At 36.3% G+C, this 64,581-nt stretch overlaps 1 protein-coding gene across 1 annotated transcript; it reads right to left on the bottom strand.

Annotated features, from left to right (window-relative positions):
• Positions 1-36,077: 36,077 nt before the first annotated feature.
• On the bottom strand, positions 36,078-55,734 carry LOC104546762 (cadherin-12; the record flags this gene model as incomplete). Its single annotated transcript, XM_010192240.1, has 5 exons — positions 36,078-37,229; positions 42,039-42,290; positions 47,689-47,806; positions 49,338-49,459; positions 55,598-55,734. Coding segments are annotated over 5 exons (1,129 nt in total), but the record flags the coding sequence as incomplete, so codon positions are not given.
• Positions 55,735-64,581: the final 8,847 nt, after the last annotated feature.

The following is a 64,581-nucleotide window of genomic DNA, read 5'->3' as shown; positions in this document are numbered from 1 at the left end:
ATGGAGATCCCGGCTCTCTCTCTCTCATTTTGTTTTTTTTGGGATGAAGTTGCAGTGGAGCTTAAGCTTAAGTTGTGGTCAGGGCCTGGCAAGGCTGGGGCCATGCCACCTGCACCTGAGGCAGCGCTGGTCAGGGCCAGTGCCAGAGAGAGAGTGAGGCATGCCCTGCACCCCCGTTAAATACATGAATTCGCAGGGGCACTGATTGGCTTGGCCTTGGTCAGATATGGGTCTCTCTAAGAGAGACCTCAAAGGGGGAGCTTTTCAGGTAGCTTCTTAAAGGGCCATGTCCATAGCCCTTCCCCCGTTACCAAAGACACAACCAAAAACCCCTCACAGAAAATTCAATACAATGTTTGAGGAACCTATAATTACATTTCTAAAAATTGAGTCTCTACAATTCAGTTTCATGATGTTTGTTTATTTGGTGAATTTCACCTGGGAGCTTTCTGGCAAAAATGAAAAATAAGAAATCAGACTTGAGGTACAGCATAAAAGAATTGGATTCTGTAGTGGGTTAAAGTTTGTAGTATATATAAATGTAAATTATTTTTAAAAGGATTAAAATTTTAATAGTTCTCATGCTTAAATGGTAGAATGAGCATTAACTAGTTCAAATCCTTTCCACTCTTGGTTTATGAACATTTCCAAATGGAATCCAGCAGAAATGTCTCCTGGCACATCCTAGAATCCCAGTAGAGACTCGCATCTCTTGGTTGTGATTCACAACTCACAAGTTTTGCTCTTTTTAAAAAAATTATATATATATTAGCAATGCTAACAACCTGCATGGCAACTAAAAACTACCTAATAAAATCTGTAAAAGCTGTCTTCCTTTCACACCTCAACCCACAAGACTGTGTTCATACAGAAGTCCCTGCTAGAGTCATAGGCCTCAGAAAAAAAACAAAAAAACACCAAAAAAACAAAGAAACAAAAAAAAATCAAAACAAAGCAGAAAGCAACCAGAGACACAGCATCCTTCTTACCAATCATATTTGTAGACCAAGAGAAGGGTGAAAGAAATCATAATCCCAGAAACAAATAGAGGCATATGGATGAGAGCACAAGTATGAGTTTAGTACTGTAGTTAAAAGAATTCAAGGATTCTTCCTGTATTATGTATGAGAAAATAGTGTGAAAAATGGCTGGAAGGAACATGTGGAGAAATCAGTTGTTCATGTAAAGCCCTGCAGCATCAGGACTTTCTTTCAAAGTAGCTCATCAAAGGTTTACTGGCCTTTACACCAGCTTAAGCATTTGATACCCCTGCACTGCAAAAGATATACACATTCTCTTGCCTTGAAAAGTTAGGTAGTTAAAAAGAATGTCATTGGCCATTATTGCACAAGAAGACATCCCTTTAATAGTAAATTAGTGTAAAAGTTGCTTACATCACTTCCTGTTTCTGTGCCTTACTTACTGTGTAAGTTTTTAATGGCTTTTCTTAATACTGGAAGCATTGTTGCTTGATCTTGTTTTTGTGTTCTTTAGAAGGCAAAAGAGAATTGTGAGACAGGTTGCATGTCAGCATATTATACTCTTCCTACCTTTTTTCCTTTTTTGTTTTTTTATTTATGGAAGGTTGGCAGGTCTGTGCAGTATTGTTTCCATTTACTCTTTTGTTTTCAGTAGTCAAGAATTCAAATTTAAACAAAAGAAAGCACAAAGTAAATGGAAAATCACATGTAATACCTTGATAAGAAAGCACTGAGTGCCTTTATACCATGCCATAACAATTACTTGACAGAGCATCAGCCTTAGCATTAGAAACAAGTAGCTTAAACATTTGAAATTGTTATGCTTATTTAAAGATAACAGTTATACAGCTGCCTGCACTACAGAATATAGCTTGTGCGTCAGCCTTTTTTAATCTCATTGTTCTATTCTTTCACAGAATCTCTAGCAATAATAAAAATGAACAATAATAAATTATAGTAAGTAAAAAATGTTCTGTTTAATGGAAGAAACAAAGGGTTGGAAGATAAAAAATACATTTTAATAGAGAATTAGATAAAGAAAACATTGGCAGCTCAAGGATATTCTTCACAAGTTGCATGCCCACAGGAGCACTTCTTTTCAGGAAGCTTGTATGTTCAGTCACAATTTGCTCATGGTGTGGCTAGACCAAACTGTGTGGGAATTTTTTACAAAATGTAGACTACAATCCTGTTTGTGTTATTCATTGATGGAACAAGCATTATGTTTTTCTGGATATTGATAGTGGAATTAAATAAAGATTGTTAGGTATGTTCAATTTGGATAGGTAGCAAAAAAAATGAGATACATAGCTGGGTATCAGAAATAGGTCAAAGTGGCAGAGTAACATGCTATAATATGAGATTACATGGCCTCAAGTTGCACCAGGGGAGATTTAGATTATATATTAGGAAAAACATCTTCACTGAAATGGTTATTGGGTATTGGAACAGGCTGCCCAGGGAAGTGGTTGAGTAACCATCCCTGGAGGTATTTAAAAGACAGATAGTTGAAGTGCCTACAGACATGGTTTAGTAATGGACTAGTTATGGTTGGATTCAACGATCTTAAAGGTCTTTTCCAACCAAATTATTCTACAATTCTATGATATCACTGGATCTTGTTATCCAGAGTGGTTGAGAAGTCTACATCTGTGGAGATATTCAATACCTGACTGGACACGCACCCGGATGTGATGTAGCTGACCCTGCTTGAGCAGCAAGGTTAGACTAGGTTACCTCAAGAAGTCCCTTTCACTCTAATAGTTCTGTGATTTTGTGTAGATCAAGACAGAATGCAAATATGTATTTATTAATTTTATGATTTTGTTATATAATTTACAGCATGGATTTGTACTGTAAGAACTGTAAGCACTCATTTAAAAAAAAAATAGTTGAGATAACATTGATCTTTTTTTCTCCTGATAGTTGCATACTTGGATGCTCATTGTATAGTTGGGCATTTGCTACTGTCTAAAAAAATAAAGTCCTTTCACTGCAAAAAAAATATCTGTAGTTTTCCTCCAGGATTCTTGGTTGTATGGCATGCTTGAACACACTATTCATTTTATTTAGTAAGAAACTATGTTGATAGCTCTACCTTTGGAACAGCACACACCTATTTTTTAATTTTTCTTTTACAGTACTGCTTTTCTTGTTAGGGCAAATAAAGGGAAATGAAAAAAGGTTTTTCGTATTATAAATATGTTTTTACTGGAATAAATCTTAAAATACAGTCTCTAGTTGCATAAGCAGAACACTGTAAAGAGAAACTTCATTTATATAGTCTGTATTTACTTCTGAGCAAATACAGACAATGCATTTCTGGCAAAGAGTAAATTCCAGGTGCAGTTCTGTAAAGTTAATTTAAGGAAACTTCATTTTAGATCAACAAATTTTGGATGCCTGGTTGCTGGCAGGATTATGTTTATGTGATGACTGACAAAAGAAAGATGGGAAATTAATTCCTGGCAAAGAACAAATGCAGGCTGCAAACAACTAGTAGGACTTTTTTAATGATCAGAGTAAGGAGGATGTGTAGAAGTGAATTTATGCCTACACAAATCCTGTATGGTGCCAGGCAAAACAATTGTCTTCTTGGCAGGACTAAACAAAAATATATATTATGTGGGATGGTATAAACAAAAATTGCAATTTGTATGAGAAAACAGAGGACATAAAGATTGATAGCTGTCATTTTTAAATACAAGAGGTTTTTTTTTTACTATAAACTAACATTACATGACTAAGAAGGGAGATATTGTAGTCTTAATTGTGATACTAAATTAATCTACAGGTGTAATGTAATTTCAAAGTTGCATACTTACTGTAAATAGCATCATATTTTTATTGTGATAGGGTAATTTGGCTTTACATAGCTAAGAGGAAAAGGATTTGAGAATTTTTCACCCCATTAGTAGTCCCCATTCCTTTTATTTTTATTTCTGTTGTTGAGAGCTGTTTTCATGTGGAGTGAAACTACTGTTGTCATGAAACAACATTGTACTTTTAATAACAGTCATTTAGACAGATTCATACTTCTTGCTGTGCACAAATGACTTAGCAGAGTCAGTTCAGGACAGTGTATACTAAAGGCTGTGTGGAATCACATCATCTCTTATGGAGCAGAAAAGATTTTATTGCTGCAAACATCTACTACACTGTAGGGATTAGTTTAGTGTCTCACCAGTGTCATTAGTCAATTCACAGAGAGGAGGTACAGCCTGGGTCCAGTATCCTGCTGGTATATAATTTTGGAATTACTGGGCAAACTGAGAAAGGATTATTTGTGCAATGGTGTCATTTATTGAAAATAAAGCTACAAGAGATACTCTTCAGGTCAGTTTGAGGGATAAGCACAATTTAGTCTAAAGAAAGGATTTTTGAAGACCTAAAGAAAGAAACAAAGATTATGAGCATAGAATTTGGCTAGGTGATCAGGTCAGTATTAAAATGTGTTCTAAGATCCTAACTAGCCATGCATTTCACCCACAACATGTTTGGAAGGACTAAGCTGAGATTGATGCCTACCCATTTAAATCAGAGGTTCATATCATGACAGAAGAGGGGAGGGCAAAACTAGATTTCTCAACAGTCAGTGAAAGCTGAAGTAAAAAGAAAAAGTCAAATGTCTCTAAAACATTTGCATGGAGAATAAGTACATACTTAGGATGAAGGGAGAGCTGTGTTTTTCTGATGTCCCTTTGTGGCTTGATTGCTTTTTAAGAATGCATTGAATTAATAACAAAAACATTTACTTAAGATTCCTTATGAAACTCATAACATCCATTCTCAAGATCAGAGTGTGTATCATTGTTTTCAAAATAGTAGAACTACAAATGAATGGAATTTTTTAATGTCTTGGATCTGGAGGCCTGTTTGGACAGCTTTCATACTGTGATATGGAGAAAAATGTAAATGTGAAAATCCTCTAGGTCTTCTGAAAAAACACTGCCTGGAATTTTTGCCAGATGTATCAAACCGAGCACTGTGCTTTAGGAAAATGGTAAAAAAACTTTGCTCAGAGATACAGGGTGGCAAACATAAGTAACATTAGAAGATATTCTGCAGTATTGAATAACTCAGTGACAATTTTAACACAGAGGAAAGGTTAAAGTATATTAGACGAAGTTCACCTAGAGGGACTTTCCACTTTTGCCACTCACAGTGTTACTGCACTTCTTTCTGGGTGAGTTTCTAATGATTTAATAAGTAAATTTATTTTGGTTGGTATCCTCTTGGAGTAGTTTTATCCTTATCAAATACACTTTGTGAAAATCGGATGCAATTGGAAAAGCTAATAGCAAAGCAGAACAAGTTACTTTGTTTCTGCTCAAAATTTAGAAATTAAATTTGCAAGGAACAATAAGTGTCCTGACAGGAAATTATCTCCTCAGTGATTTATGGAAGAGATGCACAAGGCAATAAACTCTCACTGCAGTGTGCAGTAACAAGGATGAGGAAAGATGACTGAAGACATACTTGGTTAACCTAAATAGAGAAAACAAATATGCCATGTGCCCTGAAGGCTTGAGACAGAAAACACTTAGAGAAAAAAAAAAATAACCTCACAACCTTTAATGATTCAAAGCAGCAGTGGCTTTAATGTCACAGCTGTAAAACAGTAGGATAAAAACAAATGGGCATGTTAGGGAAGAAAAATCCTCTTTTGCTTTGTTTTCTTGTATTGTTCGATGTGACTTAGAGCTGTGGGTTAATTCCTGCATTACTTCTTGTGCAGACAGAGGTATGCAATTTTCCTCACACGTCTGTGCTACAGAAGGACAAGAAGCGGAGGGAACAAGTGCTACTTTTTGTTCCTTCCTGGAAGGACCAAGTAGATAAGATACGCAAAACACAAGAGCCTGAGCTGTCTCACTTACTCAGTAGCAAGTCTTAGATTACATTTTAGAAGTCAGCACTGCAAATGAAACCCCTGCAAATATTGGTGTATGTTTTAGAAGACAAAGTGCTAAGACCTCCAGAACATTTCCTGCTCGAATGTGATTTCTACACTGCCCTATATCTTATGCTTTAAATATATACACAGCAGAATAAGTGTTTCATTGCAGCACAGGCAAAAGTAGCCATCTACGTTTGACCTTGTTGTCATAGACAATTCCATGAAAATTTGTTCAGCATTCAGCAAAGACTGGTGACTTTTTAAAGTACAATATTTGTTAACTTAGTAGCAAAGATTCAGTTCTCAGTATTCAGTTTAGTCCAATGATAAGAATACCTTTAAGTATTTCCAAGCCTTGTTTTTATTTTGCTCTGTATACTTTATATAAAATCTTTCATAATGCAATAGTTGCTAATGTTACATTCCTAGTGTGCAACACTAATGGCTATATTAAACTCTTGTACTCAGAGCACTTAAAGTGTTACACGCTCAAATGTATCTTGGGAAAAGAGAAGAAGGGTTCAGAGCTTATAGAAAAACATAGAGGAAGTCATAAACTGGTTGAATTTGACACAAAATACACATGGCATAATTTCACAAAGAAATGCTCATCTAGAATTTGCTTCTCTGCTCTTATTTTATCAGAAAAGTATCCTCTTTTTTCCCCTCCTCTTTTTCCTCCAGAATCCTTTGTCCTTTGGACTTTGCACTGCCATATACATATTGTATACAGACCACCTTCTTCATTCTCTTTCTGACTGTGGCTTTTGTGCACTCATATAACAGCAACTTTTCAGAAAACTTTCTCTAATACCATGGCTGAGGAAGAATGAGCTGCTCTGACTGCATATCTGTGGTACAAGTTTATGTGGCAGTTTTGATGGAAATTATTAACACACTGTAAACAGTCTAAAACAGGATAAAGAGAGTGGACTTGATTTGTTTTACTTATTTCTCAGGATGTAAAGACAGCCTGAGAATTTGGTCTGGGACAAAGCTCGTTCTTTGAGTTTTGACCAGGTTCATTGAATAGCCTGTGGTGAGGAGTGGGAAAGAGGCAGAGAACAGAGTGTATGGAGGAAAGAAAACCCAAATTACTTCATTTTGACATTTAAACTTGCTGTTTCAATATAGCCTCAACCCAAAATTTGGTTAAATTGAAACAAACAGGCAAACAAACATAACCAGCCAAAAACAAGAAGAAAAAAAAACAACCCCAAAATTTAATTTATTAGCTCCAGTAAAGAATGTTTATTTTGACTGAGGATTATGTTTTGGGGGAATAAGGAGAATGCCATTTTTGTAAATAAACAGAAAATCTCTACTTTTGTATCTGCCCTAAATGCTAATATTTTTTCATTTTTTTTGACGGCAGGAGACAGCTCAACACAATCATTTATTTGAACAGCTCTACCTACAACATTAATTTTGTAATCCTAATGCTAAAAGTCTGTCTTACCTAAATAACACCATTTAGTTATTCTTAATAAATTGTGTTATTTACTGTAGAAGCAAATTAATGTAACTACATTGCTTAGTCTTAAAGAAATTTATTGCAGTTAAAAGTATCTTCTGGTGAAACTGTCTTGAGTACTGTGGTCTTTGGATGAGATGCAGAGAGAGTGAAGTGCAAAGGTCCTGGGTTTTGGTTAGAAGAGATACTTTATTACATTATTTTTAATAAGACCGTAGAACATAAAACTGGTCTGGGTAGCAACGGTAAAAATAAAAGGTGGTGTCTGGAATTTAGTTTGATGAAGTCCATTCCAAAATTAAGGATACAGATTATCCTTTAGCTTGTTTATGAAGTACAGTACAAAGCTAGCCATCTAGCTGTATTTATCATTGTTCTGGCAAGAAAATTAATTCAGAATGAGGATGTGTCATAAACTCTTTACTGCTAAATTATCTATTAAACAACATCAAGGATGATTTTGTTTGTAGTGCCAGAACAGTAGTTTTCATAGCAAGTTATGTCTACATAGATGAAATATTCGACTTGAAGTCTGAGGCACAAGGGAAAGCCTTGCTTGACTTCAGGCTCTCACCGTTGTAATTGCTGAAACTATAAATTTCTATGAAACTACATAAATTTATATGGACACAAACCCTAGGAAATTCAAGCTGGAAGTTTTACCCGTCTGAGAAATGCTATTGAAGATTGTTGCCTTAAGACAAATTCTGCATAGAGTCATCTCATCATGCTAACTCCTACTGCTTTAGTGGCTTTGGATGTGGATAAAAAAAAAAAGAATCATATTCACAGAGAGTCTAGAAGGCAGCTTGTATTGTTGATAGTTGATGTGACTGTGTAGTTCATTGTTTGTATCATTGCTAGGACTCCAGCCTAGTTATGAATTAGCAGTAGTGAGGAATAACTGGCTCTGGTTTTCCCAGCCAGCTGACTCTGGACCTGTCCAGGCATCCAGAGGCAGCCTGTCTACTGCTGTCTTCCCATACATGTTCTCTTAATAAATTAGAATAATGCCCTAAAAGGACATGTGAGGCAGTGAGGCAGTAATCCAGCCCTTCCCTTTCTCCTGTACTTGCTGTTGTGTCCTGGGAGAATAGGAAAGAATCAAGTTTATTTCTTGCATTTTATTTTTAAATTCTAAATACCCCTTTCCAAACAACATCTGCCCTCAAAACAAAATGATGACAGAAGCCCTAAGTTAACACATGCTGCTCTGAAGTATCGTCAAAACTAAGGTTTTGTTTGGTGGTTTTCAATGGTGGTATAACAGGTACCGTGATTAGTTGTCACAAGTTGTCTCATTAATATTGTGGTTAAGAAGATTTCCTGCAAAGGAGATTAGAAAACAGAATGTCCTGTTCCATCCAGTGGTTGTACAGTCTTTTTAATTTTACTGTTTTACAAAAGGAAATGCGCATATGGTGTTATTTCCCACAGTAGCTGGACCAAGCCCCACTGCTCACTGTGGAACTTCTGTCAGGATTCTTGTTCACAATTCCCACACTGTCTTGAAGAAGCTGTTTGCTATGCAGATAAGTTCCTATTACAACATGGTTTGATAACTTTGGCACATTCATCTGCTTAATAACTTCTAGTTGGGTCTATTTGAGATACTGTGAGAGAAGGTCCCTCTGCCTTCCACCACCAACATGCCTGTATTTATTTTGGTTTTCTTGGAAATATATTTTCTGAAACCAAATTGTTAAGCAAAATTGCTAATTCAGTTTTTTATGGGAAACTAGTGTTTTCATTGGCTACATTACTGCCTTTTAACATTAAAAAATACTTTTAGTTAAAAATGAAGGCTTTTTAAAAAAATGTAATTTATCTTTAATATCTTGTTGAAACTGATTTCAGTAATCCAAAAAAGCATAGTAAATGTTTCAGGTTTCTTTCATGAATTAGTTAATGTTGATGTCAAGGAGCATTTGGAAATTTTTTAAATTTCTCCCGCCATTTTAAAGTGAGAATAATTTTCAGAATTGTTACAGAATGTGGAATTTTTTTTTACACCCCATTAAAAATCAGTGTCAAGTTCTATAATTGTAATACATTATCTGAAATTATGAAAACTAAAATAAATAGTAAATGTTAAGATTTGTAACAAAGTTCTTCCCTTTTAAAATTCATTATAGGGTAAAATTTACACTCTGTAATGTGCAAGTCATGTTGAGTTTACATTTTTCTCACTCCAGACTTGCTCAATGTCTTGCTGTGATCTTCTTCACTATTCAGCACCTTTTCAAGTGAAGCTGACGAGGTTATTGCTAGACAAGGCTGAATAATCCCTGAAGAAACAACACACTGCATCCCAGCAGTCAAATCAATAACCACATATTGAAGATTAGCTGGTAAATGGGATTAGGTCTTCTGTTATGGGGCTGTAGATCTACGCACCCCTAAGATGTTAGATTTCTCAGCATCTTTCCCTTAGAAAGCCTATTAATTCTAGCAGAGATGAATGAGTCCTGCTTCTTCTATCAAGACTTCTTGAGTGCTACATTATTCAGCTTAAGTATGCAGCCTTGGGAAATTAATTAAGCAAACATCCAATTATGTTAATCTAAAGTGTTAATAGTAAAATGAATAATTAGTGGTTTAAATGTTGACTAGAACTAAACAGAAACTTTCTTTTTGGATACAAGCTTCTGTCTACACAAGGCAAATGTCAATATTTTTATGTTCTGCTTTGTCAAATAACTACAGTTCTTGCCTAAAGGTCAATCTGTTGAAACAATGAGATAGTTCACATGGAACTATAACCTCTCATAGTGCTTTATTATAAACAGTATACTATTTTCACTTAGGACCTTATACACTTGTATGATATGCTGCCCTCAATTACATGTTTGAAAAACACTAACAGGAATATGGGTGGAAAAAATGCCAACCATTCTTCAGGTTTACCTTCAAGTGGCACAGTCCCTATGATAAATCAAAACATCCTCAAAGGCCAGCTTTATCAAATCTATCAACTCTCAGATATCTCCACAGGCTCTTCAAACAGATTGGTGAAATGTGGGAGAGACCTACCTACACATTCTTTACTTTAATTACAGACTCCAAACACTTACACAAGAATAATCAGAGCATTGCTTTTTAAAACTCATTAAGAATATTATTAGGAATAGGAAATCTTCAAAAGATTTTCCTGGTTCTAGACTGGCAGCTAGCTCAAAAGAGAAGTTGGCATGAAGAATGATGCAAGAAAGTAACACAGCTTAAAAAGTGTTTGCCTTCATTTGTTTGTCTGTAATTGTCAAATAAACAAATGATAAAGCATGTTAATCATGGTAGGAACTTTGAAAGATTTTTCCAAGCAGCTGAGGGACAGAGTAAGGAAAACAGTTGGATGCCTTTTCCAAACCCTAAGATCCCAGGCTTGCTGTTGTTTGCTATTATTTTTATTATGATGGTTATTTCATGACATCAGCAAACAGTTAATATTGCTAGTGCTGTCTACATGCCATGCAATGTTATGTGGTAGAGAAATTAATTTAACCACTTCTGACATTTCATAGATGTGCATTAGCTAAGGATGTGATCATGTTTCCACCAAACACCTTGTTGAACCATAACTATCAGCCCACTATTATCTAGAAACATAAGTTAATTCTCAGCACAAGTGTTAAGTATTGTGATTTCCAAACAAGTAGTCCATAGTGACTAGTGACTGCAATTACAGAGATGTGTTTCTCTCTCTTGTTTTTTGGATTTAACATGCCAGGAGGAAGAGGAACTATTTAAGACAGAACAAAACCATCCAGAAAATTACTTCACATATGCATTTGCATGTAGGCAATTATTTGTGTACAGCTCATAAACCACATCAGTCTTCTCATACAGACCTAATATTGGCAAACATTTTAATACAAGGATGTATACAGAATCTCCTCCTGGGCACAACGTCTAGCCAAAACCTTCAGTTTGCCTTTTAGGAAAGCATTACATAATATGAAAATAAACACACATATAACTTAAAAAAAACCAAATCAACCCAAAACAAATCCAAACTGAGTGAAATATAATTATACTGTGAGTTGAGAGATTTTAGACTGTTAAGACTATGTTATTGCATCTATAGCATCTGTTTACCAGTAATTCTAACTTGGAAAGAAAAGGACTAATGAATATATACCTGTTTAATAGCTGATAGGTACATTGATGGAATTTCTTTAATTAAATAAACATTTACAATTTTGCCCTATAAAAATGCAGTGATAAAAAAATTATAACACATGTTGCTTTATTTAAGACTAGCTATCACCAAGATCAGAAAATAAAAAACAGGATGCCATTTAGAATCACTATATGAGGGTTTAGAGACCTAAAGCAGCAATATTAACATTTGCTGAAAAGTTGGTTCTTAATGCCTACCTAACTGAGGCCTGCATAATTAATGAGGTTTGGAAGCAGTGTTATATCTTTGACATTATTACTCCAGTTTGTAAGAACTAATTGCCCTTGTTTAGGTAGTTGTCCTATCATCCAATGTCTCCTCCCCACCCAAATAGGGAAATCAGGAAATGGAAAGGAGACACATGGGTTTACGATCTTAAAATTTAATAAAATAATAATAAGAAACTAATATTAATGCTAATATTAATAAAAATATTAATTAAAAGTGCACAAAGTTATAGTCTGATTATACTCTGGTAGTGAGCTCTGCACTCCCAGCAGTGAATGCCAGATGTCAAACTCTGCAAGCACAGTATATCTGTAGCAAAGGTACAACAGTCACACTGAACAGAAGAGCAGGCCTTAGGAGAAGAATGACAGGTGAGATCCTCCAGGGATGATGACCATCACAGAAAGAGTGAAAAAGAACGGCCATCCTCAGCAAACTTTCCAATTTATAGTGAGCATTATGTTTTTGGTACAAAATACTTCTGTTGGCCAGCTTGCATTAGCTGCTCTGGCTTTTGCTCCTCCTAGCTCCTTAACCTGGCTAAATCAAAACTGCTGGCAACCAGGGCTGGCCATGAACTGAAACAAAGTGTCTTATCAACTCTGTTTCCACCAAATCAAATGCTGCAGTCTTCTCAGAAATGCAGCTTTCCTGAATAAAAAATTGTTTCTATAATTCTATTGCAGCATAACCAGGACACTAATACAATTGACAGCATCCAAAATAGATCATTATTTTTCAGTTAGCAAAATAGAGAAGGAAATTATCCTCTTCAACTATTGAAAAAAAAATAACTCTTCAAAATTTAATGCAATTCTAATGTTCTGAATGTTAATGCAGGCATGGATTTAAAATTAAATCATGTCAAACCATTCTTTAAATGAAGACACTTCATATTCATGTATCTTATTAACAAAGAAAATTTACTGGAAAGGGAAAATTTTAAGTAAATATCCATTCACTTTGTTTCCTAATTCACAAGCAGACAGTGTTGTTGTAGTTTATTTTGTATATTCTCTCAACACCCCACCCCACCCTAACCCTGCTGCTGGCTACATACTTTTTTTTAAAGCTAGTGAGATTTTTCTGTCAAAATAAAATGAATTTTTACTGATGCTAAAAAAATAATTTGACACAGGGACAAAACCAGGACATTTTTCCACTGGAGCTATTTTTCACATAACTAGAGGGAACCAAAACTAAAGCAAAAAAGACGATGAATGTATTGCCTTTAACTAGGTTGGTGTACAAATTGGTGTTGAGTAAGTGAGATATACTATAGCAGTTTGAGAAAAAAAAATGGATAAAATGTCACGGCATCGAAGACTGAGAAGTAGAATATGCTAGACTAAAATAGAGAGCAAACAATTAAAGGCAAAGGGATTAATAAAAAGGAGAGGCATGGGACTTAAGTAGTCTGATAGATATGAAGATAAAGTGACAGACATAGTAGAATACAAGGAAAATGTCAGGCTAAATTTGTTGAGTGTAATTCTGTCAATGCATAAACTCTGCGCTGTTATGTTTGGTGCACAGAATTTAATGTAAAGGTATCCATCACTTTGTTATGCTTTAAAAACTTGGAAAAGTATGTTCCCTAAGTAGTCGATATGTGTTCAGGTCATTAAAGATAACTGTGTGTGAATCCCTGGGTTAGATAGTTCAATTATCCGTATGAATATCACATAAAGATAATTTCATTTATTCTGAGTGTTACTGATTTATTTGATTAAGACCATGGTCGTATATTATTAAAATTGCATGGACAGTTGCCACTGATGTGAATATGTGTGGTTTCAAGTCCTCCAAGGTAGACTCATCAGTATTTGCGGTGCAGAAATAGAAGTACCTAAATGAAACTGTATTATAGAATGTACATAGTTCAGTCTTCACCACTGCTTGGAATAAATGGTTTTATATCTAAAATATTCAAAGAATTTCCATGCACAGCTTAACCTAAAAAATAATCCTCAAACTTAGTTAAATAATCTAATTATTTTCCACATACGCCTTTAGACATTTCTCCTTAAAGACATTGTGACTGTGAGGACCTGCTGAGGAATAGCTTCTGAAATTTGAAATATTTTCACCTTGTACTCTATTGGCCTTCACACTTTAAATTCGTAAACCTTATTAAAAGCATGTTAAAGGAGTTGACAATAATGCAGATGCAAGATTTTGCTATCTATTTCTCACTGTTAACATTTTCCTGTTAAAGAGGCATACATTTAAATGACTCACAGTATAGACTAACAACTGAATTAGTACTTACTGAAGGGAGAATAAGTTTATCTAATTAAAAAGCTTGGAGAAATGAAATACAAACTGCAAGAAGAGCCATACTCTTTCACATTCTTGTAGAAATAATAGAAGGTGAAGTTCTCTTTCTTAGAGAAACTGCAACATAAGAATGTTTTGTAATCGAGGCCTAATGTCTTTCTTCAGGAGAACATTTGAAATCACTTTGTAAAGTACTTTCAAAAATATTTTTTTGTTAGTAGGCTGAAATGTTAGATTGTGGAAGTTGTTCTAGAACGATGTATTTTGGTATAGCCATGCACTAACTTTTTTCAGCCTAGATTAAACTCATAAGACTTGTACAATATTCTTTCCTGGACTCATCAAAGCAAGTATTGTATGGTTTTTGCACATGTGTATACACATTTACATTTTGTTTTCATACACAGAGACAAATAGACAAATAGAAATATATCTGAAAAGTCTTCCACTGATGAATAGCAGTTTCACTTCGTTTATGTTATTTTATATTCTCACTTACATCAGAAATGAAGTGCTTCCTAAAAATCAATACATTTTTTACTCCTTCCTCTGAGGTAAGAAGGTATTATTTTTCTCAGCTTGAATTAGGAAGCAGTCTCAAATAGATTTGTGTTATTGAACAACTAACAAAGGAACAGATTGTTTGGATTTCGTGGTTACTTCTGTAGAAGGTTGGCAGATTGATAGATATTGTGGGGGGCACTATGGGTACTAATAATAGAAAATAAAAAAAAAAACCAAGCATAAACCCCCACCAAAAACCACAAAAAAAAAAGAGAGAAATGGAAGGCATAATAGTGGGATTATTTCTGTTACACTGAAGGGCGAATTTTAGAGAGAATTTTAAGAGGGATTAAGGCACCTGGGTATTTCTTTTGGGTGGTGCTAAGTAGCTGCTAATGAACCTTTGAAAATATCCTTAGAAATCCAGAAGTATTCTGCTTATCTTTAAACACTGAACTGGGACACCTAAACTAGCTGCCTACTCACTCCAGATTCCCTCTATAATCAATGAAGACAGCTGGCCTAAGATGAGGCTGCATTATTCACTGGAGGATCCTCTCTCATTCCAAAGTAGAGAAGAACACTAAATCTTCCTGAGAAACTAGAACCAAAGAGGAAAGCAGTACGTGTAATTAAGCACCCTCCCTTTTTACTTTTTTGTTTTGTTTTGGGTTTTTATTTTTTAAACTCAGCAGCTTCTCTTGTATGCTTTTAAAGTCTGCAAGCCATTGTTCTTTTAGACACTTGTTCTGGCATATTGATGAGCGTATTTTCCACTGAGAAACAGCTTTCTCAGGGATTCATTAATTTCTGAGGTGCAGAATGAAACTGTTGCTGTTAAAGAAGAAGAAAAAGATAAAAATACTTATATGGATATAGTATTATAAAGTATGCATTACAGTTCTGTTGTAATTTTTAGGTACCTACGGTGGTGAAACAAATAAAATATTCTTATTTCTTCACACACAGACATTTCTGATGCAAAAGATATAGGATTATTTATAATTGCATGTACAATGGTAATAACTCCAGCTGGTTTATATAACTGGATTCTTTCTGCCTAGAGCGCTCAAGAAATTCTCTGCATTTCAGTTCAGGCTGTTAATCCTTATAGTTCCATGTTCTTCATGTTAAAACAAGCAGCAGGAGAGATTTTCTAACATATAAAAATGAGTCAAAACTTGTCTTCTCCATTTGAAAGTGACTGTCAGTCCATTGTGCATAATTTGACAGTAGCCAGTGAGACTTCTAAAATGGAGCGGTTTCATGGCCGAACTTATCAGTAGGGTAAAGAGGAAACAGTTCTAAGTTTTGTGAAAGTGTGAGAAAGCTCATTTTCATACGTTTTTTGCCATCCAATCATGGCCTCAGTTCTTTATGGACAAATTCCTACCTTTAACAATATGATTTTGGCCTGGAGAACTGAATAGATTATTGATGTGCCAAAAATGATCATATGAAAGCATTTTACAAAATCAACCCAAAACAAGAGTTTTACAAAAGCATTTCTTTTTCTTTGCTCTAACAAATCATTATTTACAGATACTTTCACAGCAGTGAGCAACAGCCATTTCTGCCTTTGTCACTGCAGGCTATTCAGCTACATAAAACAACCCCTTTGGAAAATCAGAGCTGGAGAAGGATATACCTACTTATTGAGTCCTTTTAAGAAAGTACATAAAAACTGTGCACTCATACCTGCACTGACTTTTCATTCATTTTAGATAAATTCTTTGACAAGATTTTTAAGCTCAGATCCATAACAAGCAAAACAAATTACGTTCTCAGGCTTTTGGCCAGTGCAGAGAACATTTAAACAAACCTCATGCGCTTTGACAAAATCCCATATGGACAGCTGGACCATGATGATGTGATTTGTAACATTTACAAAAATTGTTGGTTAATAATTCTGGAGTTTTATTTTAGAAGATTTAAAATGCATCAAAACTGCTTAGTCTAAATTCTTCTTTTGATCATAAAAGGAAAAAAATCCAGGGCAAGTTACAGGAGTTATCATACTGACTTTTAAAATCTGACTACCCTGCTGTTATCTTTGCCTTTACTTAGATGTTTTTCCTTATTTTCCTCTATTCCTAATGGAGAACAGAACTAAAAAATGCCAAACAAAAGCAACATTTTAAAAAGACAGGAATGGGATTACTTAATCCTTTTGCTACTTGACAGTTATGTAGTATGAATAAAAATGAAGTTGGTTAAGAAAACCGCATGAAAATGCTAATTATGATTAAGGAAATTTTGGAGATAAATGTATCTTGAATTATTCAAACAAAAGAATCCATTTATCTCTGAGTATCAATAATAATGAAGACAAAGTGCAATACTGAGGATCTTTGAAAGGTCACAGGTAAAATTTAAACTGCATCCATAGTGTAAAATTTTACATACTGTTTGCTGAAGTTGTGGCATAAATGTCTTCAGAACTGATGGGTCTACAAAATCAGCTTTAAATTAGAAGGAAAAAGTACATTTGCACTGCTTCAGTAGTACTTGTGTATTGGGTTTTTCTGTGAGGGGTTTTTGGTTGTGTCTTTGGTAACGGGGGAAGGGCTATGGACATGGCCCTTTAAGAAGCTACCTGAAAAGCTTCCCCTTTGCCTTTGTCAGACCCACCTCTGACCACAGCCAAGCTAATCAGTGCCCTTGCGAATTCATGTATTTAAGGGGGGTGCAGGGCATGCCTCGCTCTTTCTGTCTTTGGCACCGGCCCTGACCAGCGCGTTCCCAGGTGCAGGTGACACGGCCCCGGCCTTGTCCGGCTGGGCTTGGCCAGCCCCGACCACAACTTAAGCTTAAGCTCCGCTGCAAATTCATCCCGAAAAAAGAAAGAGAGAGCTGGGATCTCCATGAACATCGGAGGAGACCTGCAGCAGAGAAAGGAGTGGGGCCCAAGGAGAACAACTTTGAAGAACACCAAGGTCGGTCTGAAGGAAAGAAAAGACAGGGAGGAGAAGGACGCAGAACCCAGGTTTCCCCTTTGCAACCCGTGGCGAGAGCCACATTGACTGGTCGTGTGTGAGGGAACTGTGACCATGGGCAGACCCAGATTGGAGTTTTGTGGACTTGGGCTGAAGCAGTTTTGTGTGTGAAGGAAACTGCAGCTGTGGGCAGACCCATGTTGGACTTTTGAGGACCCTTTTTTTCCCTATGGAAAGGGGGCCATGTGGAAGCAGAGAGAGAGACACTGGACTGAGGTTTTGGTTTGTTTTTTTTTCCCCTTCTCCTAAGAAGCACGTGGTATGGCGGAAGACCGACTGCAAACCTCCACTCCCATCCTCCTGCGCCTCAAGGCAGAGGGGGAAGGGAAAGGTGAAGGAACCGGGAACAAAAGCTGAGCCCGGGAAGAAGGGAGGGGTGGGGGGAATGTGTTTTGATTTTGAGATGTTTGTATCTCCCATTGTTCTACTCTGATGTTGGTAACAAATTAAAATTGTTTTGTTTTTTATTCCTTATGTTGAGTCTGTCTTTCGCCTGTGACCTGTTTCAGTGTTGAGAAGCCCTCCAGTCCTTATTTTGACTAGCCCTTTTTTTGAGCATCATGATGCTCAGTTATGTGCTGGGCTTAAACCACGACAACTTGTCATGTAATTGTGCACCAGTATGACAAAGGGCTTTCAGTTTTTGCCGTAATTCGTTGAATATTCACCTGTGAGCTGTAATAAATCACTTAGAAGTCCAGATTTGTGTAACTCCTGAAGCCTGGATAGGAACAAAAGTCATATATCTAAACAACCCTCCGATAATGGCATTCAAACCCTATTGTAGTTTTTCAGTTCTCCGGGTTCCTAGCAAAACCTCTATTTCCACTGAAACTAGTGAAAACCTCAGCCTGTCTCACTTCTCTCGTGCTTATGAAAATGATTGAAATAATTTCAGTGACTTTGCAATGAATTTTGAAACCAGTTGTGAGCATTCTATGAATTAAAATTTCTGTTTATATTCAAAATCAGTGGACAGCTTTTCCTGGTTTCTTTTCAAGCAACAGAGATAAAATATTCTGCAGTGACACACTGTTAATGAAGAATCTTTTATAAAATACAAAGCTTTAAGATGCAAGCTAAATGATATTAGGTTGCTCGTTAAAAAGTTATTGCCATATACTGGCAATATTACTAAAGTAAATATTTTAATTATTTCTCTTGGAACTTCTTCATATTTTTATTTCTTTAGTAGGACTTGTGATACAATTCAATTTTCTTGTGTTAACATACTAAAGAACACACACAATTGTAACAGTATCTACATCCATTCCACAGAACTCAACAAACACCATTATATCAGCATAACAAAATAATAATTTAAGGACATTTTAAATGTCTTCATATATTGATTCTTTAATCTGATTAAATAGTCTAATGAAACTGCCACAAAAAAAAGGCCAAATGAAACCAAACAAACAAACAAACACAAAAAAATAAACAACACAAAAGTGAGAAGGGAGAGAGAGGGGTTGTGTTTGGATTTGCTATAGAGAGGATATTTCTGTAAAATATACTTTGATTCTTTTTTCCCCAATTTCCTATAACATCAAATGTTTTGCCCTTTTCCAAATTAATAAAAGTTTCCTTTGGTACTCCTAACATAACCCCGGAAAGCTCCTTCCACTAAGAATAAAGTATTAGGAGGGCTCCCCGTCAATTTCATTATAGTTTAGAACTGAAGGTCTGTGTTCTTTATCTGAATAGAAAATCTATTCTAATTCAAAGTGCTCTTGTCATTGTAACTCTAAATTGGGCCATGTGTAATGAGTAGTAAAAGCTAAAAAATTCAGACACAAACAATTGTATTTTCTATCATTGTTAAATAATAATGAATCATATTTAATTAAAAATTCATAAACCTAAAAATATTTCTGTGCATTAGCACTGAAATAAAGTGATGTCAGATAAGGTTGTCTCAACATTTTGACAAGCACCTTTAGCATAAAGAAGTGCTAGTCAAAGCTTACATTTTTTGTTCTGACAGAAATGTTTTTATGTGAATGTCTGATATCATTTAATGAAAAAAAATTATACAACTATTCTGAAAATATCATGGTGTGCTCTGTTTCCAAAAATGAATATGTACCCAAGGATACTGTAAGCTTTTAAATTCCTGGATCCTTTGGGCTTCCTAATTTCAAGCATATTGGAATCCAGGTACAGTGAGTTCTGGTCCAGAGGCTATCAAGAGGAAAGTAAGAAGAACTGCTGTTAGAAATTGATGCACTTTTTGCTTGCTTTATTTATGTGCATAATTGCATAAAAGTCTTCTAAGAGACTGGTCCCTCTGTGGACATTAAGTTTTACCCCAAGAAGAAATTAGTACTAGAGGAAAGTTTTGAAATTTGAAACTTTTGTAAGATAGTGTGCAACTGTTGCCTGCTATGCAACAGACTTCCAGGATTTATCTCTTGCCTCCTTCAGTGAGTATTCTACTTTTATCATGATTAAGAAATTTGCCTACAAGAAAGACGGGGAGGGACTTTAGTGATAGGACAAGTGGTAAGGGTTTTAAACTGAAAAAGAGTAGATGAAGGACAAGTCCTGCCTGACCAACCTAGTGGCTTTTTATGATGGAGTGGCTACATCAGTGGACAAGACAAGAGCAATGGATGTCATCTATCTGAACTTCTGCAAGTCCTTTGACACAGTCACCCACAACATCCTTCTCTCGAAGTTGAAGAGGTATGGATTTCATGGGTGGATTGTGCAGTGGATAAGGAATTGGTTGGATGGTTGCATTCAGAGGGTAGTGGTCAATGTCCAAATGGGAATGGGTGAAAAGTGATGTCCCTCAAGGGTCCATGTTGAGACCAGTGCTGTTTAATATCTTCATCAATGACACAGACAGTGGGATTGAGGGCATCCTGAGCAACTTTGCAGATGACACCAAGCTGACTGGTGCAGTCAACATGCCAGAGGCACTGGATGTCAACCAGAGGGATCTGGACAAGCTGGAGAGGTGGGCTCATGTGAACCTCAAAAGGTTCAACAAGGCCAAGTGCAAGGTCCTGCACTTGGGTAGAGGAAAGCCTCATTATCGATTCAGGCTGGGGAATGATGTACTGGAAAACAGCCCTGAGGAAAAGAACTTGGAGGGACTAGTAGATGAGAAGCGGGACAATTTCATTGTTATCTCTCTCATACACACAAGCATGTATATCTATCAATTTTAAGAGCTTCATTTACTCTTAAACTAGCATAACAGTATAAGATTTCAAATATTTTCAAACAACAAGCTGTTCTTGGACAAGCTGGAGAAGTGGGCCCAGGTGAACATCATGAGGTTCAACAAGGTCAAGTGCAGGGTCCTGCACCTGGGTCGGGACAATCCTCATTACCAATACAAGATAGGAGATGATGTGCTGGAAAGCAGCCCTGAGGAGAGGGACTTGGGGGTACTAATAGACGAAAAGCTGGACATGAGCCACCCATGTGCATCTGCAACTCAGAAGGCCAACCACATCCTGGGCTGCATCAAAAGAAATGTGGCCAGAAGATCAAGGGAGGTGATTCTGTCACTCTACTCTGCTCTGGTGAGACCTCACCTGTAATACTGTGTCCAGCTTTGGGGCCCCCAACAAAAAAAAGGACATCAAACTGTTGGAGCAGGTCCAGAGGAGGGGCACAAAGATGATCAAAGGGCTGAATTACCTCTCCTATGAAGACAGGCTGAAAGAGTTGGGGTTGTTCAGCCTGGAAAAGAGAAGGCTCTGGGGAGACCTGATAGCAGCCTTCCAATACCTGAAAGGTGCCTATAAGAAAGATGGAGAGGGACTGTTTACAAGGGCAGGTACCAATAGGACAAGGGGTAATGGTTTTGAACTAGAGCAGGGTAGATTTGGATTAGACATTAGGAAGAAATTCTTTACTATGAAGGTGGCGAAACACTGGGACAGTTTGCTCAGTGAGGTAGTGGAGGCCACATCCCTGAAGACATTCAAGGTCAGGCTTGATGGGGGTCTGAGCAACCTGTACTAGTTAAAGATGTTCCTGCTCACTGCAGAGGGGTTGGACTAGGTGACCTTTAAATGTCCTTTCCAATTCAAAGTATTCTATGATACTATTCTATAATTTGGATTATATATTAGGAAGAAATTCTTTACTGTGAGAGTGGTGAGACATTGGAACTGGTACCCAGAGAAGTTCTAGATGCCTTTTCACCATAAGTGTTCAAGGGCAGGTTAGATGGGGCTCTGAGAAACCTGATACAGTAGAAGGTGTCCCTGGCCACAGCAGGATCTTGGAACTAGGTGATCCTTAAGGTTCTTTCCATCCAAAACCATTGCATAATTTTATGAAATTTCTCCCTTGTTGAAACCTCTCTGATAATATGGAGTTAAATTCAGCTTTTAAGTAAACTGTCACAACTTTTTTTGGCTTGGAATGATCAGCACTTTTATAATAGATGAATTCAGTCCACTGCTCTTAATAAAGTTGTGAGCACTTAGCAGGAGAAACATTACACTAAATACAGGAACTGCGGAGAGCCTTTGTCTGTTAGGTACTATTAATTTATGTTTATGAAGTGTACACAGCCCTCCACAGTATTAATATGCATCACACTCGTGTTGGAAGGATTCAAGCCTCTCTTTGCAATCAGTGATACTGCTGAAAATAGTTCAGAGTCTGTTGACCTCTCATTAGCTAGTATTTGATTGCCAAACCATTTTATTCTTGTTTCTGTCAAGTTTTGGGAAGGCTGAAGTGACTTTACTGTAGAAAGAACCATTATCTTTGATGCTAGTCTATCACTATAGATTATACAACTAGGCTAAACCTCATACACCCTGATACGCTTTTTTAAATATTCACAGATTTTCTGAATAAATGTCCCTTTCCCCAAGAGTACTTGAAAAGTACAAGGCAAGTAAGTAAATGAATGCCTACCTCAAGAACTAATGCTAACAAAACTTTGCTTTGTTGAGAAGAATAGAGGGAGCAACTGGTGTGAGTCAGTGGATTGTTGTTGCAAACTGCATAGCAAATAATGAAATATGAATGGGTTGAAGAATGAACAGGTTAAGAAATAGTACTTATATGGATTTTAGCATTGGTTATATTAATTCTTTTTAAATTTCAGTCTTACTTAAAATGACAACTTGGTTCTTCTTGAGTTCACGGTAATTTCTCTGCTGACAATAAGGTAATTGGGATTGCAGCCTTTGTTTCTATGATCTATTACAGTAGAATGAAAGGAAAAAAAATGAAGAAAGAAAGGAAAGAAGAAGAAAAGAAAGGAAGGAGAAAAGAAGGAAAGAAAGGAAGACAGGAAGGAAGGAAGGAAGGAAGGAAGGAAGGAAGGAGAAAGGAAGGAAGGAAAGGAAGACAGAAAGGAAGAGGAAGGAAGGATGGAAGGACGGAAAGATGGAAGGAAGGAAAGGAAGACAGAAAGGAAGATGAAGGAAGGGAGGAAGGAAGAGAAGGAAGGAAGGAAGGGAGGAAGGAAGGAAGAGAAGGAAGGAAGGAAGGAAGGAAGGAAGGATATGGTTGTGGTTACACTGCCATTTATGGATCTCATTTCTTAATTACATAAGGCATTTTTGTTACTGGTAGCAGCAGTTAGCCTTACTACTTCAGGTTTAATTGACATCATCCAAGATTATTTTTATGATGAAAACACATGAAAAAATATGTAGGCATGCAGATACACATGTATCTTAAAAATAGAAGTAAGTCAAATAGAAAACCATAATACTACCTGCTATGATTTGTTTCCTAAAGAGAACTTACTGTTTCTAAGTGTAATTAAAACTTAAATCCCATCGGATACTGGGAAGTTTGAATACGCTGTAACAGAAGTATACCTTCCCAGTGTTTGAGCACATCAAGGCCCTTTTCTACCTTGAGAGGACTCTTAAACCTACCAGCCACATGAGGGCAGCAAAGACTCAAACTCTAATGATTGCGTGAGTCATTGACAAAATTACGCATGCCAGAGTGGCTTTTTGATTTTTTTCCACTTCCCTTTTTCTTTTCCCAGCTAAATTTTAGGAAGGTCATGTCAGCGATGGTGAAAATTCTGTCACTGCAGTCTTTTAGAAATAACTAGAGAAGCCTCTGATGGTACATACTTGATGGCACTCTCTTGCCGTGAGGAAGGTTAAATGGCTTTAAATGGGCATTTCCAATATTAACTTGTAATCCCAAAACACATTGGTGAAGCCTGGTTTTGCCACACTATGGATGAGAGAAACTAAATCATGACATAAAAAAACCCTCTTCTACTTTGTTCCTAAGATGCAGAATACAGAAACTTTTCCTGTGATGCAGTGCTTTAGTAGTTTTTCTTCTTTTGAGTAGTACACATTCTATGTGCATATGAATGCTCTTCACATTCATGCCTGCTTTTTCTGTCACATTGATTGCAAAGCATCTGAATACCATGATCTTTATTATTAAGTTTCAATTCTCTATAAGTTCCACAAATGAAACTTTACATAATCTGAGCCAAGAGAGGCCCAACTATCTAGTGTCTTTTCAGTACAAACTTAAATCAAATGGTAAGAGTTTACATTTCAAGTTACTATATATATATATATTTTCTAGTTCATGCTTGTCAGAGAATAAACTTTAAAAAACCCAGAAATGCATAAAATCTAGATTAATAAGCATGAGTGACCTGCAGCTCTTTTGGCTTTTACTAAACAGATAATTTCCCAGCTAAACAAAGTTAAATTAGTCAAAATTTACTCAAAATTTAGCCAAGTTCTTCTGAAATGTAAGGTATTTGTTGTAAATTAAAATCCTAAAACCTTCAATCTCTGCGGTTTGATACAGCGCTGGTGCTATACAGGTGTTTTTAGAAAGCTGATGAAATTTTTGTGCTTCAAACCTCTTCACTCAGTAGATGCCAACCATTATAGTGCCATTTTCTGAAACTTTATTGCTGACAAATATTAACATTACCTGAGCCATTAAATATTTGTGGTAGTAAAATCTGAGCTTTTCCAGGAATTAGACTTGATCATATGTCACACAGAGCAAGAACCAACCATGGCTGTCACCTTCTTCATATACCATTGTTGTCCTGGTAGAGATGAGAAGTTGGGCATCATTACTTTTATTATTTGTATTAATGCTAATAGAAACTTTTTACCAAGGAATGGTAATGTTGATGTTCAAATAGAGCATGTAGAGATGAATGGTAGACATCTCTCTCCCATAGTACCCTTGCCCTATCCATTAACTTCCAGACACCATAATGAGAACTCAATTTCTCAAGCAGATAGCAATGTGAGGTTTTGCTTGCATTAGTGTTGCCTTGCACATGCTGGGAGGCTATGAGTTCTCCTTAGCTTCTCTGTTGAGTAAGGAGATCAAGACCTTGCAACAAAGAACTCTTTTTGTGTTTACTATATGTAAAAGCCATATGCCTTCTCTCAAACTGCATTCCACACTTTTCTTGTGTGGAAAGGGACTGTCTGCCTGTCGTAACTTATTTGAGGGATAAGCATATATGTGACCTGTCTCAAACACAAAAGATAGATTGCTTATCACCATCTGGTGTTTTTGAGATGTGTAGTCGATACATGTATTTGCGTTCTGCTCACCTTTCTTCCCTCTAACAGTCGTCTTCTTGTTTCTTAGAACAAATTAAATAATTGCAAACATTTTCTTTAATACAAAGCACATCAAAAAAGAGGAGTGAGGCAAGGGCTAGAGCATACTTGACACAGTTAGAGCAACAGAGGATCTCAATGCCCGTGAGTGTACTATGCCACAAAACAGATATAAGAAACATATGATTGTGCATCAATATTTGAAACAATTTCAGGTCTATTGTGAGTGCTTCACCAGACTGTTGAAAAATTGTGAGTTAGGGGACAGACAAGAAATTAACTGCATGTTTTGGACTCTAGAGGCTATATCTGAAACAGAATGATTTCATGATCCCCTTTAAGTGATCAAGAGTACCAGCACATGAGTAATCCTACTTGCGCTTCAAATAAGACCAACATAATAGTAATTCAGAATATTTGTGGGCATCTCCTACATATCACTGCCTATTGGTCAAAAGAAGCTTTGATACCTAAATTATCCATTGACCAATTTCCTGTACATATGGAAATTATTCTGGAAAGAGTTTCATCCTAATAAAATTGTCACATTGATGATGAAATAATTTCCTTAAGTTCCTTCAGATGCTTAGAAACAATTTTATTGAAGAGTATTGGTCATTTAAATAATCACTTCAGCCAATTTTGAATATTTATTAAAAATGCTTAGCTTTTCGTTTTAAAACTTAGTAAGTTAGAATTTAAAGTTTAGCAAATTTGATTAAATAATTTTTAAAAAATAACTTCTGGGGGAAAATGACTGGGGAGAAGAAAACCAACAAACTTTTAAAATACAACATAAAGGAAATTAGACATCACCACATCCAGATGAGTAAAGATTTTTTCCTGTGTATTCTTAAATGTACAAGCCTGACTGCAAAGTGAAAAAAACCAAATAATTTTAATGTAAGAAATCTGGGGTTAGAAAAATAGATTTTATTGTCTAGATAGGCAATATTCTTTAAAAATTTCATTGGCTTTTTCTGGCTTTAATGGGATTTAATTTGAAAGATGTTGACTGGTACCAGAAAAAAATAATTACTGTCAATTTTTCCTAGCATGCTGTACCTCATTTATTTCAGTGGCTTCTGTTTACTTCTCTTTGTCCTGTGAATCATGCTAAAACTTTCTGAAATGCTTTAAAGCCATGCTGTATTTGTTTTAAACACATTTCCTACTGAAAGTACATTTTCTGTTCCAGTGTCTAGAGATGCCAAAGTAGACTGCTGTATTTTGTATCATTTTTAAATGAAATCTCATAAATAATAGTTAAGATAATAAAATATAGATGTTTTCAGTTAAAACTTGTTCTATACTGCAGAACACACTTTGCAACTCAAAATAACTACTATTTGCATATGCAAGACTTGTGTCAGTGTAAATCAGGAGTGTTTCTACTCAAGTTCCTATTGTTGCATTACTGTAAAACATGTATGACATCCAAAGTCAAGCATTCAAAAAACATAATATGAAAAAAATACGTAAGTAAAAAAAAAAAAGATTGTTAAGTTTTATTGTGCAAAAATATTTGTATCCATTAGGGAATTAACTAGTATATCCAAATGCCCTGTCACATACTAGGAAAAGAGTGCTCTGCTGTCTCATTAAAAATTGCTCACTGTTTTCCCATGGATTTTTCATAGACAGATTTTTTTTCTCCTAAGTTTTACTTCTCAAGCTCTTCGTGTTTGGCCACTGCAGAAGGAAAGCAGGAAACAGTTTACTCTGCATGTTTTTAAAAATGAGTACCTGCAGTAGGTTCTTTTACAAGTGCTTCTGATGCTATAAATAGAAAATAGAACAGACTTCTTCAGTTATGTTAAATATTGCTGATTCAGCATGTGCAAGCACAGACAAAATGAACAGCTTTTGAGCACTTAGAAAACAGCTTTTTGACTTTCTTCTGCTGGATGGTTACAGAAAGCAACTTTAGGCCAGAAAAAAAGTCAAAACAGTACTTCAAGGTTAGCTGTTGGACTTGATATATAGGTTTTCTGTATGTTTCAGAAAGGTAAGCCAGAACAGTCAATTTACAAGCCAAATTTGCAACGAGAGGGAATCAGCATGTACCTGACTAGAACTAGTTGGAGCATCTTCAGTCCCAGTCCTAAGAAGCATTTAAAGACGAATCTGCATTTATTTTTGACTGATCAAACCAAATCTTCTTGTAAAATAGGTATGTCAGTCTTCTTGACAAAGGAAGAGAAATTCCTGGAAGGAATACATGAGCAAAGATTCATTCTTTCTTGAGGCAGTAAATAGAAGTATACCAAGGACGTTTCTGAGCCTGTCAAAGGCTTAGGATTATTAACAGGAGAAGAACCCGAACAGCAGAGTGCCTTGCTGGCAAGCCTAACCTTTCCTTAGGAGCATACTGATTCTTTTTTCTGTGTTTGGCTTAATAAATCATGCACTCTTTTGCACACAATTTTTACATAACTTCAGCAGGTGATATGAGGAACACAATAGTGGCCTCAGTACACTCTTGAGAGAAGGAAGATGCTCACTGTAATCTTTGCAGGGCACTAAAACTGGGGCTCTTAAATTTTGTGTACATGCTTTAACTGCTGAGTTGTTGCATAGAAGGGAGTGAGTTTCTTGTCATTTGTCAAGGTTAGTTTTTTATTTTGTTTTCAAAAGTGACTTTGCAGCCTATGTCTGCATTAGGCTTGTTATACATGGAATTTCCATTGATGTTTTAGAAGAGGGAGGATTTCCTCAGGATGTATATCTATTACTGAGCACTGTCGAGGCTGAGGCAGTTCAGCAAATGTAAACAGGAAGAGGCATGAAGTGAGAGGATTTTCAGGATTACACTAAATTCTGATTTTTTCTGCTACTGGGTTTCTACCTTAACCAAAAATTCTCCATAGAAAAGTTATCTTGATTAGTAAAGAAAACCTATGGACAGCTTCTTGAAGAACCTGGCACATTGTCTTGGGAGCAAAAGCACTCTTCAGAGCACATTTTCAACTGTGTGTAAGTGAGGTTATGAATGGTGTATCTGTGTGTCTGTGAGAAGGTTTCAGATTACTTGTTCGTCATACCTTTGGAGGTTGTACTGTGTTTGTCTGGGATGGAATTAGCTTTCTTCATTGTAACCCTTTGTGTTTATGACTAAAACAGCACTGATAACACACCAACAGTTTGGCTACTGCTGAGCAGACAAGGCTTTATTTTTCACACTCTGCCACTTCAGTGAGTAGGCTGGGCATACGCGAGACACTGGGAGGGGACACAGTCAGGACAGAGGACTCCAGCTGGCCAACTCCCACACCATAGGATGTCACACTCAGCAATAAAAGTGGGGAGAGGGTTTTTCTTGGGAGGTAGTCATGCTTGGAGACTGTCTGATCATTGGTCTACTTGTAGGAGGTGGTGACAATCACTTGGTTTTGGTTTTGGGTTTGGTTTTTTTTTCTCCTCTTTCCTTCATTTATTAAAATGACTTTATCTTGACCCATGAGTTTTCTGACTTTCACTCTTCCTTTCTGTCCCTCATCACCCTGGGACTGAGGGGTGAGTGATTTGCTGTGTGGTGTTTAGCTGCAGACCGGAGCCAACCCACCACAGAGGCTCTGTCTCATGCAGAAAAGAAGGCAGATTCTGAATTCCTGAATACAGAGGAAGTAATAATGATGGAGCCTTGTTCAGCTCAAATCGGTTATGGCTTACAACACTTTGTCTGTTTCATGTTATGCTGTTTCATGTAATCCTGCAGTGCTTTAGTGTCAATGCATGAATGGTCTCTCAATTACAGATCAAAAGTAGTGTGCTATTTCTAGGAAGGCCATTCTGTCCTACAGTCCTTTATAGACCATTTTAATTGGAAGACTGGTCCCATTTAGCTTTTCCCATGTACTTAAGTTACCTCTGCTGCTTAGTGTTTGAAATGGGGGTTTCACTCTGCTCATGACAACTGTTTTCTAGAGCTATTACCTAGATGAGCTGTCAAATCAATATGCTCTTTCATAAAATCTGAGCCCTGACAGGGCTTTCTCCTCTCCATAACCATCAAGAGACAACACAAACACCTCTGTCATCTTGGGCTGCAGATCACTATCTCGCAGGTCACTATCTCCCAGATCAGATAAATAGCAGAAGAAAGAGGACACAACTCCAGAGTCCGTCACCTCCTTCTCTTTATATTCCTTCCCTTAAAAGGTGAGTTACATAGTGTAGATAAAAAATGGGAGAAGATACACTAAAAGTTTTGATGCTGTGATTTGTTTTTTCCTTATTAATTCATAGTCTGATTTCTGCTGATGTCAGTTTGCAGTATATTAAGTTGATATTTGTTCATTCTGAAACATCTTATGTAAACCAGAACTACAGTTCTCTGCCTGTACTGCTGTGTCATTTATTTTTTTGTCAGATGTTCCTACCATGAAAGTTCAGCTGTAATCAGATATGCAGCAAGACCCATAACTGGAAGAGTAATGAATGCACAGTGATATAAAGATCAAAGCAACCCGAAGAGGTTACAGCAGCAGGGGTTGAGGCAACGGAAGCATTCTGAATAATATTAAATGTATTCCCCTGATATCACTGACTACAGAGGGTCATTTAACTCCAAGGACAAAATTAAAAATGTAACTATTTACTGCAAGCATGTGACCAAATAATATAAGACATTCTGTATAGTCATTTATTTTTGTTCTCTCCTAATATAATTCCATTTCCTTCTCATACACCTTGACAGCTTCAGAGAAAGGAAGGAATTAGTTATGCTTCTTGAGTTACCCTTTCTGACAGAGGCATGTAGTAGAGAAGCATGCATTTGACTAGTAAATGCACAATATTCAACATGTGAGAACAATAAATCATCTCCAAGACTACAACACATAGCAAGAGAGTAGTAGGCTGCACTTCTGAATACTGGACTAACACTGGCCACTCATCTAGCCAGAGAGTCACTATGTTCCCCTTTCTCTCTCCTCATGGGTTCTCAGGACACAAGGAAGTAACCAGGACAGCTGAAATGTATGCAAAAGTGAAATACACGCAAAAGCTGACTTGTGTTGTAGAGGTTATCATCTTTATGCAGTAATGAAATTAGACTAGACTAGACTAGACTAGACTAGAATAGAATAGAATAGAATATAGAAGAATAGGTTGGAAAAGACCTTTAAAATGATCAAGTCCAACTGTTAACCTAGCACTGTCAAGTCCACCACTAAACCATGTCCCTACGCATCACATCTACACATCTTTTAAATACCTCCAGGGATGGTGGCTCCCCTTCATTCCTGGGCAGCCTGTCCCAGAGCTTGACAACCTTTTCAGTGAACAAATATTTCCTAATATCCAATCTAAACCTCCCTTGGTGCAATTTTTGGCCATTTCTTCTTGTTCTATCGCTTGCTACTTGGGAGAAGAGACTGATACCCACACTGCATATTAGTGTCCCCATTAAAGACAAAAGTGTTTAAGTACTATACAAAGGTATGCAGAATTGAAGGAAATATGGCAAGTACAATAGTTAAAATCTGAGTAAAATCATAAAATATGCATGCGTATATGGATGTCGTATGTAATAAAAAAGAACTGGCTTTGTGTAATTCGGAAAATCAGTGGTGAGTCGATGATCAATTAAATTTAAAATAAAATCATAATAAGAAAATAAGACTGATCAAACTGGGGTAGTAACCTTTGCCAGCACTAGCATAAGCTGATATTCCAGCAAAACATGTAGGAACAAAGCAAGTTATGTGACTCCCTCAGGTGCTAATCAACCACTATTCAGAGACTCCCTAAACCACATGTGATTCCTCTGTATTACGCAGACCACAAATTATTAGTTTTTAATGAATTTGTCCAGCCTCTTTTTCAACCTATGTAAACTCTAAGCCTCCATGTTTATTTCAGCCATTCACCATCTGAAGAACTACCTTCATTTTTTTTTTTGTTATCTTGACTCCTGCTAGTTTCATGTGATGCCCCCTACTTCCTGTAGTGGAAGTCACAGTAAATTTATGTCTCTCCAGTCTATTCACATTGGCAATAATTTTATAGATTGCTATTCTGTTCCTCCACTCCTAACTGAACTGTCTTTCTAAAAGAAGTCATAGTTTTCATGCATATGTAGTTAGGTCCATAATACCATTAAGTTTAGTAGAGGTTAGGAGACTAAGTACATAGGATGGACTTAGCATAAGTCACAGAATAGCAAGAATAATTGAAGTTGGAAGACACCTTTGGAGATCATCTAGTCCAACCTCCTGGCATAGAGTAGGGTCAGTCAGAGCAGGTAGCTCACTATTCAGCTGAATTTTAAATATCTCCAAAGATGGATACAGCTCAATGTCTTTGGGCAACATGATCCAATGCTTGACCATTCTGACAGTAAAGAAGCTTTTTTCTTACATTTTAGTTCAGTTTCAATTTGTGTCCATTGCCTCTTGTCCTGTCACTGGACTAAGAAATGCCTGGCTTCATCTTTACTTCCATCTGCCAAGTACTTATACATATTGCTAAGATCCCCCTGAGCCATGAGAAGTATTTTGACTGGGACTACAGCTGTGAAAGTAAGATAGAAAAAAAAATCTGGGGATTTTATTTGTAAACTAAATATGAATAAGGGAAGTTTATCAATAAAATAAATAGAGCATTTTTTAAAAAAGAGAAACTTAGCTTTGCTCAAAAAAACTAATGTTGTTTATGTGCTGACAACATATCTGAATTTTGATTTAAATATGAAGAGAAAAGGAATGAGGTTGTTATAGATTTGTCATTAACAGAAGGTTGTGAAGGGGTGTAATATAAACTTTGTAATTAATTCACACTCTAAATGTCACCTCAGAGGGTTATTATTAGGAGTCATTTGATTATTTGTTTTCATAAAAGTTTGTAAAGCTCAAAAATATTTCTATGCACACAGGATTTGAATGTCTATGTTAATAATAATACTAAAACTAATAAAATAACTGCAAAGAATTTACAACCCCAAACCTAAGCAAGTAAAATACACTCACTAATGCCATATGAAATACCTGTAACCTAGTGGTTTATTGTATTTTCTTTCTGTATTCATTTAATAGAGATTCATTATTTCATAGCAACACAGTCTATAATAAGTCTTTTGTAACAGTAATGGAGGTAAATCTATAAAGAACATAGTATGTGCAGAACCATATTTTTTTACTAGTGTGAAGCATATGGTGTGTTTGTGTGGATATAGACATCTTATTTTTAAAGAAAGAATATTTTCAAGGTATTTTCAATAATAATATCGTCAGTAATCTGTTGAGTCATATATTACTCTTTGCTCCATAATGAACTCTTCTTCCATAACCTAGAGCAAATCCTTAGTAACTGTGATTTTGAACAGTGAAATCTAGAGCAAATTTATAAGTAAAAATTATGAAAGTATAAAACATTCAAACACATCTTTGTGCAAGAGATATCTACTGTTATTGCTTTCCAAATTCTTGCTACTTGACTCACTGACAATATTGCCAATCTGTGTTTAAAGAATAATTTTCAGACTTGTGTAATAGCATTCTTAAATCCAAATACTAGCAATTTTTAATATTCTGATCCCACAGAGAAATTGTCTGAACTTTCCTAAGTAGTGGCATTTTCAGCTTTCTTGGGAAGGCAAGGAAGACTTTTTCCTTCTTACCTGAAATTCCTGAAATGTTCTCTTGTGGCCAAGAAGGCCAATGGCATCCTGGGTTGTATTAGAAGGGGTGTGGTTAGTAGGTCGAGAGAGGTTCTCCTTACCCTCTACTCTGCCCTGGTGAGACCACATCTGGAATATTGTGTCCAGTTCTGGGTCCCTCAGTTCAAGGACAGGGAATTGCTTGAAAGAGTCCAGCGCAGAGCCACAAAGATGTTTGAGGGAGTGGAGCATCTCCCTTATGAGGAGCGGCTGAGGGAGCTGGGTCTCTTTAGCTTGGAGAAGACTGAGAGGTGATCTCATTAATGTTTATAAATATCTAAAGGGCAAGTGTCAGGAGGAAAGAGCCAGGCTCTTCTCAGTGATAGCCAATGATAGGACAAGGGGCAATGGGAGCAAGCTGGAGCATAGGAGGTTCCATGTGAACAAGAGGAAAAACTTCTTTACTGTGAGGCTGACAGAGCACTGGAACAGGCTGCCCAGAGAGGTGGTGGAGTCTCCTTCTCTGGATACATTCAAAACCCGTCTGGACGCATTCCTGTGTGACCTAGTTTAGGTGATCCTGCTCTGGCAGGGGGGTGGGACTAGATGATCTTTTGAAGTCTCTTCTAACTCCTAACATTCTGTGATTCCTTTCAAATATTCTGTTATAAATTTGTCACCCACAATGTAAGCTTATCAGCTAGATTTCCTTAGATACTTCTTAGCTGAATGCTTTACATTCAGAATTTTATTTCAGCACCATGTCATAACTATTTAACTTAAAAAACGGGTTTGTTTATGCCTGTGGAGTGTTTTAGTGCCATCATGTGCAGGTGTTTTGCAGAACGTCTTGTGATTGCAGGGAGGGCACTGTTGAGAAATTTAAGATGGTGCTAGGTGTTTGTGCACCAGTATCTTACATTTGGAAACTGAAACAAAAGTATTCTCTCAATTCTATTCCTTCTGTGCCATTATCTTAGCTTCCCATAACTCTGAAAGAATGTGAGGTTTATGTGACATTCCATAAATGAGAGAAAGACAGTCACCCACTTTAACATCTTGATTGCGCAAGAATTTGTAGAGACTTTTTTAAGATGTGGTGCTGATAAACTGAAGTAGTTATCTGATACAATGTACAAATGCACTGAGGTTCCTTAATCCCATTGACTTCATGTCATCGGGGTTGCCTTGACATATTTTAAATCTTGTAAATTTCATATTTGTCTAATTACCTTTTAAAAATAAGGTATTAAAAAACTGACAAGCATCTTTTAGAAACAGAGTGAGATAACAGGGAATTAAACACAAGTTTCCTGGATCCCAAGTTATGCATAAATGAAAAGCAAATATTTTCCTTAGTTCTATAGAGCTGTTTACAAAAATTACTCATTAAAACTGTTTGATCATTCTTTTAAAAAAGATCTTAAATGCATTAGTAATTACATACCATTTTTTTTAATCTTCCTGGAGGTTTATTATTTATGTGATAGAAACAACTCAGTTACAAACCTCTTCAATGTCAAAAATATGCATTCAATATTCATTTTGGTATTAATTTAACATACAACAACTCACTCTCAAATATGGATTGTGTGTAGCAGCATGTTTAAGACCAAATTTTCTGTCTACCTGTTTTGTAGGTTAGGCTCCTGTACAGACTCTCCTGCTTAGAGCAAATGCTACCTATTCAAGAGATCTAATGTTCACTCAGTATCCACTAGAAATACAACTCACAGGAGAGCCATGCTACATGATGTCAACAAGTTAAACGTTGCTCTCACTTATGTTGACTTTAGTAGTGATATACATGCAAATTACTAATACAGTTACAAAGAGCAGAGTTTGGCTACAGGATTGCACACCTGTAAATGAGCCATGACAGATGTTTATTTTAGCTGTGGTAGCAGGGCAATGCAGCACTATGTAATGTAGCATTGCTGTGCATAACTACATGAGAAGGATTGCTAAGTACCTCCACATGTGTGAATTTTGTATGAATGAAACCTGCGTTGTAACTAGTAGCAAATATATTTTTTGAGAGCTATTTTAGGCCCACTCTGCAGTATCATTGTCTTTGCTATGCTGTCAAGATGTGTGAAAATTAATAATGCCACCTTCCAAATGAAAATTTCTATGCTGGCAACGCCACTCCATGTCATTCCAACTGCTTACCTGTCCTATGAGAAGAGAGCTTTGGTTGGCTTAATTTGTCTTTCAGGGAACATAGGATACCTTTACTGATAATGAAAAAAAGATTTCTTGTTGCCATATGCTGTGTGTCTTCCTCAGAACTCTGCTGGTAGAAGCTATGTAAAACATGCTTTTAATGCAGCCCTATCCGATTGTACTGAATGATCCCAAACTTCTTTAAACTATATGCCTTTTAAAGTCTTATTGGGAGATTAATTTATACAACTTTGAAATACCTTTACATTTCCCAAAGAGACTAAAGGGAACTTTTTGTATGTTAATATCAGACTTGTGAGCTAACTATATCTGATAGTTAATTCTTCAGTGGTACAAAAAGCTGTAGACCTGAGGTGAATAAAAGACTTCTGATTCTTTAAAAACTTGTGTTGGCCTTGAAAGTATCATTAACCATGAGTAAGGCTCAGGCAGACTGCATAGCACTGAAGAGATTTTAGAAGGAGAATATAAGGATATACGCACTTTGGGAGCCATAAACTATTGTCTTATAAAATGTCTATGCATTAGATCATCAGAAAAAGTCACATAAAAGAGTTTTACAAGAGATCTTCCATGATATAATGCCTTGCACAAATCTGTGCTTCTGTTACCTGCACAGTTACATTTATGTATGGGTATATATATAAAGTGTGGACGAACATACTGTTTTAGAATTTTATTCTGCCTCTGTCAACATTTTGGCAAGAACAAAATTAATAAGGTTTCCATCCTCAAAAGGAGGCTGATGAAGGCTTTCTGATATATTTGATGTGGGTCTGACAGTGAAATACAATGATAAGCTGAACTGTAGCTGATGGTCACTTGAAAAATAACTGCCTACATCTCTAACATGTATGCCTATAGTATCTACAGAGTTACAATCTAATTGCAAAGAAAAGTGATGTAGAATTCTTTATGTATACTTCTTCAGTGATACCTACAAGGGAAAAAATGTCTTGGTACTAAAAATATAATAATACTCCTAAAAAAATTCTTCTCCTTTATACGTTCTAATAGTAGTTTCACGTTAATAGAATAGGGGGAGCCAAGAGAAATTTCCTTCACATAAAGGAGTAGCTGCTTTCATCTTTTATTTTGGAAAAATGTGATATTTGTATGAACATTTTAATATTCATTGATGTATGCTAAGAACTTTTCCTTTTTAATTTGGGCTTTACATCTTCAGAGTGAGCAACAGCAGTTTAAATTTAAATTGTCAGAGAAATTTTGGAAGAGGAAATATGATGTCTCAACATACTGTTTTCTTCTTTAAAAAAAAAACATACATAATCCCCAAACACAATGTACACCCCTCTCCCCTTAGTTTTAGTCATTAGACATACTCCAGGAAGTGATCTCCATTTTCGTTCTAAAAGAAGTCAGCATGTTGCTATTGCTTCTTGTCTTAAAGTTCTTGTCCAGTTTATCAATCAGTTTTGTAACACCATCACAGTAGACTCTTTACCACTGAAATGATAAAAGTTTATAGGCACTTTAGTGGAATTACGAAAAAGCTACCACTCTTCCACTGTGATGCCAGAAAACTATCTTCTTTCTAAGTCAGGTCAGTAAACTGTACCTTGTAGACCTGAGCTTGTCTCAGTGTAATTCCAGAGTAACAAAATAACAACAACAAAAAAGCTGTGTATATTACAGGATTTATCTTTCCTTTGCAGATCAAACCAAAACTGACAGTATGATAAATGTCATAACTTGCTGGAAACAGTTGCTGTCTTTTATAATCAAAGAAATCCTGTCATATTATAAAGCTTAGGTTTATCTTTTAAAATTGTTGTTGGTTTACTTTTATTTTTATTTCACTGTTGGAGTTGTATTTAAGTGACTTTGTCAGGGTTATAACTTTCTTCTTCTCCAAACATGTCTGCCAAGATCTTAAAGCGAGGTCCCCAGTCACTCAGATAGTCATAATCCTGGTCTGCCTCTGTAGTACGGGAGTCTATAGAGCTGAGAGACTCTGCAACAGATCCATTTCCTTCATAAGCATAGGTTGCCAAGGAGTCATAAGGGGGTGCAGTTGGATCTACATCATTTTCCTGCAGCCTTTGATTAATGAAATCTCTTATGTCTGTGTTATCTTCCACTGGTGGTCTCTGACGTTGAAAACGCAAGGTGTCTGGTTTTATGTCCCTGCGTATTTTGTTATCTTCAATCACTTTGGGATTCCTCAGGGCACCTATGTCGAAAGCCTGGGTGTCCTCTTCTCCACCTCCTTCATCATCATAATGGATAACATTGTCTCTGATGTCTTCTTTAGAGGTCATCAGGGTATCTTTTTTCTTCTGCCTCCGTAGTGCTACATACAGTACCACAATGACTGTAAAGAAAGAAAATTGAAGTTAAGACATGCACAGAAATAATTTAGTACTGTGATAATACATCATTATATCTACCTTTGAAAGTTGCAAGCAATCAAAGAGACTTCTTCCTTTAGAAGATATGCTTCTACTATTCTTTTAAAAATAGCAGTGCTCTAGTCAATGAAAAGTCATTTGCTGTTTGATGTGTGAGTCTAACTCCTTAGTGCTTGCTGTACTGCTAGAGGAAGTAACAAATTTTCCTACTGGCCTGCTTTGCAAACAAATAGAACTGGACAAAAGTTCACCTTTATAGTTCAGAGAGACAGAGAGATGGATTTTTTTTAATTAATTCCTAGCAAAATAGATAAAAATCCCCAAATTTCCACATTGCAGAGAAGAAACAAAAAACCACAGAGTAAAAGGAGTAAAAAGTTATTTGGAATCTTTGAAATGGAGACAAAATAATCCTCCTTCATCTTTTTATACGGCACAGTTTGACATTTTCAGGTATCTGCTTTGAAAAATCCCATGTGATATGGGTCTGAAGAGAAAAGGTGTCCAGGAGAGCTGGTCGATTTTCAAGTATCACCTCCTCCAAGCTCAACAGTGGTCCATCCCAATCAGCAGAAAATCAAGCAAATGCAGCAGGAGGCCTGCATGGATGAATAAGGAGCTCCTGACTAAACTCAGAGACAAAAAAGAAGCATGTCATAAGTGCAAACACATACAGATAGGCCAGGAGGAATATACAGCAACTGTCTGAACATGCAGAGGTGCAGTAGAGGTGCAGTTAGGAAAGTCAAAGTCCATCTGGCATTGTGTGTCACAAGAGACATGAATGGCAACTTGAAAGGCTTTTAAAAGTATGACAGCAGCAAAACAGGAAGTAGGGAAAATGTGGGCCTGCTGCTGAATGGAGCAGGGGACCTGTTGACAAAGGACACAGAAAAGTCCAGCCTACTCAATGGCTTCTTTGCCTCTGTCTTTATTGGTAAGTTTGTCCTTCAGGAATCCCAGGTTTGTGAGACCAGAGGGAAAGTCTGAAAAAAGAAAGACTTATCCTCTTATCCTGGAAGAGGATCAGGTTAGGGAACACTTAAACAAACTGGACACACACAAGGATATGAGATCTGATGGAATATATACATGAATGGTGAAGGAGATTGACTCATGTCATTGTGAGGTCATTTGTGATAATTTTTGAAAAGTTATGGGAACTGGAAGAAGTTTCCAGGAACTGGAGCAAGTGTCACTCGTATCTTTAAAAAAGGCAAGAAGAATGAGCTAGGGAACTACAAGCCAGTCAGCTTCACCTTGATCCTGAGGAAAGTGGTGGAACAAATAATTCTAGAAACCATTTTCAAATCTATCAAGAACAGGAATGGATCGGGAGTAATCAGCATGGATTTATGAAGGTGTAATTGTGCTTAACTCACCGGATAGCCTTCTACAGTGAGGTGATTGGTTGATGAAGGGAGAAAAGTACACTGTTTTTATCCTAACATTAGAAAAGCTTTTGATGCTGCCTCCCATAACAACCTTCTCAGAAAAACTGAGAAAATGTGGACTAGACAAGTAGATGGTGAGGTGGACTGCAAAGCTGGCCAAACTGCCAGGCTGTAAGGGCTGTGATCAACACCCCAAAGACCACATGGAGGCCAGTCCTTAATGATGTACCTCAGGTGTCCATACTGGGACCACTTCTGTTTAACAACTTCATAAACGATCTGGATCATTGGATTGAGTGCACTCACAGCAGGTTTGCAGACAACACAAAACAGAGGTCATGCCACCATTCAAAGGTACCTCACCAGGCTGGGGGAATGGACCAAAAGAACTCCTTAAAGTTCAACAAAGGGAAATGCCATTCTGGATATGGAGAGGAATAACTGCATACTGCAGATGCTGTTGGCTGACTGGCTGGAAAGCAGCTTGATAGAGAAGGACCTAGGGTCCTGGAGGACAGAAAATTCACCATGAACCAGCAATGTGCCCTTGTGGCAAAGAAGGATAACAGCACTTGGGGCAGTATTAGGAAGAGTGTTGTCAGGACGTCTAAGGAGGTGAAGGTTGCCCTCTATTCAGCCCTGGTCAGATACACCTGTAGTTCTGGGTACAGCTCTGGTCTCCTCAGTACAAGATAGACATGGACTTCCTGAAGTGAGTCCGGTGTCAAGACACAAAGATGATTAAAGGATTGAAATATCTTCCATATGAGGAAAGGATGAGAAAGCTGGGACTGCTGAGCCCAGATAAAACATCTCAGGGAGATCTTAACAACGTGTGTAAGTACCTGATGGATGGAACTAAAGAAGATAGAGCCAGACTTTACTCAGTGATGCCCAGTGACAGGACAAGAGACAATGGGCACAAATTGAAATGCAGGAAATTCCACTAAAATGTAAGAAAAAAGCTTCTTTACTGTCAGAATGTTCAAGCATTGGATCATGTTGCCCAGAGATGTGGATTATCCAACCTTGGAGATATTCGAAACTCAACTGAATTGTAAGCAACCTGCTCTAACTGACCCTGCTGTATTAAGGGAGGTTGGAGTAGATGATCTTCAAAGGTGTCTTCCAACTGTGATTTGATGATTCTGTATAATATAAAATGTTACAAACTAGTTCTATTCCAAGTAGCAACTCAATGGCATTCGGTTTGTAGGTTTCTTTTTTTTCAGTAGTTTGTGTTTGGAAATACATTTCATTGAATGCAGTATCTGTTTGTAGTAAATAGGCTTTTTGGTTACTTTTAATTCCCTAAGAGCCTTGGTAGAAATAAGAGTGCTCTAAGTTCTCTTGTTGAAGTAACACAATAATGAATACAGAAGTTGGAATTATTATAAATTCATGGTCAGTTGTGTGGGCTAAAAGAACTCCTGATTCTGGTAATAATTTTACTGTCTTTTGTGTAGAAATGAGTTTGACAAGAATGACTTCAACCACAATTTTAATGACTCTGTGTCAGGCCAGGTTCATAGCAAGAAATGAAAATCCAAAAGCAGTTTTTAAATTGATCAGTGGAATAGTAAGAAGGAAGTCTGCATATAAGATAAATGTCATTGTCTTAGGTTACAAATCAGCACTGGAGATCTCATTATTTATACATTAGTTTTGCTGGGTAGTATTACCAGGATGATTGGAAAGGAGTTATTAAAGGACCGCAACCTTTTTTTCAAACATAATCTTAGCAATTCAGTGTGGTGTTCTGTGCAAAAGAGGAATTAAAATTCCTTTATTAGATTTGTATATGCAAAGAGCATCAATCGGCAGCAGAGCTGGTAAAGAGTTCTCTGACATAATTATTTTCAATAGAATATGCTTGGTTTTTTTTAAATAAAAATTGTATTTATTTCAACAAACCATTAGGGAAACCTAAACACAGTTCTGTTGAAGGCCTTCATGATCACCTAGCAAATGTGGGGGAAATTCAGGTTTCAGGTATTCCTGCTTTCTCAGACACTCTGCCATTGTAAGTGATTTCGGTATGAAAAGCATCAATCTCTCTTCTCCACAATTCATGCTGCCCAGATTAGTGGACACAAAGGTGGCATCTTGAAAAGCTTTGCTACAGCTGTGTGTTTAGAGCTTCTAGGCACTTAGCTCTGTAACAGAGAGGTTAGATATCCTGGGAGTCCTGCCTTAAGACAGAGTTCTAATTGACTTATCTCTTCACATGAAAACAAGTTAAAGCTTTTTTCATAATGTAATATTTTTTATGCTGAGGCTCACCTTCCCTCCCCCTCCCAGATGCTTTTATGGAGGAAACCCCTAAAAATAAAAAAGTAATCCCAAGGAATTGTGGTAAAGGAGATAGCATTCTTCTTGCTTCCGAAAAATTGACCCAATACTGTTTTGTTTTGCTTTAAACTCTTCAAAATGGGTGTATTTGTTACTAGTTTCTACTCCATGGAAGTATGACCATTTGCCATTCTCATTCTGATTTGAAACATTTTTATCACAATATCAAATTTTGACACAGAACAGAAATTCTGACTTTTACCTACTGCTACTCAGAAGCTTTTATGTAACCTTGAGCCTGCAGTAATCTACTTAAGTGGTAAATTACTATATTTTCCAAATGTAAAGAGGTATCCATATGTTATATTCTCTGTCTGCAGCTATTTTTGCCTATGCAAAGACATAAGGAGAAGCATGAGATACAGGAAGCCCACTGGTATCAAGAAAAGGCATAGGCTAACATCTGTTAAAATCTTTCTGCAGTCCATGTTGTGCCTGTGTAAGCTACAAAGTTGGTTTTATTTCATTATGGGTTCATTAAGGCTATATTTTAAGTAGGAGGTACATGAGTATTGACTGCTTTGGGCATGCTGTAAATAAGGCAATATTTAAATATAATGTATATCAAAAGATAATTCCACCTCATGGAATCCATACTTGCCTAAAATTAAAATGTTCCTGTAACATTTTACATGGATCTAGCCAGTCAAAATCCACATTACAATTATTTTCTTCATTCTCATTTCTTCATTCTCCTCTTTCTCAAGTTGGCATGAAATATTGGTATTTATAATATTGGTTAGTATTAAATAAAGACCCTTACTAAGTCCCTACTGATGTTACAGTCAGTAGGACTTGTCTACCTTGATAATAATATAAAAATATTAATTCTTCAAGAAAAGTATTTTTAAAAAACTGTATCAGAGAAAAAATATGGTTTGGATTCCACTGAAAGCTGATTCTCATAAACTGCCACACATTTTCAGTGGCTTTTGTTAAACACTAGATAAAGATAATAACAACACAAATAAATTCGCACATGAATAATCAGAGTAATGGACTTTACACGATTTCATGAGGACTAACCTAGAAGTATAACAATACACAACAAGATTGCAATCAGCGCTCCTGTGCTGAGGCCTACTGGTAAGAAGATTGCTTCCACGTTGCAGGACAGGATGGTACCATCAGAATCACATCTGCAAACACGGATAGTCATTGTGTTTGTGCTGCTCTGGACAGGATAACTGCTATCTTCTATCACTACTGGAAGAAAGTACAGCTCTTGCTGCCTTCTGCTGTAACCATTTCTCCTGGTTTCAATCCCAGCTGTGTTGTCTGTAAAACATGACACAGTCATTACAGGATTTTGATTGTGTACTTCACTGCTGTAGTTTGTATCACATTTAGTAATAGACAGCTATTTCATTTCTGAAACTCAGTGAATTATGTGCTTTATGTAATCGCTGTGTTTTATCATTACAGGAGGTATTTTATTCTGATTGGTACAGCTATTTTTTGCAGAGAATTAAACAGTATTCCATTTCTTGGTTAGCTTGACAGCTAAAATTTCAAAGAAGACATAAATAACAATTAGAAAAACCATTACAGGTATTAGGTTACAAAGTATTTTCAAATTTTCTTTCCTCTTTATCTCCTTATATTCCAAGCCTGTGGTCAAAAGGACCTTGATTGAACATGGATTTAGAATCAAATCTCCATCAATTAATTAATTTCCTTTAAAAACTGGAAGTAATATACCTAGACAAAATGCAAAACCCCTTCAGCTTTCCTACCACATTAAAAATAAGCACAGAAACTAACAGGGTACTTTATAATCAGTACATTTTCCATCAGTTAGTCATGAATGTGTTCATAAGTCCTAGAAGTTATGTTTTGTCATTTCTTCCCAGTAGATATTCAGTTATCACTGCTTTTCTTGAATCAAACAGAGTAGCAAGGAAATTATATGCAGATTAAAAGAATTACATTGAAAGCAAAACCAAAATGAAATTAGCAGGGAATTAATTAGCTGACAGATCTAAATGAAGGCAGCCTGCAGCGGTCACCATTTTGCCATCTCACCCATATGCTTTATTGTATCTTTAGAAGAGGTCATTTGCTGTCCATGTTATGACTTCCGTCCTTTCTTGGCCTTTTGTCAGTAGGTAGAAGGATTAAGGGCTCTGAATTCAACACTCAGATAATTGTGTGCAGTTCTGAGTAAGGACAATAAGAAGGAACCCTAAATATCCAAAATCAGATATGTTATGATAAGACACCATTGAGAAAGCACTTGACTGACAAAAAGCTTATTTCAGAAGCCCTTCTTTTATCAAAATCAAACATGACACATGGATGCAGCAAGTTCAGTAACATTTAGTTTTGAAAAGGAAAAATGTTTCAAAATTGTTTGATTCAAACCAGCTTGTTCTTTTTATGATTAATCATCTGCACTGTATAAAGAGTTTTAGATCTATTTTGACGTCATCCAGCTTAATCTTATTTCTATTCTTATTTCTATTTCTATTAATAGAATTATTTCTACATTTTTTTTCTTCTAATTAAAGCATTGTCGATCACTTTAATACATGTTACAATGCAACTAACTGGCTTTCTATTCTTTGAGAAGAATCAAACAGATTGAGCTCTTAAGTCTTTGACTTAACAATTTTTGTTGCTCTTCTATGACCCCTTTCAGTTATTCAAGTTTCTTTTGAAAATATGGACACAAGAATATGTTTGAACTCTACACAGAGCAGCCTGGAGCTGCAGTCTGAAAATTAATTTTCATGATGTGTGTGACAGTCTGGAGGGAAGGAAAAGTCCCTTTCTTACATGAGCAACTGAGTGTGCTCAGCAGGGAAGCAACCCTCTAGGGAGCAGAGAGAGGTCAGCAAAGTGGAAAGAAGAAGTTGGGTGGCTCAGTTGAAAGCACTCCAGGTCTGCCAGGGTCTCTCACTTCTATTCACAGCTGGAAGATTGGTCTCAGCCCTGCTGAAAGCGCAGTGTAGAAACATAACATTTCCCTGTGTTTATATTTATAGAGAATTCAAATGACAACCTTGAGCTTCTGTCGTGCTTCTGTCCTCATTAAGTTATATTATGAGGAAGTATGGAACCTGGAAAAGTTTATTCTCTTGGGTGCACTACAAACATATAACACCTGCTGTAATATCACAGCACCAATTAGTTTTTAGCTGTACAGAATAGCACTGTTTATTTGGCTTCTTCATGTGCTTAAAAATGTTAAACACCACATTTAATTGTAAAAGCATTATTTGTAACACAGTGAGCAAGATTGTTTCCTCAAAAAAAAATAAAATTCCTTTCACATAGTACCTCCTTGCTACTAACATAATTGCTAACTCTGAAAATAATGTTATTTATGTTTTTTAAAGGTTTCTGTAGTGAAAATACGGTTGTGTTATTATACCTTTAAATTGTGCACAAAGCAGACCTTCCTCCTTTTTTCGTAAAAAGGCAGAAGATATTGAAAAAAAATATACAGAGTTTCTACTTGAAGATATTTTCTAACAGCTCTGTAAAAATAATCAAACAATTAAAAGGTCTTTCATGGTTGGAAAACATTCCACAAAAGATTATTTAACTGTCTTCCTTATTTTTTAATACATATTATACTAGTTTCTTCTTTTTTAGTTAGAGTTAAGAAATGCTTTTAAGAGTGTGTGTATAGGTACATACACATAAACATTTATGCATGAAAAATTGTGTACTTGTTTTTTTACTCAATTTTTAATGGGAATATTGCGTTATTTTTATACAGTAGAGAAATTTTGTTAATAGACTACTGAGATCCAAAGTCATCTTGGTATCAACATTACTGGTTTAAATGGGGAAATTTAATTATCTAATAATATTTGACGAATTTCCTCACCAAACTTACATGCTAAACACACTTCACAAAAACTGTAAATGAGAAAGGTCATTGAGTTTAATTACTGAATAGCCTTTTTAAGTTTAAAGATTCTTTTGAGGAATTAAATATGTTAAAATGACATGAGAAGAACTGGAAGACTTGTATTTAAAACAATAGTTTGTAATGGTATGTATCAGAAATAGCTTGACCAGCAAGAGTACGGAAGTCATTATACCTCTGTACTTGGCATTGGAGAGGCCGCACCTTGAACATTATGTGCAGTTTTGAGCCCCTTATGACAAGACGTTGAGGCACAGGAGCGTGTCCAGAGAAGGGCAATGAAACTGGTGAGGAGTCTGGATTACAAGCCTTATGAGGAGCTGCTGGGGGAAGTGGTATTGTTCAGCCTGGAGAAGAGGAGGCTGATGGGAGACCTTATTGATTTCTGTAACTACCTGGAAGGAGGTTGTAATGAGGTGGGTGTTGGTCTCTTCTCCCAGGTAACACGTGGTAGGATGAGAGGAAATTTGCTCCGGGGAGGTTTAGATTCAATATTAGGAAAAATTTCTTCACTGAAAGAGTGGGCAAGCATTGGAACAGGATGCCCAGGGAAGTGGTGGAGTCACCATCCCCGGAGGTGTTCAAAAAATGTGCAGGCATGGCACTTGGGGACATGATTTAGTGGGCATGGTAGTGTTGGGTTGATGGTTGGACTTGGTGATTTTAGAGGTCCTTTCCAACCTTAATTACTTAAAAAAACTGGTCTTGGTGAAATTAAAGGATATTTTATTAAATAGACAGAAAGAAATTAAAGCTGTCTTTAAAGAAATCTTGACCAAAAGAGTAAATATATTTAGACATACACAGTATTTGTATTATAAGACTACATAATTAAAAATATGCTACCCATATAGGCCTTCAAATGTGTGAAAAGATTAAAGTACTTAATGTAAAATATAGAGAGGCTGTAAAGAGGTATATTTTCCTCCTTCTGTTTAAATACAGAGAACCTTTTCTTTCTTTTCAATTTTAATCATTAGCAAAATTTATCATGCTAATTTTCACAAGGAAATACAACCAAAAGCTATGTAGGGAACAGAAAATAACAGAAGCTACAGTGCAACTTTAAGAAGAAGCAAATTTAAGTATTATCCAAAATTTTAAGACCAGTGTGGCACAGATGCAAAGCATAATGAGGGTGATATGTTGAAATGCCACAACATATTAAAATACTAGTAGCTATTAAAGCCAAACTGTTTAGACTAAGCACTTCTGAAGAAGAGTGATGACCTAATGTTCCAAGAATAGAAGAAAAGGGACTTGAATCAATGGTAAGATTGTCCTTCATATTCATTGAGCTGTCTGTCTCAATAAAACTATTTGAATGGTCTCTGATAAAATGCTGATCTAAATATTTTTGGCTCCATAAGTTACTATTATTCCTGTTTGAAATATTATGAATGATTGTGGTTTCATTATACACTGTATTTACAAATCTTTAAGTGAAATTCTTTTCTCATCCGTAAAATATTTTTAGCTACCTATGACATACTAAGATAAAAGTCACAAGCTTGGGCATAAACCATTTTTATCTCATAATCCTCAAAGAGGAGCTATATAAAAAGAGAAAACAAGCATGGTTTATTTTTGTGCTGCTTCAAACTTATTTCTTCCTGAACATTTTTAATGATAAAAGTCTTAATGATTAATAGCTATCTTGTGTAATATTTATTTTGTTGGCTTTAATTTTGTATCACATAACACTGGCAAAAGTGCGTGGCTTAAAAAATAATGTGTCTCATATACATAAATGTTTTTTTTAAAAGGCTAAATAAGTGGCCTTGGCAAGTTTTTTTCATGCTGTGTATTGTCCATTTCTAGTCCTTATTAGGGCTTGATTTACTTAATTCTTAAGAAAGGAACCCTTACATCATACTCAGTATCATCTCAAATTTAAATTAAATTGTATACATTTTCTCAACAACAATACTTATACATAGTTAAATAGGAAAAGGAATGTTACTGAGTTTTATTGGATGATCTTAGGTATTCTTTGCAGAGTAATGTAAGCCTTTTTTTGTGAAAAGCTTATCATACCACAGTTCTTTAAAGAACACCTAATAGCATATCAACTTATTGTTATTTTTTTTTCCTTATTGGATTAAATTCTGGTGAAAATTTACTAGAGTTTATTAGGATATTTCAGCTGTGACTAGTCAAAAGACTAGATGTTTTAAGATGTTTACGATAGAAAAAAAAGATAATTTTTTTAAATCTTGTTCTTTGCCAGTTAGCAAAATCATTCAAGTGAAAAAAAAAATAAAAACATGATCAGTTATGACAAATATCAAGGAGAAAACTAGAGATGTTAATTATATAAATCTACAATTAAGAGTGTTGTAGGATGTTATAGTACAGCAGCACTATCCATATTTAGAATGAATTCTTTTGCAGGACTGTGCATCCTCCAGAAAGCACAACCGCTGGGTACTTTGAAAACAGTTAGAAAAGTAACAGTATTTAAATGAAGCAGCAACAGTGCCTTGTTTAAAGATATACCTGCATTGGCATATGAGTTCCTCCTGAGATCTTGAATGATAAAAAGAAGAAAATAAAACAGGTAGCAGTGGTTTTGCAGTAGGGAAATCTCAGTCTTTGGTGTTCCTGTGCCCTAAAAATTTGAATATGTGCAAGACCTAATTTATTATTATTTATTTAGTGTATGTCCTAGATAGTTTGACAATTAGAAATGTCAAATTAAAAGTCTGTAGACATGATTGTAATGCAAAATAATCATGTTTGTCATTATAATCACAGCCTGCTGCTCTGAAAGAGAGATATGGGTAAGCAACTTACTTCTGTAGTCATGAACTGTGAAATTTGGTTTGTTGGAAGCCTCAGCTGACAGTCTGAAGGAAAACCTTTGCCCAGCTGGTGACAAATCTTTGTCTGCTGCAGTGACAGTCTGTATCACCTGAAACCAGATTAATATTAATTCGGAAGTCAATTGACTCTGGTAAAAGAAGCAGTTTTGTACAAGTGCAAACTTAACATCAAATGAAACAATGAAAGTGAAATCCTGCTGGATTACTCTCACTTCCCTAATATAGTGAACAGTGGAGGCAAGAAGTCTGAATACTATAGCCTTCAGAGGGCTCCTGATGTCTCAGAATGTGTCGCTTTGACATAGCTGAAGGAAATCGGAAAGATTTACTCTATATTCATAGCAGAAGTATTTAATATTTATCTTTTGTATCAAAATACTAGTGATTGTTTTCAGGTGAGTGATTACTTCCAGTTCACTTTATCTGCTGCTACTGCTACCACTGTTATGATCGGTATATGTTGTAGTACTTCACAAAGTTGCACCCTAATTTTACAGCTTGAAATGAATTAGAGAGGGTTGAAAGATCTGCATCATCTAAGTGTGAAGGAACTTTTGGATCCCAGAGTCCTATCTACTAGATTTCAGGTAAGCACAGTGCAGTTAAAATGTTTCCTAGTAGAATTGCCACTGTTTTTTTAAAAAGGCAAGCATTTTTTTATGTAACAAATATCTAAACATTTCTAATTTTTGACAGCTCAGTGCTTATCTCAGCCTTCCCTGTCAAAGGCTCCCTACTGTCAGTGCCTGGATAAGGTACTAACTAAATGTATCTGATAAACTAGAAGTTAAATTAGGCTGTATGGTAGTTAGTTGAAACATATATTTTTTTAAAAAAAGATGAAATACGAATATCATATGAAGTCATGGACAAATATGTAATAAAGACAATAAAACTGGACTGATTATATATTACATACACATAAAGAGAAGTCACTGATTACACAGCAGGGTGAATATGTTCCTTCCGTGGCTGGCAGTAACTCTCAAACCTGCACAGTTGAAGTTACAAGTCTTGTCTTGGTATCACTATTAGCTGTTAATATCTATGATGGTCAGCCTTGGTGCTTTCCAGCACTGCGTTTAATCACACAAATTTTATTCAGAAGTATTGCACGCTAACAACTTCTGGAGCCAGCACTATTAATACTGGCATTACTTATGGTATAAGGTGATAATCTGAATCTGAAATAGGTTTTGCATGCTATGTACGTATTTGAAACTGCTTATTGAAACAAGCTTTCAGGAGGATTGTCCTTGGGGATGTGGGTTCTTTTTCTCAGAATAAGACAGGGAAACATGTGTAATGCATCCTGTTCCATTTATTCTCTGCAGTTTTACCCTTATATTTAACTGTCTTTAAGGAAGGGATTATTTCTCCTTACATAGTTACTAAATGCACAGTAAATGGTGTCTCAGGCCCATATAATCAGGGATAATAAAAATAAATAGACCAAAAAGGTCAACAAACAGAATTCCAAAAGGTGAGCATTTTCAACACTAACATTTTATTTGTAAAAGAATTTTAACCATGATGTCATTTTCAAACCCAGAAATTTCAATTCTTATAAATAATACGGAAAGAAAAAGCAAAATAGCAAGCATTACAAATTTTAAATACCTGTCCTGGTTTGGCATTTTCACATACAGATGTCTCATATGGAACTGAAATTTCAGGAGGAAACTCGTTGACATCCAGGACATTTATTATAACGTTGACTTTGCTGGTTAATAGTGGGTTACCTATAAATGATTTTTAGGAGAAAAGCATTAAGAAATACTATTTATATTTGCTGTTATCACCAGTGTCTATGAGCTGTCATAAACTGTTTTGATCCCAGTACTGTGACTTCTGAAGGCTTTTGACTTCCATTTATTTCTGGTTTGAACTATGGAGAAATCAGAAGCAAATGTCGTTTTGTACCAGACTCTGATCCATTACTCATCATGGACTAAGGAATCAATCAACATGATTATGTTTATCAGAGTATAAATTAAAGAATTTGAAGTTGTACCTGTAATTAAAGATGCAAACTTTTCTCAGATCAATTTTCATGGAGACTGTGGAAAATGCTTCCAATTATTAAAACTGAATTCTGTTTTCCACAATGGAAGATAGGAAATAAATATTTATTACTTAGCCACTGTTTACATCTTCAAGATATTAATGAGCATACCCATTTAAAAGATGGAGAAAAGTAAGAATGAAAGATATAAAGAAAAGTCTTGCTGAAAGCCAGACAGAGTCGGTGGTAAATTTAGCAGTGAAACATGTTCAGCTAGCATTCAACTTGTTAAATCATAGGCTATGTTGTAACAGTTATTTCTTTAACCGTATAGGTATATGCAAGCAGCAAGTACCTTCGTGCAAAACAAGTGCTAAAAAAGAGTATACATTATGCTTTTCCCATTGTTCTACCAATGCAGATGATCTTCATCAGACACTAGATGCATTTTATAAACAAGTTTATCTGCAAATGCGAAGTCTTGCAGAGACACAGATTCAATACAAAACAGGAAATATTTTCTTTTACTTTATGCTGAGACACCTTGCAAGACAGCAGGTACATACAAATAGTTTAAATGGTGAGGCAAAAGGATAATTATTTTATCTTTTTGCATTTAAGAAGACTGGCAGTCACTACACTGACACAGTTAACTATTCAAGAAATCTATGTTATGAATCAGGGTGGTGTAGGAGTGTCAGCATGGGGTTGTGTTTACATACAAGAACAGTTTTCTTGAATCTTCAGACATAAATAGACCCTTCAATTATTTGCAGATTATTAGCTGCTTACTCCATAGTTTATACAAATCTTTGCATTTCTGCTGTTTATAACTAACACAGCAAGGGGCAAAAATTTCTTCATAGTGCCACCGTAGAAACTTTACATGATTTCTTTCTTGTTCTTAGGAACTACTAAATGAAATGTTTTCAAGAGACGTCTGTCAAAGCCAAAAAGTATTCCTCAATGATTTCCTAGTTAAGGAGGACCAGCTGCAAGTGGTTTTACCTGTTTACAAGTTGTAGATAAACTGACCATCCTACAAACTCGGCTTGGAATCTAAAAAAGAACCCCACAAAAAACCACTACCCAAATCACATAATATTTGCAGTTTCTTGCTATGAGAATATCTAATTAATAATGACCATATCTAATAATATCTGTTTTAATCCTGATTCATTTCCAATTCAGCATCATCCCTACTTGCAGAATGTCTCTGCTGAGAAAGGCATTGTGCAGTATGAATGAAGACAGTTTGGCCTAGCAGCTGGGAATTAGGCAGTGGTTCTTTAGATACTTGAAGAGCCAAAGGAACCTAGATTGCTTGCTCATGGTTGAATTGGTTCCTTTGTAAAATAGGAAACAAAAATGTACTAAGAATTTATTTTAGTCAGTACAGGGCAGGACCCTGACTCTCAATATATACAGAGATCAGAAAAGCCCTGACTAGGCCAAGTTCAAGCAGTTACTGGCAGAAACAACCTAATGTAAAACTTCGCTTCTAGCAGTGCTCACTGCTAAGAGCAGAGCAACTCACATGGAGTAACTCAGGTTTACCTTTAGTTTCTGTGTGTTTATTTTAAGGTGCAACACTGAAAAACAGGAGTTCAGGATACATTCTTGAAACTTATTAGAGATTAATATGTTGCCATGAAAGTACAGGCATATATGTTAGTTCATTTCCTTTTAGAAATGTGTTAAAAATGCCTTTCCAGTAAAAGAATGAATGTATTTAAAGTTTATGCATCATGTACATGGGAGACAGTAGGGTTTTTTTAGTAATTTCTATTAAATGTATCCATTTCTAGAAGAAGAATTTTTAGGTTATATTTTTGAAGTATCTTACATAAATCATTTTTTCAGTGTCTTGGAACAGTGTACAAATGATGGGACCATATATTTTAAAAATGAACAGTGGGATCTGACATTTTGCCTTGCCTCAATATCATGATAGGATAACATGCTCTGGAAATATTCGCAAATCTGAGTATACTTTTCATATTTATTTTTCAGTGATGGCCCGTGATTTATTTTCTATGATTCTGTGAAATATATATTAGAGGTTAAAATCTTTTCTTGCTAAGTATTTTAGCAACATAGAATTTTATCTTCCATAAATGATAAGCAAAAAACAAATATGAAAGAAAACAGAATTACTACAGCATAAGATGGATCTACTTCTGGTTTTCAGTTTATTTATGTGATTAACTTTCTTTCTGGTTTGTGCTGAAATCAGCTTAACTACTCATGTAGTAGTTAAAAAAAAACAAAGACCGCAAGAAGATTGTGTATAGATCTCAATTCATATATAATTACAAAAACCTGTAATACTTGATGTGAATAAGAATGAAGTACTGCATTTCAAACACCACTTTGCAGATTTTACCTCTATTTTCTGTTTTTGGGTTTTTTTTTTGCTGCTTGTCTCAAAGTAAAATCTTTTTGAACCCTGTAAGCACAGTAGTAACACGCATGCTGGCATCAGTAAGTGAGTAACTGAAAACATCTGCTCTTGCCTTTTAAACCCAGGTTACACCAATAAGAAGAAAAATTGGTTAAATCATAAGCCTAGGAATTAAGAAACTGATTTCAGGATTCATTTCTGCCTGTAAATTAATAAGCTTCTTCCTTCTTCAGTTCTCCTGTCTGTAAAACAGTGACAACCCTACTTCCTTTTTTTGCCTGAGTACTGTCATCTGTTAACATCTTCATGGTTCAAGGATATTACAGTAGTATAAAATATGTAAAATACTTTGACTAATGAACTTATGAAAATCCAAGATATCTGAGAAAATAGATACTGACCACTAAGGAGAACTAGTGATTCCTTAATCCCAGTTATGGCATGCAGGAGAAGATAAACCCCCTCTTGAGATTTAGGCTGAGGTTTCTTTAGCATTCACGAAATATGGGCCTAGAGTTAGAGGAGTTGGGAAGATGGTTTGGACAGGAAGGATTATAGTTACTTTACATTTATTTCCAACCTTCACTAGTGCCTCAAGGATGAGAAAGCAGAAATAATATCTTACGCATCTTATCTATTTCCTCTTTTGTAACATACAAAACCCATTTCCATACTAGGTGATTAAGCAACACACTGGGGAACTTTCTGAGCACTAGACTGTGGTTTTGTATACCATTAAATTCTTAGAGCAGCCCTTGGCACAATTTTGGCCTGGGGCAATTAGTGGTCTTGTGGACAATTCACATGCATGTATTGGGAATTATTATGGGCAAAGGATAACTCTCAAAGAATTGATTTACATGCGGGCATCCTGTTTGGAAGGTGAGAGTGTACAATGGCATAGAAATAGGCTGCTCAGTGCCAGCTGGCTGTTGTGCTTGAAATGAATGAAAGCCATGTTTAATTTATTAGTTTGAACAAAGTCTGTGGGATCAAAAATGTTCAGAAACAGTGATCATGAAGGCTACTGGAGTGTTGATTTACTCTAAGAAAAGAAACTACAATGAAATATAATCAGAGAGTGAAAGGAGGTGTGAAGAAATTGGGAAATGCAATGGAGGAAAAAAATCCTGTAAGTTTTGAAAAATTCCCTTCCTATTCATGCACTTTGTTCAATATAAAGGCTAATTTTTTATTTCAGTGGTTGAATAAGGGACCTTCTGCATTCAGCTGCCTTCATGGCTGTGTCAGCATAGCAATCATCCCCCTGCCACTTAAAAAGATCTCTACTTTGGGCAAGCCTCTTTAACAAGGGTGACAATAAAGTTATGATATCTTGTCTTTAACATGACAGCAGGCTATTCATCACTCCACACTGGGTAGACCTTTAAGATGTTCTCAAGAGTCAGTTGTTCTGCTATTTGGAGATAGATTCCCAAACAGTGTTTAGATCAGATGTTTGTAGTTTTTTCAGAGTTAGAAATAAAGATAATAGTATAATGATACACGGTCAGAGCTGGTGATTGCATTACTTGCGTAGAATAACTTCCCTTATCCCAGTTCTCTACATGGAACCAGCAGATACTGTCCATATGTAAGATACACTGTTATTGCTGGGTAAGAAAGTCTTCCCTGGATGTGACTGCACCAGTTGGCACAAGGAAGCCGAGGACAATCAGATTTCATAATTAACTGTTTGCCAAGGGCCTCTCTTTAAGCTGTCAACCTGCACCATGTCTGGTGTAAGCAGGGATGAAGGTGCAGGACCTGGATTTTAGGGAAGAATAACCTCAGTATGTTTATTTTATTTATATATATATATGTATATATGAATATATATGTCAAATAAATGCAAAATTAATTTACAAATTCCTAAACAACCAGGCTTTTGAACAAGATTTTTTTCCTCACAGCAGGTGATCACAAACATTTACTTTAATAATCACAAGGTAATTCTCTTCTGCATTATTTTTGGAATGTATTTCTTTAAAAAGTATAACTTTTGGTGCTTTAGTGGTAATAATAGTCAGATTTATCAGCTTGTAAGAAAAGTCTAAATGGTACATCCATATCTATATTTACATTTATCAATTTCCTGCTGCATTGTTTAGCTATCTAAACTGGATGCCATTTGTGCCATTGTTCGAAAGGTAACTCGATTGGTCAAAAGTCATAATATTACTTCAAGACTTTACTGGTTGTGAGAAAAAATGTAACACAAGCATCATCTGTGATTCACACAGGGTTTCATTTTGAAACTATAAAGAACAAAGGGGACCAATCACTTAGAAGGCCTCAGGTCTTAGGCACAGGAAAGGAGTCCATTCAAGCCTCATTTTCCACATATATGGTAAAGCAATTTTTATTTCTTTTTCTCGTTATCTGGAGATAAAGCTAGTGGTCTTTGTTTACAATTGGCTTATTCAAGAAAAGCTAATTTGCAGAATGATCATTAGGAAGTGTCTAAAAGGTGTTTTGGGTTTTTTTGTTATTTTTCTCTCACAGTGAGTAGGCAAAATATATATTTTATCAATAAAGCTTTTTAAGTAACAGAATTTATGTCTGTGACTAGTTTGGAGATGGTTTATTTTAAAGATACAAGGTAATGAAGAACTGAAAGTACTTAAGTAACAATAGTGTAAGTGAGGCAAGTTTATGCAATTGATTGACTATCAGACCACTTTCCTTACGTAATCAAATACATGCCAAGACACTGTTCAGTCCACTTTTTCTCTAATAAGAGATGCCCTTTTCAGTGTTTCTATGTCAGCACTGAACAAAAGTAACCAAAAGACTTGTATTCAGAGGGTGGTTTATGTCTACAAGTGTTTAAGTTTCATAGGATCATGAAGGAGGAATACTACACAGAAGCATGGCAATGAATAAAGCTGCAGCTACACAATACATTGGAAGAAGGAAGTTCTTACATATTAAAAAAAACTATGTAGAAGAAGACACAAAGACAAGAAACAAGCAAACAAAAAAAACCAAACCCACCACCAATCATATAGCAAAAGAAAACAGGTGGTTACACATCAAGTCTTGGGCAGAGAGAAAACACATGAGCAGAGATGCAGCACACAGTTGGATTTATTTAGAGCCTTAAATGTGTCTTTAAATTTTTCTACCTTCAAAAGGCAGATTGACAGGCCTGTTAATTGACTAACTTAGTTTCATAAGGAATGAATTGCAAAATCAGAAATAAGAATTGGAAGGTCTCCATACAGGTCCTCATGCTCTTTGTGCTGTTAATAGGTTTTTCAGCTTCCAAGGGAACTATGCCTGCGTGAGAGCTACTAGAAAAACCTTACTATACAGGGCTGTTTGAACATCACACTTAACCAGTGAGTCTGGCAAAATATTTATTGGTCCTTCTTTAATAACCTCTTCACAGCATATTTATGCCTGAGCATACATTTTTCTGAAAAAAATAACACATTAACATATTAATTCAGTTTGTGTCATACTTACTAACTTTACTTGCAATTATAGAGAAATTGTACTGTGCTGTGCTTTCTCTGTCCAGTAATTCATTAGTAGCAATGGTTCCTTCAGTAGCATCTATTGTAAAGTAGCTGTCCACATCATTCTTCCAATCGATGAAGTATCTGTATGGGAAAAATATTAAACAAAGTAGATGCAAATGTGCAAAGATTACTCATTTATCAAAACAGCAGTCTAGCTGGCTCAAGTTTTGTTATTTTTCTTTTCTCAGCTATTACCATCTGTGCAGGAAGAAGACAATAAAGAATGATTTGTTAATTTGTTTTCTGCAGAATTGAAATGCTCAAGGGAGAATGGGATATAATAAAATATTTAGTATTTTTGGTGTTCAGATTATTTGAAATCTTTGAGCTTCCAAGAAGTTGATGCACAGTTTCTGTGACCTTGATCACTTATACCAGTCACTTTGGAAAGCATTAGATAGGCTTAGAGGAAAAAAAGAGAAAAGTTATGTGAAATAGTGCTTAAGGTATGAATAGCGATGAAGAGTGGATCAGGTCTGATCTCTTTACATCCTTTTCTAGCTGCAGTAGGCTAGAAGTAGCCTCACTGGGCTTGTAAAGAGATGTCCTATTGAATGTATATAGGTGTTTGACACAGTCTACTCAAAGATCCCTTACCTAACGGATGTTAAAAGAGTCACGGTATGGAAGATGGAGAAAAACATTCCCCCACATCTATAGGAGCAATAAAAGGCTCTTTGCCTTTGGGAATAGGCAACTTTCACTTTCACTGGAGCTGTGGGGAACATTGGCTTTTTATTCTCCCGAGCCTTTTTTTTGTAAAAAAGCATCAACACAGAACTGATTCAAAACTCAAAATGTGCACTCATTTGTCACTTTTCCCTAATAAGGGCTTAATACAAAGTGGAGATGTACTTGTAAATGTAACTGCTTAAAAGCAATCTGATAATTATTCCAAACTCATTTCCCTTAAATGCTAATTAATTTGCAAGTCTATTTTCACGTTTGATGCTACTGTTTGTAGTCATAACAGCATAATAATTTTTCTGATGCAGTGCCACCAGACACTAATTTCGTTTTTGTGGTTAGTCTCTTCATACCTTGATGATGTTTCTCAAAAACTAGGCAGGATGAAACTAAGAAAGCCATTTGTGTACAGTGGACAATAAAAACAAAATGGCACTCAACATCAAGTACATTTAGATCATAAAGGCCAGAGGACCATGCCTACCTATGACACCTCATTGCATGTAATCCGGTGAGAATAAGAAAAAAAATAGTATTCTCTTCTCTGATTTGTGTGGTTTATGGAAAGAATATATAGGGAATGTAATGACAAGCAATGTGTTTATTGCTGTAGAAGAAAGCAATGGTAGAAAGGGGCATATAGTGTATTCTCAAAGAAAATATCTCAGATTGGGATTCAAGAATGTCAATAGCTCAGGAAGACTTGAATAGTAAAAATATCACAAATAAGGTGCCACGCTCCTTTTGAGAATTTTGTTTAATCAAAATCACAAGAAAATCCTATCTGTAGATGAAATAGGTTATTTAATCAATTGACTGGCATCATTACCAGTTCACTGCTTTATTTAAAAAGCCTCAGAATTTGCTAAAGGCAGCATGTATCTTTTCACACAGCTGAGCCGAGACATTTGTGTGAATAAGATAATATTGCCTACCCACATTTGTAATTTCAGTCTCATTGCTCAAAATTTGGTTGGCATAAAAATTATGAAACATACATAAGCCATTTATTAGAAATATTATTACACTGAGATACTCACTCAGGAGCAGTAAAATTAGTCTTTCAGGCTTTGTATGTTTAATACATTATAATTTCTTCCAAAATTAAATATGCAGCCACACATAAATAAATGGGATTGAAGCATGAGAAAGTAACTTTGCTTATCTTTCCCCTTAGGAAGATGAGCTTTATCGAAGTACCCTACACACCACACTATGAGTCAGTGAAAAAAAGTTCAGGACCTAATTCAAAGCACTGTGTAGGTGACAGCCTCTCTCACCAGAAGGCTTTGAAACTACAGAAAACATACTCAGTTTGAACACTGTTGTGTTTGATGTTAAGTTCAAGCATGAATATTTGTAGGATCAGAATCTGATAGTCTATCTGCAAGCATTCACACAGGTGATTAACTTCATGCAGAAGCCCAGCATGCCTACTTCTAAAGATAAGCATCAACAGGATCAAAGTCCACAATAAGCACTGCAAGATTAGCACTGTGCCTGCTGAAACTAATGGCAGAATTCTTCTTGGCTTAAGTGGGATCTCTGGGAACTATACTGTTTGATGGAAACAGAACTATTACAATTTTTCCAAATTCATTATCTGCGTCTGTCTTTTACTTGGAAGGAATGCTTTCAAGAAGAGAAAAAATGGAAAAAGGGTCTGCAACCAGAAAAATGGGTAACTTTCCAGAGATAAATCCAGGTATCTGAGACGTAAAGCATGACATTTGTTGTTAGACTGTGACACAAAAAGGAACACTATTGAAATACTGGTATTAGGACAGTTGTCTAGATCTTCTAGTCATGGTCTAGCAGTTTGAAGCAACTGAAGTTGGTTGGTTTGACTGCTCAGGGTCCCTGCAAGACAGATCATGGATAACTGCACTAATCCCAAGAGGCAGCTTTCTCCTTGAAAAGTTAGGAAGAACTGACACAACCTTACTTTTTGACATAGGACATAGTAGTATTTTTCAGAAGCACCTAAACAGGCTTGCCTGGCATCTCTGAGCACCAGGACATTGATATATTGTTCATATTCCCTGACGAGGAAGAAACTTTGAACTATATGTCTCCCTGAATATACTTCCCAGCAGAGGATTGTATTCCAGATTATACTACTGAAGTGGGGGGATATACCTTTGCTAACATTGTCTGCATCTTTCCAAGATCAGTTATATAGGATAAAAGAAACAGAATGCAAATATTTGTTTTATAAAATAATGAGTCAAGACTGAAGGAATCTCATATAGAGTGTTCACAAAGACACATACTGCTCTCTTAGGAACTCAAAGAAAAATTCCCATTCATCTTGGCAGTGTGCTCATGGAGTCGCACAGAGCACTCCCCTGAAAGGGTTCATCTTCTTTTGAAGAGCAGAGGACAATGAGAAAGACTGTGTCGACTCTAGCTGCAGCACAGAATGCAGAGTGCTTGATGAACCGCTGTTGAATACATGAATGACAGCAGATCACCCTTGTGAGGATAACAGGATCTCTGAGCCATCAAGCAGACAACTGCAGTTGCCTCAGACTGTTATACCATGAATAAAAGAACTGGACAGCTGTCTCGCTGCTGCTATAGAAACAGGCGTGACAACACACTCAGAAGGGATGGAAGGTGGCAGGAGGCTAAGGAGGCTGTGAAACTCAGGACTTGGGTTGTATTTTCTGGTCATAAAAATGCAGAGTGGAAGACTTCTCCTGCCTAGCAGGTATGGCCTTGGGAACAGCAGCATCTATTCTCACCAAAAGTTTATGAATCTTGTCAAAAGTCTGTGGTTGTTATTATACCTTGATTGTGACAGCAGTGGTGACACAATGCAACAGAGGAATCGTATCATAACGTACAGCATGCAATAACTTACAACAACAATTTCTTTTTTTTTTTTAGTTAACACTTAAACACAATACAGAGTATTCATTTGTGTGGCCATGAGTTGTCCCTTAGTAGGGATTTCAACAGCTGTTCCTAAATTTGCAGAGGAAAGTATATTGTGACTTGAACTAAGATCAGAGGGGAGCTTATGAGAAAGTTACAAGGTCCTTTACAAGGTAATAGCCTTTTTTTAGTGTCTTTCAAAATCCAGCTGAGTATTCTAGTCTTGCTAGTGTTACCCTGCTAATGAATAACCTACAGTTTCGTACTAAAATCTCTGTTGCATTCCATATACAAACATGTACATATAAAATTTTCTGTTGATATTTCTACCAACTAAAATATATTACAGCCACCATTGGTGTTCAGTATCATTTTCTCTTTTCAGCTCTCTTTTGAAAGGGTTCCAAAGAAGGACAGTCACAAAGTACTGGCCTAAATACTTTTTTATGTTTTTCAGCAACATAGAAACACCTCCATATGAAGTGTTTGTGGCTGCTGGGATTGTTCTGGTGATGGAAGAACTCTCAGGTCTTCTTTAGAAGAATGTAGAGACAAGAAAAAATAACAGAGAATCAAGAAGTACCAGGAAAATTTGCCAGATGCACCAAGTTGGCACATGGAAATCTAGGTCACAAAGTGTAAGGTCTCTCTTATGCATTCCAAGCCCAGAGGCACCCTAGTATGTTAATTCTTGCTTATGCTCACATGTAGCTGGCAGCTACATCTGTCATGGCCCGCTTTGAAAAGTGAGCTCTTTTATCCCAGCATGGCGACAGAGCAATACAAATCACTCAGGAGGAGGGTGTAAGCAATTTATTTTACTAAACAATATATATGCCCTTAAAACACTGGATTCAAACTTTTAAACAACACATAAGTGACGGCGCACCGACAAGATACCGAAACAGCCCAAAGTTACCGCAACACTACACAACTCAGCAACACTAATGCTGCCTTAATTAAAACCAAAACCAAAACCACCAGCTACAGCTTGCTGCAGCCGAAAGTGTTGCAAGAAGGAAAGGGAAAAAGGAAAAGAGGATGAGAAAAGAAGAGAGAAATAGTTAAAAGAGGCATGTAGCAGGCCTTAACACGTCCCTCACCTGGGCAAGCCCGGACATGCTTTCCAGCACAGCTGCTCCAGCCACTGGGAGGTTGCTCCTGAGAATCACCTGCATTCAAATCTCTTTTCATCACAATATCTCTGCCATATCACTGCCTATGAGATACATGAGAGGACCTGGAGAAAATATATTTGTTTCCAGAAAATTTTCTTTCTGATACTGGACCTGAAAGATTAATAAATGGAGCACTTGGTAACATGACTAAACTCTGATTGTCTGAAATGGAATATGCAGTTCTTAAAATTTGTTCATGATATTACGGCCATATAGTTCAAGTCAGGAAATGAGCAAGGTAAGACCTATGTGAGTGTGTGTGTTTTAGAGGTAAAGTTTGCTTTAAAGCAAGAGTGGGAGGATGTTGCTTTTCAGTATGGATGGATGTTGTATGGACCTGGCATGGCGTGGGTTAAATGGCTCAAAGCAGGTGATTCTGCAACATCCAAATGCCACACATGTTCTGGTTAAAGTGCGCTAACCACAGATGATAGATACGGTGCAGTGATGGTGAACATGAGAAGAGCTCTGACCTGCCCAAGCTGCTGAAAAGAACAGTGGAGAAAAGACTTTATCTACATTCTTTGTCACTCTTTATCTAGTGAGCAGGGAAGGGAAGCACGGATCATGACACTAGAGATTCTGTTAAGCTGAAGGCACTCAGACCAAACTTGCTCCTGCTGCAACAACATCCATACAGATAATCATCTCAAGGTGTAAAGTACATTGTTCAATTGAAATAGGCATGAATATGGAAAAAATATTCTAATTCAGTGAGCAGTAACACATTTTACATTTAATTGCTGGCTTTCTGTTTTATTTTACTCTTCCACAAATTGGGTACAGCAATTGCAAGCAGTCTTCTAAAAGAAGAAAAAGAAAAAAAAGAAAAGGTAAGGGGGGGCACATTCCTTTTATTTTTATATTTGTTACAGAGTTGTACATCATCTGTACCACACATCAGTATAAATATTTTTGTCTGTATTTCAATTTTTATTGTGAAATTGTACCTTAAGCAGACCCAGATGGTAAATCTAAGAAAACCCAAACCACAAATTTTCTATATACACTGAATAATTTGTCTGCCAATCCATTTAGAAAGCATCTTATTACTCCAACTACAGCTTGTCAAACCCGAGCACTGGAATGAAGCATCTAGATGTAAGAAAATTCCTGATGCCATGGGATAAAAAGAAGCCTCATATTGGAGAGAAACTATGCTTTCAACTATGCTTTTCCAAACAACAATTTTTTCCAACTTCAAGTATGTTCTTAATGCCTTTCCTTGTAACTGAACCATATTGGAAAGAGGAAAGATCTTTCCTTGCCCTTTCTGTAGTTTCTTGACTGGCTGGGCTCTTTTTAAACTTAATTTCACTGAAGGTGCTCTTCTGTTGGATCACCAGTCCCTTCTGATCTTCCCCAAGCACTGCATCCTTGTTCAGCCCCTCGGGAAAGCCCCCATGGCCAGTCAGTGGTGGGAGGAGTGGGTGCCTGGCGAAGGCACCTCTGAGAGTGCTCGTGTCACCTTCCAGACGCCTGAGGAGCTGGTTGTGATGCAGTTCTCAATTTAGGCAATTCAGTCTCAAACTGAGGTGAAGGCTGAATCATTGGTGTATTTCCATGCCTGAAACCCACTTGAGAGGTTTCAGTTTGACCGCTTTGAGAGAATTGCTACTGAAAGCAGTTCTGTTGATAAGAAGCTAATGAGCAATATGAATGAGATGTTAATGTATGCAAGTTAGATACTCTAAACTATGAATCTTAAATGACTAAGGGAATGAAAGAATTTACAAAAACATAGACTTTTTCTGCTTTGAGGGGGAAAGATCATGGGAAGAAATGAGAAGAACAACAACAAGACAAAGTTAACACTGATGTTCAAAAGAGGAAAATATAACTGTCCTGGTAATTTCTCTCCTGTAACTGAAGGCTACCCTTTGTATCATGTAAAAAATCAGATTTGTAGGTCAAGATCCTCAGAAATGGTTAAACAGACAGACTTCAGAAGATATGGACTTAAGCAATTTCTCTTTTTCTTATTAAATTACTTAGTGCCTCATTGCAAGCAGTATCCTCAAGTTAAAAAAGGCAGTGGCAGTATGTGCTCAACTCAACTGGAAATTAGGTATTTGAAGGTTAATGGCTTCTGAATATTGTGCCTTCATGCATAATAGACACTTCCTCAAAAAATCCTGTGGATTTTTTTTAATTTGAAAGGGACAAATAAACCTAGTTGATAAAGGTTCGTTATAAAAATATTTCAACTTTACTGATGTAAACCACATTCCTTAGTTTGGTACCTAGTGAGATAAAACATTGTTTTTTGGGAGAAAAATGTTGCAAAGAAAGGTGAGGGGTGACAGCAATTTGCTGAAATGTGATAGATCACTCTCTGTGTACTTGATCTTAAATTGTTTAAACTGCATTCACTTTTAAGGTTTATTTATATATTGAACTGCAGCTAAATGAAATTCAGAGTTCGTGCCAGCTTGAGACAATAATATACCACCCATCATATCAGAAATAATAGATAAGAACCTAACAAAATTAGAAACATAAACAAAAGATAATAAGGTTCAGTTGGGAATTGTGATCAGTATGAATTTTTTGTAATTCCAATACATATATAATTAAGGAGATGAAATAAATATGTAAAGCAGGAGTAGCAAAAGGGATAAGGGACTGGACGAATACAAATGAGAATTTAGGTGTGATTTGAATACCTGGAAGTCCAAAGGAATTTTCGTGCATAGAATAATCATGTACTGTGGCTGGAAATTAATAGATCTCTGCATATAACTAGGAGTTGAGAAAATGGCAGCTGTACAACAGAATGTTGTCCTAGGCATCACACCACTAGATAAATGTCAACAAATTGGAGGGAGTTTACAGAAAAGCAATGAAAACTGTCTTGGATCTAGGCATTCTAGGTTATAAGGAAGATTAAAAGAAATAAAATATATTTAGCTTGGATAGGAGATGACAAAAGGGAGACATGATAATTGTCTACAGATAGCTTAAGGGCTTAAACACCGAGAAAGGAAAGGTATTTTGTTCAGCACAGAGAAACGGATACAGCAAAATCTTTCTGGCAGTGATGTACATTATGCTGCACACAAGAGGAATGATACAAGTTCTGTCACTTGGTACTAGACAGCTAAGCTGGGTAAAGTAATGGAGACTGCAGTAAAGGAAATTTCTAGAAAGATGGACTGAAAAATCGTGTTAGTCCCTGTAATGCTAAACTCTAATACATAACAGGAAACGATATCATCATGCCAATCATACTCATTTACAAATCAGCTCTAAGATGCGGCTCAAAATGTTTTAAAATATAGCAATAAAAGATTTTTTTATAGTTGCAGTTACTAAAAAGTAGAGAAACAGAAAAATCACTACCACAATGAGAAACAAGAAATTCAGACTTTGTCAAGCCTGAAAGAGATTAAGATGATAGACAATGTAATGTCTTGAAGTGTACAAACAACTCTGTGTCCTCCAGATTCCCATCCTGCCACTGAAATTTCCTTCCTGCCGTTCTCAAGATGAACCATTCACTGAGTTCACTGTGTAAAATTCAGAAAAATCTTATCTCTAAATGTACTTATATTAGTATTTGAAACACTAGGTCAGTTCTTTATTGCTGCACTGACATGCTCTTCTCAAATATAGGTGCTGAACTCTCCTGATGATTATTGGAAGTATATTCCACTCCAGTTAAGACTGAGGAGGCATAATTCTGCTAAAGGTACAATAAAAAAAATTAAAGCAAGTCCCCTGTACATGATGCATGCTTATAGAAGCCATTAAGTCCAAACAAGTATAACTGGATATAAAAACCACGTTATTTTCCTGTGCTAAATGATATGGTAACCTGAACTGTTTTTAGGGTTTAATAAGATAGTTAGATTTCCAAAGTCTTCCTCAGGGCTGCAGCACTTGAATCAATATTAAGTTACTTTGTTTTCTTTTTCATGCCTTCATTTGATTTAAAGATTACCCTTCATTCTGAGTCTTGTGGTTTTATATTAACTGTCTCATGAGGTTTTACAAGAGCAGCAATAGTAAATATCCTTCTTTCTCCTCTGTGCGGCATGATAATATGAAATAAGGTGTAATGTACTACTTGCCTTACAGTAGCAGTCAATAGTCTTTCCATATCATTCATGTTGTCCTGTGTTAATACACACATTCTTCTCACATTCTTAAATTGCCATTTACATTGTACAACACAGCAATT

The sequence above is a fragment of the Mesitornis unicolor genome, unplaced genomic scaffold, assembly GCF_000695765.1.
Source record: "Mesitornis unicolor isolate BGI_N332 unplaced genomic scaffold, ASM69576v1 scaffold3769, whole genome shotgun sequence".
In the NCBI taxonomy this organism is placed as follows: Eukaryota; Metazoa; Chordata; class Aves; order Mesitornithiformes; family Mesitornithidae; genus Mesitornis; species Mesitornis unicolor.
Note: the sequence above shows the minus strand (reverse complement) of the source record. Positions and strands in the feature narration are given on the sequence as shown.